This window comes from Hirundo rustica, chromosome 3 (genome assembly GCF_015227805.2).
Source record: "Hirundo rustica isolate bHirRus1 chromosome 3, bHirRus1.pri.v3, whole genome shotgun sequence".
NCBI lineage: Eukaryota > Metazoa > Chordata > Aves > Passeriformes > Hirundinidae > Hirundo > Hirundo rustica.
The window spans coordinates 27,638,579-27,710,364 of record NC_053452.1 but is presented as its reverse complement, the minus strand read 5'-3'; the positions used below and the strand labels follow the sequence as shown (position 1 = coordinate 27,710,364).

General features: G+C 45.6%; 1 protein-coding gene and 1 long non-coding RNA gene across 2 annotated transcripts; one reads left to right on the top strand and one right to left on the bottom strand.

Annotated features, from left to right (window-relative positions):
- Nucleotides 1-12,581: 12,581 nt before the first annotated feature.
- On the bottom strand, nucleotides 12,582-16,483 carry LOC120751216 (uncharacterized). The gene is made up of 3 exons (XR_005700309.2): nucleotides 16,036-16,483; nucleotides 14,881-15,246; nucleotides 12,582-14,090 (listed from the first exon to the last, which is right to left on the bottom strand). It is a non-coding gene; the product is annotated as an uncharacterized LOC120751216 (long non-coding RNA).
- A 20,480-nt stretch (nucleotides 16,484-36,963) lies between these two features.
- Nucleotides 36,964-41,392, top strand: SIX2 (SIX homeobox 2). The gene is made up of 2 exons (XM_040060702.2): nucleotides 36,964-37,589; nucleotides 40,219-41,392. The coding sequence occupies exons 1-2, from the start codon at nucleotides 37,030-37,032 to the stop codon at nucleotides 40,520-40,522; spliced, it is 864 nt and encodes a 287-aa protein (XP_039916636.1). The 5' UTR covers nucleotides 36,964-37,029; the 3' UTR covers nucleotides 40,523-41,392.
- The last annotated feature ends 30,394 nt before the right edge of the window (nucleotides 41,393-71,786 follow it).

Sequence of the window (71,786 nt, the reverse complement as noted above, 5' to 3'; positions counted from 1 at the left end):
GGTTCTTTTCTCTTTGATACGTACACATAGACACATACACATGTATGTACACACGCACACACACTGATTAGATCACTGGCAACGTGGTGGTTCAGCTACCCAGCAGAATTATTTGAATTTGTCTCAAATATTTAGCTGAGGACATAGCAGTAGGATATGCTGTTGATAAATTAGATGTGTGGGTGTGTACTCCAGTACATGCACATCAGGAGCTATTCTTGTTCCTGTTTTTAGAAGACAGGCGCATCTATCACAGCTAGAAACCTTCACAAATGAGAATAAGGGCACAGAATCTTAATTGCCTCTTTCTGTCTTCAGTGTCTCCCCAAGCAGGATGAGGCCATGTTAACAAGTAGCACAAAGTGGACAAGATGACATAGTAGATGCTGCCAGGATGTACTGTATTTTCATGAGATAAATAAAGACTGTCATCTACAGAAGGATCAACAAACTCCACATATTCTAAAGAGCATAATAAGATAGAGTATTAGACAATTCCAAATTGCTATATAATTCTGTATTCTCTCCTTTGTCATTATCTTTCCCTACTCTGTTTAATGTACATAAATATGAATTATGTGAGTATGGAATAAAATATCCTTATACAGAGCTGGTTTTCATTGTCATAAATAGGAGTTTAGAGAAAATTTAACATAAAAATTAAATTCTGAACTGTTGCAGTTTTGGACTTCACATTTCAGACTTTTAAACTGCTTTTATTCAGCAGCAGAATTTCACTGAATAAGTCAAAGTTCCCATAAAAAGCACCACCACCAACAACAAAAGGGTTGTTTTTCTTACGAGGAGTCTTGGATTTTTCATCCTGGAACTGTAAGAGAACTAGGAAAAGGGGACTCCCTCCTCATTGAAGATGATTGTAATATTCCTTTTTTACTGTAAATGTATTTATACATCACATAAATGAGTCTCACAGTTTGTCTCAGAGAAGAGAGCCATCCCCCATGGTAGCAAGTGCAGATGTCATCTTAAGTTTGCTTAGATACATGGAGCACACAGACTGAGGGTCAGACCTATGATTTTATTTTATCCCAGCAGAGCCAGTTTGCAGTCCCTCAGCCCTGTTGGTAAAGCAGAGTTTAGCCAGACCTACAGAGAAATTATCTTTAAAATACAGTGGGTTTTGTAATGTAAGATCACTTTGCTGAGTGTGAGCCTGAAGAGCTGGCTCTCCCAGCCTTGTCTAGCTTCTCTTGTCCTTGAAATCGTCTCCTTTTCCCAGAAGTGTGGAGTTAGCTGGATGAGCTATCAGCTGACCTCCTTTTCCACAGTCACAGCCAAAGGGGTGATTTGCCTTCAGCCTGGCTGATTTTTGTTCATGACCTGGTATGGTGATAACTCCACTACCTTGTTTTTAGGTTTGACAAGATGTTGTAAGCCCAAGAAACATACACATAGTAGACCTTTATAGAAAAAGCATTCCAGACAGGAGTTTCTTCCCAGGCCAAAGTCTTAGCCCCGTAGTGTGTCCTGCATGACCTGAACCACCCAGTGAAGCCTGGAGAGCCAATAAGACACTGAGCCTAAGAAGGACTGCAGACCAAAACAGTTTGTGGGTTTATACATGACTGCTCTTCCATCTATTTTTATTCTGATCTGACATAATTGTGTTATTATCCTTATACATTTCTAATCCTTTTGGAGTCCTGCTATGGTCTTGATCATTCCTGAACTCGCCTGGAAAATTGGGAATTGTCACAGTTTGACTTACCAGCAAGACATTTATCTAGGCTTTTCCAATTATCACCAGATATTTCGCTTGTGTAATGGAAAACATGAATGTATCTGATATTACAGCTGGCTCACATGAAAACTGTAATAAATGTTATTAGTGGCAAAGTTAAGATGCCTAGAAATCAGACTGTAGGATATATTGCTGAGTTTAAAATAAGTGGCTATGAAGAAACCTTTCACATCCCTAAATCTGGATCGGAGGTGTGCATGTGCCATTTTAAGCAAGAATTTCCACTGTGCATTACAATTCTTCCACTCTGAAGCAAAATATTTCCAGGCTTCTATATAAGCTGAAAATCAGATTGGAACTACAGAGGTGCAAAAACAGACATCTAAGTAGCATTATAAGAGTGACACATAGAAGACAGGTTAGGTTTTAGTTTTGTCATGTTACTTTCACACAGTTCACTAATTACTTCAATAATCAGAAATTTATTATCTCAGCAGACTGCTTAAAAATTTATGCACGTGACATAATGTTACAATGAACTTTAAGAGGTCAGTTTTGAAGATGGAAAGATGGAAAAATTGGACTTGGTTTTTAAAACAATTTTCTTTGGAATAAGTTCTATTGGTCTCTGGAGCCTCATCCCAAGTGGAATTTAGTGAGTTATATCCTGGACAGGATGGTCAGCGTAAAACTGGTCAAAACACTTGAAAATATATCCCATTTATGTCTTCAGAGAGAACAAGGGACAGTCATAATGGTCACATTTACTGTGCCCAGTTGGCTAACTGTCCTTTCTTGAAGCAGTACCAGTTGCTCTCAGGTTAGCTCAAGAAGACATGATGAATTTTATACTGGTGTTCACTATTTGCTTCCTTGCATTTAAGGCATCATCTTCATATGCTCTGGAATATGATGTGTCTTCTTTTCCACAGAGTCAATGTTTGATGTGCAAAATAATTTAATGCAGTACATAGCATCTGTTACGTCACATTGATTACCCTGCCAGCACTTGAACAAGATACCCTGTTCTGTATGCAACTCCAAGACAGGACTTTCATCAAGTTGTGTTGTTTTAAGATGGAGAACATTGCCTCAGCCATTCACAAGCAGCTGGCAGCCAAGTCAGCGAATTCCCCAAAACCTAGAATTGGATGTAGGATCTTGGACTGGCTTGGTATTATTTACAGTGTTTTGCTGTTCGTGATTTACAGGGAGGCTGGCTGCAAAGTTCTGATCTGGATTTCTCCAAAGTAGTTCAGCTCTGTGTTGGAGCACACTGAAGTCAGCAGTTGTTCCTATCGACATCTGTAACACATTTGGCATTACTTGAAAATACTACTCACAACTGTTAAACTAATAAAAGCCCTTCCTTCATATTTTAACTATAAGGTGATCATGTGTGCTGGGCACTCATCATTGATTTAGATATTATCTCTTTGCTAGTAATATTTTTGCTGTGCTTGCTCCAAAGCCCAGATTTTTGACCTGGGAGCAATTCTCAACTGAGAAAATTAGTCTGACTCAAGAGTTGTGCCAGAACCTGGAGGACTTTCCGTTGATTTACTACCAGGTGCTCGGTACCAACTTGTGTCAATCCTTGAGCCCCTCCAATAAATGTTGCGGTAGGCACCCAGCGTGTCATAATTAGCAGAGCTTTCCTATGCAAAAGGAGGCTTCTCAATTGACAGCTGAGTCTATAATAATAAAGAGGAGGACTTCCTATAAGTATTTTAAACACTCTAACTGAAAATATTAGCAAAGTGTCAGGAAATGAGGACTTCCCAATATAAATTGGTTACCTGTGAAAGACAGTCCTAATTGGAAGAAATGGACTAAACTGTGACATGCTTGCCCCTGCCTACATTTCCTGTTCCTTATGAGGAGAGGTTGAGGAAGCTGGACCTGCTTAGCCTGGAGAAGAAACGAGTGAGAGGGAATCTCTTCAGTGTCTGCAAGTATCTGAAGGGAGGGTGTCAAGAGGAGTCAGGCTGTTGTTGGTAGTGCCAAGCAGTAGGACAAGAGGCAGTGGGCAGGAACTGATGCACAGGAAGTCCCACCTGAACATGAGGAAGAATTTCTTCACTGTGCAGTGACCAAGCACTGGAAAGGATTGTCCAGAGAAGGTGTAGAGTGTCTGTCACTGGATATACTCAAAAGCCTTCTGAACACAATCCTGAGTAACATACTCTGTGAGACCCTGCTTGAGTAGGGAGGTTTGACTAGATGACATCCCGTGTTCCCTCCCATCCTTAACTTTCCTGTGATCCTGTGATATATGCGTGAAATTTTGTCAAAATGCAATACTGGCTGAGCAAATCCTGAATACCACGTGGTAAAGTGTGCTTCTCATGTGGCATAAGCCCATGCTCTTGGAATTAAGTTCTATTTCAAAAGGTAATTTGATGGGATCATACAAAATGCTTGTCAAATGTGTGACAAATACTGCTTTCTGGGCCAGAAAATCTTCAGAAATTGTGTGTGCACCAGCTTTCACTATGGACTAGATTAAGACAAAATACTTCAGAAAAGTTTCAGTGACACTCTCTGTGTGCCATTTTTACTGAATAAATTGAGCCAAGGTTTTTCTGTGGCTTCAAATAGAGATATGTATTATGTTTCAGCAACTTGTTAATCTGAAAAAACTCAGCCACATGGCTTAGGCCTGGGGCTGGGTGTTTCCTGAGCCAAACACTACATAAGCTATCTAGTAATAAGGACACCTCAATTGCTTCAGGCCTAAAAGCCCACGTTTTAATTTATATGTGATAGCCCATTCTTGCCTGGAATTGCTGTGCTTGGCTCCCCCTGTGCAGTACTTGTCCCTTTGGCAGTTCTCACTGGGTAAAGCCGGAACAACAACAAGAATGTGTGTGAAGTCTTCCAAGAATTGGTTTGATTGTCCTAGTTCTACTCCAGCAGAAGTCAGCAAGAATTGCCCCAAGGAACCAGGGCTAATCTGGTGCTGAGGGTCCTTGAAAATTCACTTCCTGTGCACTTTAGCAACAATGCATGTCTGCTCAGAGCTTCAGTGATAGGGACTTTTCCTATTTACAGATATGAAATCCTCACTTAAGGAATGATTTTCTAAACTGCATCCAATATCATACGTACAAAATTAGTAACTGCATTTTTGTCTAGTTAAAGTCATACTATCTGCGATTTCCTCATAGCTGAATTCAGCCTAAATGAAATTTACTCTGTTCTGGAGATTAGTTTTCAATTCTGCTTTGGCAGAGCTTCAGTTTACTCATTTGTCTGCCAAGTGTCACTGCATTGAGTCCATCCTTCCATCTGAAAAAGAAAGTTCCTTCAAAGTTTCATTTGCTGGCCTTCATAAAATAAAATCCAGAGCTGCCTTAGATAATGACCATAAAGAATACATCTGAGTTAGCAGGCATATTATTAACAGTGGCTTCAACAATCTCTTTCGCTGTTGTTTTATACTGAAGAGCCACCAATGGCTCTTGGAAACTGTAGACACAGCTTTTCTGCTGGTGGCTTTTGCCTATGGTTAGTAGACACTCTGTCAGGATGCTTTGAGTTTGTCCGGGACTCTTTTCTCCATCTGACCTTTACTGACTCTTCCCATTTACCCACGAATATGTACAAGCAGAAACACCAGCTGGTTTCCACTCCCTCCTTTTCTGCACAGCAAGGAGAAGAGACGCAAGTGGAGTAAGAACAGTGAGTGGGCAATGCTTTCCCGCCTTCCTGCTCACAGGGGAGCGGGACGGGGATGGGGACCAGTTGGCACATGTTAATTATGACAGTGGTTTGAACATCAAAGAATCGAGATACAAGAAGTAAAGATGTGAGAAGACAGGAAAAGAGAAAGAGGAAAGAATAGGTGTGATGTTACAAGAAGAGGTGTTTGCTAGATCTAAGGGCTTATATTCCATGAGGTAATTATAGAAGTATAAACAATAAATCAGTCTTTATGTGGCAGACTTTGACCATAAGAAAAAAAGAAGATACATCAATGGGATTATAGGATCTAGCTCTGTAGGGTATAGAGTATAGCTGTAACAGTTTTGGTCTCTAAGTTTCTCTTTGAACAGCTTTATAGCAAGGCATGCATCAAAACTGTCGCTGAGAACGTGCTGTGGGTTTCTTGTATCTTCCACTGAAGAGGAAAGCTGTTACTGATTACTGGCTACATTGGTAGTATTTCAAGGCTGGGCTCATGTGGCAGTTTTCTTTTTAGCTCTAAAGCCAGCTAACTTATGATAACCTCTTTCTTTCCCGCCAGGAAAGACCTCCAAGAGTCCACTCCTATGGCTGATTTATGCAGAGACATCACTGAAGAGGAAGAGGAAGGCTCTTCTTCTTCTATTTTCTGTGTTCTGATCCCTTTTTCCTCCACTTCTGCAGTAGCAGGACAAAAGCCAGGCTCCCTTTTCCCTCTGTGTTTACAGTGATCTTTGTGCCACCATTGTCTGATTAACAAAATTATTTGTAAAGACTTCGTTTTACATTTGTTCTTGTAAAAAAAAGGGCAGTTTTAAACAAAGCCAGATACTTTAAAGATCACCACATGGTTTTAATTGTATTTTCTACTTTGTGTCATAACTTGAATGAACAAGATATGAACAGTATTCCTATTATCACCACATTTCACAGTGTTAACGCATTTGCTAATATTTCCTAGTTAAAAAAATATTGGCAACTGGTATGAAGCTGATGTCATAACCATGTATCTTCTGCTTACTCCATTGTTAGAGCCTGTTCCAAAGCCTACTGAAGCTGCTAGAAGATCACTTTCTGACTTCAGCCAGTGCTGGATCTGAAGCACAAAAAGAGAAAAGTTATGCTCTGAAAGTTTCCCACCTTCCAGATCCCATTCCTCTGCTTCTTCCAGATATGCAAAAGCTCTCACTGCGCTGCAGAGCTCAGTGTGGTTTGGATGCTGTACACACATATGTGAACATGATGAGTTTATGGGTGCATTTTTGCTGACAAACTGAAATTATGGGAGGAAGAGAGGGAAAGTACTTTGAGATTCAGAGTTAAATATTTTAATTGATCTTCTAAACAGACTGGTTAAGAAATGAAACAAAAATAAAGATGTTTTCATTTCTCTGCAGCTGAAAAATTTACATAATGAAAACTGGGGGGAGAAGGTGGGGAAAGCATGAAATCACAGATACTTCAGTCTTGCTTTCTTCCCATTAGGGCCATGCTCTTTCACTTACATAGTGGGGTAGAGGCCAAGCTAGTGCACAGATTGTTGTTCCACTTCACAGCCATGCAGCTGCATCCTGCCCTCACGGTTAATCTCATTTATGGCCTTTCCAGAAGGTGGCCTACCCTGACTGACAATTACATTTGGTTAATTTTGGCATGATGTGATTAAAAGCAGACTGATATAAATCACTGAACAGTGTAGCTTATGAAAATGAAGTTGAGGTAGCTTCCCAGCCACAGCACTACCATGAGAGAAGCTGAGAGCCAGATGTTTGGCTAATGAAGAACCAATCTAATAATGGACTTTGTGTATCCTCTGGAGCTTGAAAGCCTTGCCTAATGCCAGATATCTCCACGTTGCGATCCTTATTGAGCATTTTAGAGGTCTACACATTGGTTTAGTTGGTTGTCTTGGCTTATAGCTGGATACCCTAGGAGAAAGTTTGGGAGCAAGATCCTCTGGAGCCCTGGAAGTGAGAGCCCCAACAGGGGATATCTTAGGAAGGATATTCAGGGGATATCTTAGGAAGGATATTCTGAGCAGCCTAGGTATCCAGGTGTCTTAGGCACTCCAAATCTTACCTTGTGTCACCTGAAGTCCAAAGTGGCCTGTTTGAGTAGGCGGTGTCATTTACGGGCATAAACAAGTAAGAAGCACCTGTGCAATCGGGGCAGATGGATGTCTATGTGGAAACCACTGTAAGTCTGTAATCAGAGCCTTCCTGCCTCTCCTTGAATTCTTCAGAGAAGATACCACGTCCACTAAAAAGAGGAACTGTTTGATAAAGTCTTTTTCATCACCTGAAATGTGATGGGGCACTTTTAAGTTAAATGTGAGTGCCCTGATTACAAGGTCAGTTTAGATTCTGTGTGGCTTGAAGTGTGCAGCTGTTGTGGCCAGTGTGAACTTACAGACAACCTCTGCTGTGGGAAGATGATCTCAGTGGCTCCTGAGCCAATCTCCTGCCTGTCACTTGCATTCAACATGCTGCCATCTCCTCAGAGATGTCCTGCCAGGTACAGGAGCAGTTGGGGAGCAATGACACCCAGGTACACAGAGTCAGTGCATTATAGCTGCCCATTTGATACCTCTGTGGATTATGACAGCAGATTAGTCATTGGTCTTTGCAGTAAGAGAAATGACAGAAGTAAGAAAATTACAGAAAAGTCATTAAATTACCTGGTGATTTGATTGAATAAGAGAACCTTGTGAAGATTCTAGTTCTATTAAATAGACAGTATAAAAACACAAAGAGAGCCTATGCTCAGAAAGGATGTCTTTTATTCTTGGGACAAACCCTCCAGTCCTGTTGAAGTTACTTTGTACCTTGTACATTCAGAAAAACTTTTTTCTTTTTCTTTTTTTTTTTCAAACAAACAAGGAGAAGGAAATATTTCTGTACTTTGCTTGTGGCTTGGGCCAGAACAGTCTCTAAGGAAGTGTTCTGATCAGAGAGAATTTGATCATGAGTAACATTTTTATTAATTTATGCAATAATCTGCAAGTTGCACATTCAGAAATGACAGCTTGAATGTGAAGAAATCCACTAATGGAAAGAGGAAGACAGGAAGAAGAAAGAGAAAGATTAGGAGAGCAGGAGTTGATGAGAGCACAATTTTTTGGTTAGTTACTCTGCAAAGGCACAGACTGAATGTCTCTACCTGAAGATTCTGTCTCTTTATGACATGGCTTTTCATGTCAGTAGAGTAAAAATCTTCCTGAATCCCTTTTCCTTTTCCTCCTAAACAGTATGTTCTGGAGAATCTATGCTAACTTCATTACATTTAAATGTAATGAAGATTAAAAGATTTCAAAGTTTGTAGGAGAAAGTCAAGAAAACTTGGGGGGTTTTACCTTAAAAGAAAGTTTAATTTTGGAAAATGTGGGTTCTTCTCATTTGTAATTAAGCTTAAAAAGATGGCAGGAAAAATATTTTTCCCAGCCAGCCAAAAACTTGAATTTTTTTGGCATAGTATTTCTCATTCAGATCATGCTCTGCTTTAGTGATGAAACTGTTGCGTGGGGAATTGTGCTAAGAATTGCTTCTGTTCAGCAGATGACTCAAAGCAGAACTTCACTGGTTCCTCAGCCCAACCTTCATTTGCATTGGACTGCACACCTTGTGCCCAAGGGTGACAAACACTTCAAGGGTCAAGGCTTTATGAAGTCTCGACTGTATTTTTCTTTGACAAATAGGTTATAGTGCCAAGATTTGCCACATCCTGTCCATGTGAAGCAAAGGTTTAGAATTGACAATATACTTCACAGAATCATAGAATCACAGAATATGCTGACTTGGAAGGGATCATCGAGTTGAACTCCTGGCCCTGCACAGGACACCCCAAGGGTCACACCCTGTGCCTGAGATCATTGTTCAAACACTTCTTGAGCTCTGTCCAGCTTGGTGCTGTGAGTGCTTCCCTGGGGAGCCTGTTCCAGTGCCCAACCACCCTCTGGGTGAAGAACATTTTCCTAATATCCGGCCTTCATCTTTAACAGATCCCTGACTAATAGTCCCTTGAATATTAGAACCCTGCAGTGTTCCATCAAGTCCATCAGCTTCTCCACTACAATGGAGGTTCGAGTCCCCAGAGAGCCTGGAGACTGTAGTGTCTCTGAAAACAATTGGTCTATCTCCTCTTGTTCACTCCAATACTAAGTAGCCTGTTTACTTCTTCCTGTAGCTCCCTCACTTGGGGCACAGCTCCTCAGCCAGAGCACACCTGCAAAAGAACTGTTTTTCAGCCCCAGCCTTTTGGAGAAACCTTAGGCACTCCTGGCTGAAGAGGTTTTCCCGTGGAAGAGAGTTTTCTGCATTCCGGTATGTCTAGGTTATATTCATCACCTTTGCAGACATAAAAATTGCCATTTCCTTGCTGAAATTGCCATTACAAGAACCAAATAGATAGTATCTGGTTCTTATGGTATTGTGGCAACCTTGTTCAAGCAGAGCAAGAAATATCACCCTATTTCAGTAGCCATTCCCTAGGCTAAGACATGGAAAAACAGAGTGAATGAAAATGAGTGAATAGAAAATGAACTGTCCTCAAATTGAGACTATTTAACCAGTAATTTCATGTATAATGCTGTTGGTTTTGTCTTCATTCTGCAGTCATGAAAGGACTGTGGATTCCCTGAAATTCAGCAGCATGGATTGCTTCTGGTGTAACACTTCAGCTGCAGTGCAGGACATTGCCAACTGTGCCAGCCACATGTTGTGCATCTGTTCAACACAAGCACTTGCAGGACAGTAAAATAGTTGCTAATGATGCCACTTGGTTTTGCTTCTTAAAGTCTTGCCAGTGCAAGTAATTCCAATTATTCCAACAAAAGTTACTTAGATTGTCTGAGTATTATTTTTTTCCAAATTCATACTTTGGAGAAAGTATGCATCTGCAATCCCCTGTACGTGATAATGATTTTGAAAAAGCAATGATCACTGGAACCGAAGCATTCACATCTGTTAAAAGCACAGCTTGCTCTTTCACTTGTGTCAAAGCTGCTGGCACAGAATTCAAAGCACTGGATTGGCAATTCTATCAGGAAACAAGTGCCACATAAAGCTGTAATAGCTGCCTTCGTTAACTTTTGTTATCTGAAAAATTCCAAGTGCTTTGGATAGCATAACGTCCCACGTATCTATAGAAGCTGTTGGGCAGCAGTGTGACAGCCATATGCTTACACCTATAATGTGTGCTTACCCTCATCTTTAACTAAATGTTTTCCTAAAGCAGCTGTGGCAACAGGAGTGAGCTCAAACAATTCCCACACAGCTAAAATGCAGCTGGAGGCACTGAGTTCTCTGACAAGGGGACTGAGGCCACAAGTGCCTCAAGTACTCTGCAAAGATTCCTGCCCTAACACTAATAGAATGTGCTGTGGAGTCAAGCACAGTTGCTGGTGCCTTTGGAGAAGGATATGGCCAGGTTGGCTCAACATGGTGATGAAGCAGGAATCTTGCTTCTGGTTCTGGTGCTAACTCATGTGGCTCACAAGGACTATCTCTGCACTGCCCTTGGGTGTGAGCTGGCTTGTGTTTCTCGGCGCCTGTAGCATGGATCTTCCACAAATTCTTCTGAAATCTTCCCTTTTGCCTCCTCAGACATGGATGAACTGGGGGATTCTGGGAGCAGCTGGAAAGGGAATGCAAGCAGAGGTAGGAGGAGGCATGTGTGGCTAACTGTGGCAATGTAGGAAATTCAAACCACTTTGGTTATGAAATGACAAGCAAAATCATTCCATGCCAGAATGTATGAGGTTTGATTTATATCCCACCTTACTGGACTTCACGAATAAAGAATGAAAATCCAGATACTATATGATGCCGAATACTACATTCCTCTTTCTCACAACTCCTATTCAAAGTCTGACTAACAATTAGATGCTCCTCTGACAAAGACAAGCGCTGTGTTCCAACTTTTCTGACTGGAAACACAAGGTCTTTCATTAAAATAGACCTCCTCTGGTCCAGTAGCTGAGGCATGATGAAGAGCCTGCCCATCCTTTCAGCCATGCTCCTGTAGCAAGGAGGGCACATGGTGTCAGTAAGCATCCTCAGGGTTTCCTTTTCAAAACTGAGATTGTTTTGTCCTTCCCTCTGCTTTGGATTTGTTTACTCTTCCTGGAAAAAAATTACTGCTTCATTTTTCACTTTTTACACATAATGTTTGGCATATCTTGGAGTTTGGAAGTGAGAGCAAGGTTGTCACACCAAATATTCTACTCTTTCTGCTATAATACAGTCCACAGGCTGAGTATGGCCTTGTAATAGTATGGAAGAGTACTATACCAGCACACAGTGTAAAAGTCACTGCTGTTTGTGTCATCCATGGGGACCATTCAGCTGCAGAGGACTCTAGAAGGCAACACGGTGAGGTCCCCACTTCATCCTCCCCACCTGAAATATTTCATAACACATTTGGAATACAAATTTAAGCTTTAGAAGTCTGCCCTTTTACAAATTAAATAGATGAGTGGAACCTGTCCAGACAGTTTTTACTGCAGCAGCACTGCTCCATTATTAATCTCTCTCCAGACATGTCAATTGTTCCCTTTCCAGATAAGATGATGGCCCTGCACATGATGGAATAAGAAAGAGAGATGCGCACAAATCCAGCTGCTTCTCACAGCTTCTCATAGTGCCAACAGCTGTAGTCACTATTTCTGAGACTGAGAAAAAATACATTTCTGCTTTTCAGTATTGCTTGAGAAGGGTCTGGCTTGGTCACTGGGGTCCAAGAGCCATAAACCTTGGGGACAGCAAGGCAGATCTCTGCAGTTTGGAATAAAGCATCTAATTTCCTGAAAAAGTCTAGTTTAGACACGCCCCTTGCTTAGACATGGCTACTTTAAACATTGTGATCTTCCATAGAGAGCTGAGGGCATCCCATTCCATACAAGGGGATGGCTCACGTTCACTTTTCCTTGGATGCCAGTCCTTCCTTGGGTTTTTTGCATGATTGCTATAGTAATCATTTCAGTTTAGCTTAGTTGCTTACATCACAGATATAATTACTTCTCACACATCACATGAAAATAGAAGACTCGAAAAGTCATATTTTAATACACCGGCTTGGAAAAAGAAACTAAAATGCACAGGAAAAAAAATACACTGTAAATCTATCTAAAAGCAATTCACAGCGATAATGCAATGTAATTGTTTTCCAACTATTTGGAGGTTAAATTTGGGCTTTGGCAACCTGATAACTTGAGCAAACAACCCTAAACTAGTCTTAGCCTCTCTCCTTCTTTAAATAAAGCTCAACTTGTAATATGGAATGTGAATTGTTTTGACTGTTAAACCATTCCAAACTGAAAACCCACTCATCATAAACGTGTTGAAAGAAGAATGTATTTCAATAGTGCGGCAGACTCTTTGAGTACAGTAGAGCAGCAGTCTTCAATCAACTAGACTTTCTTTCCAGAAACAGAAAATGAAAGCCTAAGTGCCATACACATTTTTAAGTGATTTATCTAAATTGAAAGAACTAACTTTTTTGTGACTGATTATGGCTGCATATACGAATGGCTATGGATAACAGGTTTCTTTTGCTTTTCAAAATGATATATAACTATGTTCCATGCAGAGACCTTGTATTTACACATCTGTTCAGCACCTGCCCATAATTACTTAGTTCGTTTTTATTATTGGGCTTGTCACCATATTAATGTAGCTGTACATTCAAATTGATTGTAATTGCAAATTTCCTGAAAAAGCTTCATTTCTGCAAGTATTTAATTAAGCTGATATCCTAAATTAAAAATAATTATGTAACTGTACTCCACTACAATAACACATGCATGTCTCCCTCTACATACAAAATGGATATTTCACATAATTCATACAATATGTGGATTAATATTGTATAATTAAAGGTCAGCTTTCAACTAGAAAAGAAGCAATAATTAACTTCAGTATTGAGAAACCTGACATATTTCAATTAAGAAAGCAATTTGTCATAAACTTCATAAATCAAGTTATCAAGGAACATGTTAACAATGTTTTTAATAAATAGAGACGGTGAAAGTAAGCATATTCCTTCCTGTGGCATAATTTTACTTGAGTAAATGGCTTATATAGAAAGCCTTCCATTTCTGGTTAATGAGGTCATATCTAGAATATCTCCATAACTACCAATGTTTATTTCCATCAAAGGGCTCTTTGGACATAGTTGGTGCCCTCTGCTGAGCTCTTCTCTCTGGTACACAAAAAAGCCCATGATGCTGCACTTGATGCCTTCTTTGGGTTTAGGATAAATCAGGAGAGGAGTTAGTCCCAGTCCAAGAACATGAACAGCTCCAATTCCACCAGGGTGTTGTGGGAAGCTGGAGCGCATCCTGGCCTCACTTTCTCCAGTGGGTCTGATCCTGGTGGCAAAGACATCACAGACATCAGCAATCTGGATGCAGCATCTACATCCCTGAGTGATTGCTGAGGCAGAACTCTGGTGGATTGCCATAATGACACAAAATTACGTGTCAAGAATTATTTTTCTCGTGGGAGAACAGTGACAGTTTTAGAGCTTCTTATTGAAAGTGAAACCAAAAATCCTAGAGTTTTCTTCCTGAAGGACAGTCAAGTATTGTCACTGTAAAGCTTTCTGGAGCTGTAGTCCAAAATACGCTCCCCAGAAACCCAAAGCTGCCTTTGATTTTTCCCAGTTTTTCTGTGGGTCTATGTGAGCCCATGGAGTTCGGTGGAGCCTGGGAGGAAAAAGGAACATAGATTAACTGACTGAAAAATAGTCAAATTTTGGTCAGACACGTGCTGGAATGCTTTCAACAGATGCATCAAATTCACAACTTCTCTACAGAACATTTAGTTTCCATGAGCAAGCCTTTTCTCTTGGAAGGTATCCAAAATGTTTGCCCTAACACTGCTCATGCTTATCTTGAAGCAAACTGTAGGATCTCTATTCCAACAGTGGCTGAGTTAATCCGTTCAGAAACACTAATGTCAATGAATATATATCCACTGAACAGCAGAGCTATGATCTGGAATTTGAATTATTGTAATTCAAAGAAAACGTGAAACAGGCTTTCGATTTTATCCACTGTCACTGTAAGAACTGAGAATGAAATACTCTTCCCAGCTCTGATCCAAACCATTCAAAGTCCAGTGGTTACTCTTAGAATTTAATATGAACTCTTAGTAAAATTTTGTCAACAATAAACATGTTCAGATTTTTGTGTGTGAGGTTGGGATATATAGCAGTAAGTAATTATGTTCCCTATACAGTACACATCCTGAATCTCAGCTCTGACCTCAGTCCAGCTTTTTGAGAATGCTACTGATATTACAGTCAGAAGAAAAACATTTGTTAATGTTACCTAAATGATCACTGTTCCATCTGAAAGGAAATGGCTGCAGAAATTTATGTTTCCTGCCATTTCTTGCCTCAATTCTTTGAGTGCATCCACAGAAAAGCTTCACAGAAATTGAAGGGCGTACACATATGATGACAAGTTCATGCCGAAGTGTCCAGCCACATACCCAGAGTATTGCTGATGGGTTATTACAGTGAGGACTGAAGAAAGGAAAACATGAGAAGAGGGTTGGCTTTCCAGCTTGGAGCACCATCTTCTTCCCCTCCATCATTGGCTCTCTTCAGTGTTTCTCCATGTGCAACATCAAGTTGAGAAGGAGGAGCAGAAACATTACTTTGTCTTGCAGTTTCCTGTCTTCTCTAAGTCTATTACTTACTCCACGTAAGATGAACGTTGTTCTGGGATCCTAATCCTAAAACAAAACCTGAAGCTCTGAAAGCATACTGTGCCTCCAGCTTTCCTTTCTTACCTTACCTTTCTGAACATACACTTCTGTGTTTCCCATCAGAGATCTGGTTGGGTAAATCTGGCCCTGTTGAGAGAGGAAAAAAGGGCAGGGCAGGGGAGGGGAGGGGAGGGAAGGGAAGGGAAGGGAAGGGAAGGGAAGGGAAGGGAAGGGAAGGGAAGGGAAGGGAAGGGAAGGGAAGGGAAGGGAAAAATAGAATTTACTTTTCAATAAAACTATTTTCTGGGAAATGTTTTCAACTTGTTTTGTTACAAAATTACCAACTTGAATTAGAAGCTGATGTTTTCTTTGTCTGGGAGGTGCATCTGAAACATGGGTGTCCTGAAATGAAATCGAATGGGAATTGCTGCATGTTCAGGGATGATATTTTTTCTGGCATTCTCTGTTATCCACATATTCACATTAGGCTAATTTTTCCTATTTCTGCGTTGCCATATACTTGGCAGGTACAGCAAAATAAACAGTAGCATAGTTAATCAATCCAATCTTGTTGGAAAAAAGACTGAAAGGAGACCTTGGTTGTTGTGGAAACCTAGCATGGACAGAAAACCCCACACCTCTCTTTGCCAATAAGATTTGGTTGGAAATTGAGTGAATTGGGAAATAATAGCTATAAATACACTTATGAATTACTCACTCGCTCTCACAAAACATTTTTACTAACATCCAAAATTAAAAAGTCATAGAAGTTCAAGCACAAGCTTAAAATAAAACATATGATTAAATGCTTATTCTCTTTGGGAGGTATTAATAAAAGTCTGCTTTTTCACTTTTATGCCTGTTGCATGCCAGGGGAGCTTATGCTCTAAACCAAAAGGGCAGAGGACTTTCTGTAAGGCAGGAGGTCTACTTCACCTTTATCTACAGTAAAGATCACGGAGACAGAAGATGGCTGTCTCCTGCAGATGGAAATAATGGATCTGCTTCTTATCTGCCATTCCAAGTTCATGCAATTGAGGACAATGGATCATTTCTCTTACAGCTTTTTCCTTCCACTCAGTGCTGCCAGAAGAGTGTGATAACTCATTTTTGTGACCTGTACTTCAGGCAGCTATCGGATCAACCAAACACAGATCAGGTGATTCCAAGTACTGGAAGGTAATGTAATGTCTTACAGAATGTGTCGCTCCATGTCTGTGGGAAGTAAATATTTGTCTGAGTAGAAGTGATCTTGAAGTAGACCCTAACTTGTAATCATGGCTCAGTCCCTTTCTCATGAGTCCACATCATCTGGATCCTGTTCAAGGACTATTGAGAACTGGGGAATTGTGCAAGTTGACATTTCTATGTAGTAAACTTCTCCCCTAAGGTCTGCCTAAAAGATAAGAAAGTTCTCAGCATCTGAGACAAGGGCATACAGTACTTCTGTAGCATTAAAAACAACTTCACCCAAAGGAGATGTCATTCCCATATAGTAATCTGTACCAGGAAGAAGTTTTGTCCCACTGCCCATGTCAGGTGTGCAGTTCCACCACAGTTCCACCTCTGAGCCTCTGCCCCAGACTTGGCTGGGAAGGGGTGCTGCCAAGGAGCCAAGATCCAATTGCTTTCCCTTCTCCCTGATCCAGGTGGTGAGAAAATATGAGGTAACAGACAAGGCTCTTGGCCTTTTCATCTCCTCTCTCTCTTTTCTTCTCCTCTCTTTCTCTTCTTCTCTTGGCCAGGTGTTGCTGAAAGGGAGGTGGGGGGGAAATTCCCTGGAGCTCAGCCCTGGTGAGAAAAGAGGAGGGAAGTGCTCTGAGTGGGATTTCCATTGCAGAAAGCATGCTGTTGGGTGGCTGAGGGGATGGGGAGGGGGCTACCCAGAAGAGTCAGCTAAGGGACAGGTACACAGCCAGGCAGAACCACCTCCCTGCAACCCTCTCCACATACATATCCCTCATGGTTGCTCTGAAAAGAAATTTAAACTGATACTCTGGACAACCCAGAGACTGTTCAGTTCAGCCTTGAGAAGGTGGCATTGTTCCAATTCGCCGCTTCAGGCAAAGGGTTGCTTTGTCCCTTTAAAATGACAGTCTAATGCGGCCATGATTTAAGCTGCAAGAAACAGTATCTCCTTAGAACTTTTCATGCAGAAGAACACAAGGTTAGTAATAAGAACAAATGTATAATTTTAAGGATTCACTCTTACCCCACATCACTGATAGGAATGTCCATTTGTTATTTGCCATCGGACGCGCACGACCAATGATTTGTCTGGCTATGGAGAGAACACCAAACGCACGAAGGGCTCATCCGTGTCAATGAGCCTATTTAGTCCAAGGCCACGCCCATGTAGCACAAATACTGCGCTCTCACCTTCACTCTTTCCGAGCACTGTGACCAGCAAATCTGGATACAATGCTACAAGGCAGAGATTACCAGGCCCACAGGTTTGCCCATGGTCCCAGAAACACACTTACACACTTTGGCTCATGGGGTCATATTCATTGGGTTGGGCACTGCTTCCTCCACCAGCTGTTTCCAGGTGCCAATGACACGGATTTAGTGCCCTTTCAGTGTCATTCTCTCAGCCTGAGAATCTGACACCACCAATATTTCTTAAATGGCAGAGTGCAACATATTAAGAGACAAGGGGAAATGTGAGTGCCCACTCAATAAATAGCTATCTTATTAATATAAGAACTTGTCAACACACTATGGATTCCACTAGTGTTTGAATCTGGGGCAGAGGAGCAGGAGAGGGACATGTGTTGTATTGAAAATATAAACCCTTAGACATGAAGAGTGGGAGGATGCAGGATTATATCTTTGTGACATCTTGGTCAGTCTTGGCAAGAAACCTTTCCCATTTCTGTACTTTTACTGTACTTGAAATCCAGTGAGAATATAATTAAAATTAATGGAGAAATAAAACATTGGGGGAAAGCAGAGCAATGTAAAAACAGAAACGCTAACACAAGAAAATATCAGGTCTCCGTGAACTCTCTTAAAACACATTTTTTTCAAATTAATACATCAAAATACTGCTCTGAGACTTTCAGAAGTCTTCAGAGTGCAATATATTTAAAAGACTATGACAATGTTATAAAATAGTGAATTTTGTTTTTACTTTTGCCTCTCTGCAGAGCTGGAATCAGTAGCCAATACATAATCAGCTTCCTCATTCATATCTTTACCCCAGCAGTCTCTGAAACAGGAAACCTTCTGGCCAATGGTCAGAGGACGTGATGATGGAGCAGAGGTCCTAAGTGGTACCCACAAAAATCACTTTCCAAAGCTGTCCCACTTGGTGTGTTCATGCAGTTTAGTGCAGAGTGGGCAGCAGGAGCAGAAAGGACTTTTTCCCTGTGGGATGTATCACACTGTGGCAAATGTGCTTAAAACCTGGTTGTGCAATATGGCTCTAGCTGTCTTTTAATTCCACTCTGACTCATGACACCATTAAGGAGGAAAAAAAAAATACAAACCAAAAAAAACCCCCCACACCTAAAGCTTAGCAGTTCTAAAAAAATAAAGTTTCATACTCTGCTCTGCACTCATCATAAATACATCATTATGCAATGGAGTCACTATTGGACAAGGTAAATTGGAGTGCATTAACCATGTTTTTCTATGGCTTAGCTTGTGCATTTTTCTTTTCCAATGTTTGTTTAGAAGATAATTGCAACCACTTGACACATTTTTACCCTTGAGTTATTGATACAGGTTTTTAAGCCATAGGAACATAGTTGAGATCAGCAAATAGTTAGTGAGATTCTTGTCAGAGAGGATTTTAAGCAAAAAGCTCGTAGAAACTTTGTTGGTTTATATAGTTCAAAAGGTTTAACAAAAATAGGTGTTTAATTAATGAAACCTGTACAACCCATGGACAAGTGAGCAATGAACTGTCATTAAATTACTCCTAGTAGATGGATGGAAAAAAAAGCCCTGCAATGTTATTGCAAGAGTATGTTGAGGACAGTAAGAGCATGAAAGAAGCCCATAGTTCCTATCCCAATACCCCTCATGAGTCTAATTTAAGAATTGTTTATGTGCTCTGGAGTCCTCTGGGGTGCCTGGTGCCGTCGTGAGCTCCTATATGCTATAGATGCGACCCAGATCATGGGTAGCTGTCTCAGGCACACCATTACACTTGCTAGGACTTTGGTGCTCCTCAAATTCCACTACAGGTATTTTTTTTTCTCTTCATGACAGGCTGGAGACGCAATTGTGAAGGGTGCAGTGGAAGGCTTGTGCTTCCTGACCATAAACTTCAGTTGTCAGTTGCAATAAAGACAAAAAATTATCTTGTTTTACATGATTCAACAAAGATTAAGATTTGATCAAATTATTTGCTGGAAGCTTGTGAATTCATGCAATTAACCATGTTTTGAAGATAACTGAAATGCATCTGTAAACTGCTTAGAAACAATTCTGCTTTTACATGAAGCAATCTCTGAAAAGCTACAAGTTGGTAACTATAGTATGAACTTTGATTCCAAGTGACAAACTATTTCAATTTTTCAATTCAATTTCAAGCTATTTTTAAGTCACTGAGGCATAGAGAAATAGTGGAATGGGTAACATATATATTTCTTAATCTAGAGAGATTTCAGAGATCATCCAAGATACTAGTTACAGTTTTTGGAGATGAATCATGGGCAAATATAAAGACCAATAAACAGCTACGCCCCACCTGGTGCCAGGAAAAAATCCCTCTGTGTCCCAACCAGCACGTCAGACTTAAACCTGAAGTGTGTCTTTAAATGTGGGAGAGTTCTGTGCTTGCTTTGGGCCGGACTGCCCATCCCTGTCAGACTGGGGGTCTGTGACATGCTCTTCAGCAGGTGCGGGATCTGCTGCCATCAAACCAGGACACCATTAGAACAGATAGGTGATGCCACTTGTCTGAAGATAAAATCCACCTGGAGTACAAGGTTTGTTTACCATGCGTGCTGTCAAAGAGTATGCGCTTGGACCTTCGAGTGAGAAAGACTTTCAGCCAAAACACTGGCTTAAAGCAGCTGGGCAGCAGTTTGAAAGACAGCTTAGAACTACATTTCTGAATATTGTTAGCTTGGTGCCATGAAAGTTTGTGAAGCTGACGCGAGACAAAAGGGCCCTCCAGTGCTAACTGTTCCCAGATTTCCAGCAAAACTAACTTTGCTGCTGTTGTGTTTCTATACACGTATTATTCCTAACATGGTTTGCTCTGCAGCCCACAGGCCTAACTTTGAAACGTTATTTGGATGAGAAATGCCAGACCTGGCAATGTGGTGATATAATACACTAATAAGCAAATTCTGAGCAATGTTCAATAGGAAGCATTTTTTATTCTGTAAAGAATTCTTATTTAATGTATTTTTTTCTTAAAAGCAGTGACGCTGTATCACCCATAATAAATCATTCTTGTGCTCATTAATGTCTTTTTAATCCATTTCTGTTTCTGAGTTATGGAAACAAGTTTTGGAGTTCAGTGGGAGACGGATCAATGCTCCAGCATTCTGCTGTGAATCCAGAGTATTTTGTTAAACTCCTTGCACTACTTCCAAAAACGTTAGAAATACTTTCATGGCAACAGACTACAAGGGGTTGTCTTTTTCTATAAAATTCTAAACACACACACAGACGCACACATTTTCCTTCCTGATTTTCTCTGCATGTGTCAAAGTTAGGCAGGAATTCTATAGCACTTAGTACGTGCTGATGTAGAAATGACTGCCAAATGAATGGTTTATACTGGAATATCTCATTATTTATATAAGTATGTTACAGTATGGACATTTAATTTAGTTCTCATTCCAAACCCATGACAAGTCACATTGACACCTTTAAGAAATGTTTCACATATGGTAATATAGAGCTCTCAAAACTGTAAAGGGAAAAAAAAAATAGATGACTCAAATTAAAACAGAGATTTTTAAACAATCGAAGGAAATACTTCAAGCTTGTAATAACACATCTCAGCCATTTACTGTTTAATAATTTTAATGATGAATAAACATTTCTGGGGAACAAGGATGGCACAGTAGTTCTGGGGGCTGGCTTCTTTAACTTCCAAAAGATGCAGGGCAAAATTTCACAGGCATGAATGAAAATGTCCCTTTGAATATGAGGAGTGAAAATTTCATGGAAGGTTCTGATTTGTTGTGGTGCTGCTGTAGATCTGAGCATGAGAATTCAGGCACCAAGCCCAGGTACTGAGACAGCCAGGCAGTTTGAAACTGCACCTGCACTCCCTGTGCCTGCTTATCTCATACTATCTCATAGCCTTTCGCTTTGCAAATAAAATAGTCGTGTTTGTCCCCCACTCTGTGAAAAATACCATTTTAGCTGAAACACTTTTCTGCCATAAAACGAAATCAGACTACTTGTGTAATGGAGCTGGATGGAAAGTAGCACCAAAGCTTGATTTACCGTGCAAGCAAAGTGGGGAAGGGTTTGGCTTCAAAGCTGACCATTTATACGGGGCAGTTCCTCTATGAAGTGTGAGTCTGAGCTGGCTTTGGAACGGCAGCTCTCCGGGTAGTACCCAGATTAGGAAGCTCTTCCTCAGCGAGGTGAGGGGCCCATTTGCCAGGATCCCTCACAGCAAGGAGCGCACACTAGTCCAGCGGACTGTGAGGGCTAATGGGCTAAGTTTAACACTGGGTTTCTACTGTGTGAACACGGCCTGCTGGGAGCCCTTTCCGTGCCCGCTTGCTGGGCTTCAAGACACGTGAGGTGTGGGCTTTGAAGGTGAGCATGGCCTCAGCAGGCAACCAAAGCCCTTGATGACTTGTTGCTCTCTTGCGCCACAATATTGCACCAAAGTAGGAAAGTTAGGACACTTGGAGGCAGAAAGCAGGGAAGCCCACACGGGGAACGGCCTCAGTTACAGCCACATGGTTCCCCCAGGACACCCACCCTGGGGCTTCCTTGCCGCATCAGGCAAAGGCCCTTCAGCGTCTGCCACAGGGATGGAAATTATTAGAGGTGCCCGAGTTCTCGCCTGGGCCAGCAATGGCCTGCTCTCGCTGTGCAGGATGGGAGTGGGCTCCAGGGTCCACTGGGTTCTATACATTTATCCAGATAATATATACAGAGAGAAATAGCTGGGTATCATATAGGTATCAATCAGAAGACAGAAGTATTTTCTATCTAGAGATACTTTGTGTATAATAAATGAGACAGCAAGATATAACCACTGAGACAAAAATCTAAAAAACATGAAACACAAAGTGTTTAGTGTGTCTTTTGTTTACATTTTTATAAAATAAATCTTTTGGCAACTCTTTTGAAGAACAAGAGCTTTTAACCAACCTGAATGACATTACCCAGTGTTACCAAAACAAAGATAAAATACTCTCAGCTGTGACTTCTGAAGCCTTTTAAAATCCATTTCATTCTTTTCTCTGTTCATCTGGATCTCCCCTAACTCACATATACTCACTCTCCAGCCCCATCTTCACCCCTCCATTATCACAATAAGCTACTCCCTTGACACTAACTAAAAGGATCAAGATTTTCTTCCAAGAGCATCTAAGAGGGAGGAGAGGAAAGACAATGTCTGAATAGTTTTCCTAGAGGCTTTTGTATTTTCCTCTTGAGAATATGTTCTGTGTCCCTGAGAGGGGTGGATGCGTTGCTTGCTGTCCCAAGCCCTTCCCTTTGGAGAAGCAGCCACCACTCTGGACATCTGGGAAGGCTCCTGCCGTGCACCACAACACTTTGCAACCATGAGACCTACTGGAGTGCATGGGAATACCTCCAGGAAGGCCTGTGGGATCAGCTAGCCCAGGCACTGTATTTTAAGGTAATCTAGAATCTGTAATAAGGGAAGAGGTATTTTTTCCAAGGACGCTCCATGTGTATCCCAAGCCTCTTATGAGGCTGATGCTGTAATGGAGTACAAGTATGTTCATGCTAAATGGAAAATGAAAGGGGACTACCCCACATTAAATGAAACAAAACACAAGTGAGTCAGTCTTTAAATCTTTCACCAGATAATTTCTCTCTCATAATGTGCTCTTTCTATCCACTAATTTGACAGTGTGTTCTTTTAAATGTAGGCATTTGATCAATGTCCCTGGGTAAATTCATCTGGCTGATGAAACAAAACAGAAATATCTAACGACAACGTCTGGCACAGGTACAAACACAATCAGTATCTCCAATTTATCTTGAGATTGCATGCAAAGTACTCTGAAACGAAAACACACTACAGTTCTTCTATTTTTGATGTCAAAAGATTTTTAAAAGCACAATCCACATGAAGCTTCTGCATTTCACCAGCCAAGGCTGACTGAAAAGTGTGTACTTTTAGAGGGTAACAGCACTATTCGTTGTTACTGCGAACTTTGGGCAGCTATGTAGAAATTGGGTTGGGTTTTTTTTTTAACTCTTCCTTACAGAATTCCTGTAAGTGCTTTGCCAAATCCTATGTAGTGTTTAATTCATACAGCTTTCTTTTTCTCCTGTTCCTTAAGTGAAGTCATTAAGCTAAGACTCGAAATGGAAACTCATGTATCCATCTAGAAGGCTGAGGAATAAACCACAAAACAGACCTGAGCAAAGTTATAACTGTGCATTTGAGGAATGCTGGGGTTATCCTGAATGTTTCCAAATCAGGCACAGTGTTTCTAGAATTTACAACTGGATCTGTGTGCTGTTTTTAGAGAGCACCTAGTGGTTAATGATATGTGTTTTAAGTATTTAGTCAATCACAAACAATAATACATCTTTGAAATTTGTTCCCATTGGTTCCACCAAATGGATAAAACCGGTAGTAATCTCTATGCTTGCAAGATTCCCACTTGGGAAGGTTATGAACTATCTTCTTGAAAGAAGCACTTTCAGAATACAGAATGTGTGTCAGTTATTTTTACTTAGTTATTCTATTTTCAGCACAAAGACTTCTAGTAGTTACTCAGGTAGACTGGTTAATCTCTAACCTCTACTATCCCACAAATTACATCATCTACCTCTAGTCTGTCTGCCACAGTCCCTTCTGGTGTCCAGCCAAAAGGAAAAAAAATCTGGTGAACTCCTACTTAGAGCTCTAGATTCAGTCAAGAGTGAAAAAGAGATAAACATATTCATAGGTTTGTTTTTAGGTTTACATCAGCAGAGGCTCTGATGTTATTATCTAACATAGACTGAACAATGTTTTTTCTTCCTTTGGTATATCAGAGAGAACAAGATCACAGTCGTATGTAAGTGTGCTAGAGAATGCAGAAACACTGAATTAGACACGTGTTCCACTTTCTTTGTGCCTGAATCACCCTTGTCAAGAGCTTCTTTAGAGACATAATAGTGCAATCTGTCATTCACAGAAAGGAACACATGGAGGGTAAAATGCCGTTACTGGAATTTATCAAGAGCAGCTTCCATAACCTGCTACATTGTAAAACGGTTCACATTTTAACATGCCAACAGAGCTTCAGCATTGATGCCTACAACAAATAGGAAGCACATGGCATATTGAGCTTGTTTCCTCTCAAACCCACAGCTCAGTTTTAGGGGATACACCTGAAGAAAAAACCCAGTCATCAACTGCCCAGGTTAAAGAGGCTTTTCTTGTGTGAATGAAGTGGGGAGTCACATACAGCTAATGGACTTGGCAACTTTCCCTTTTTGTTTCTGGGGTTGAACAACCATCAGAAGATATCCAGAAAGTACTGTGATCAGTCAATGACCATCTGTACATGGAAAGTACGCAGTGTCGGAGTGAGGCCAGAAATGGGAAATGTCATGGGCAAGGCTGTTCAGCCTTTCTCAAAAAAGACCCTGCTTCAGGTAATCAAGTTGGGTCTCTGAATCAGAGACAGATGAAAAAGCACTAACGGCATGCTAAATAGTCACATCATCAGGATGAAATAAACCTGCCTTGAACTCCAGAGTTTAGAGTGGATTTAAGATCCTGCAGCTTTGCTTGGTTTTGACCCTAATGTATCAATTCAGACTAGATTATATTTTTACATGTCCAAAAGCATGAACCTTCTCAATACAAAATTAATATCTGAGTCCATTTCTACAATTTCCCACTGGCTGTCATGGGGTTTGAACGTGGTTCTCCCATTTTTTGGGGCATATTACTTCTGCAGACAGAAAAGGAAGCCACCTTTCTGATGCAGAGGAGCATGAATACTTAGTACTTTGCATTTAGGAAGAGATAAATAGCCCTGTATATGCCATAAATTTTAACTAATGAGAATCTACTCACCCTAAACTGACACTAGATTAATGTAATGCATGGCAGTAGAGAGCATTGGGAGAAATGCAAAAAATTCCTATGCTACATATCAATATTTCAAACGCACATTGCAATATATTAGTTTCCTTCTGATTTTTCTTCTTCTTCACTAGCCTTCTAGGTCAAGTTGGTACATCAATGAAGATATATCTGAAATTCTATTCAGTAGTGACTCACTTTTTCACCAAATTTTTCAACAAACAGCGTGGCAATGGAAGAACTTAACTTACACATCAATAAATAGCATATTCTGTTTGCTGACTTCAAAGGGCTGGTGCCTACACCACAACAGCATGTGCTTGTCAACTTTATTGCACGTCTCATCATTTGCGAAAGAAATAGATTTGATTAGAAATATATAGAAATAGAAAGAAATGGATATTCAGAGCGCTTTGTTTCAGCAAACTTCCCACAGATTTAATGAGAGGATGCGAGGAGGGTTCACACCACATTTATAAAAATATTAAGTCTGGATACGCAGGTGTGTGTGCATGTGTGCCTACGTTACGTATGCACACATACAACACATTCGGGCACACTGAGAGAATGAACAAGAGAATGACAGAGAGAAACCTTTCCTTTATTTTCCTGGCTAACTAGCTGTTGAATAAAATGGAACTTGGTAAGGTGTGAAGGCTTGAACTTCTGCGAGAATTCACCCTGGGTTCCAGTGCTGAGGTTTACCTGATTTTGGCCCCCTGGGGCTCCCCAAATTTAAAATAGCCCCTTCTGATTTACTGGGGATATAAGGTGCATCAAGCTGAACAAGACACAGGTCTTCTCAGATATGGATATTTTCTCGCTATTTGCACTCTTTCCCATTCTCGTTATGTATCTAAATTGACACTCTAAATGGTCAAATCAAGTACTGCTGGATTTTAGCATAGCAAATGCTGGACAGTCTTTCTCAAAAAGTTCTACCCAACATACAAATTTGTTTTTACTGATTATTACTAAATAAAATGGGCTTATTGTAGAGTTTATCATTCAAAGATAGGATTACTCAAGGTCTAACTTCTAATGGGAGTTTGGAGGGCAAGGGTTGACCTTTGGAAGTTAAGGTCATATGGTTCTTTTGATTTGTTTACATTAAACGGGAAGGTTCTGCTGATTATTACAGAAATCTGCACTCCTTTTTGTATGCTAATGGAAAGTTTTTAGAAGGAAATATTGAGAGTTCTGTACCTAAAACAGATTTCATAAAACTATACATTCTTGGCAGAGTAGTTAGACATATTTTACTTATGTGTGCCTAATCTGTATTTTTACAGGATTTCTCTATCCAAGAGTTCTGCTAGTTGTACAATAATTCCATGCAGAAACACACACATCTGGGTGTTAACATTTGTACAAGATTTGATTGGTTGCATATTTGCCTGTGAATGTTCAGATGTGGGCAAAGAAAATATTATTTCTTGGGAATTATATAAGGAAATAGTTTAAGTCTTCACATGACATCATATTATTCAGCATCAGATTATCGACATGTATCACCACACAGTACCCAGTAACTAGTTGCTCATTTAACATATGGCAGGAGGCGTTTGCTTCATCAAATTCTATCACTTCAACTTTGCAGCTTCTATAGTACTTAGAAAAGTGCCCTTTAAGCTCAAAATGATTGAGCAAGAATCACATTATGGGTCTCCAGAGATCAAATAAGATTTCTCAGAAGAAAAATAAACATTTACATGTGCTTAATTAATGAAGGTTACATAATATCAACGATATCTCAACACCTTCAGAGTCTTGAAAGACTAGCACAAAGGAAATACACACCAGGAACAAAATCTTACACTTCTTAGCTGCTTTTAGTGTACTCTAAGAGATGTAACCAGAGACATAAATGTTCATCTTCTTGTCCCCAAGGAATCGAATCCATTTAAGAGCCATCATTTTATAATAATTAATAATAATGTGACTTCTCTTCCTAAAATGCTTGCCTGACCCTGAAGAAAAAAGTTTTATGCATTTTTCAAAACCGTTCTGCCTTGTGACAATGCTAGTCCCATAGCACTGCTGAGACCTGCGCCATCCTAGACTGTCTGCCACTCTGTGTGCCACATGCCTAATTGGTAGACACCTGAGAGAGGTTTATCAACACAATTTGAAAGTTTTGCTATCATAAACCTCCTTCTACTTCTTATCTCATGGCAAATCCTCTTTCCTCCCACTCTTTCCACCGCTTCCAACCCTCCACTAGTCTCTCAGCTAGCTGAAGACTTCATCTTATTTAAGGCCAGAGGTCACTGCAGTCACCCTGGGCTAGCGTCCAGCAATCCCTGGATCATTTGTGATGCCTACACTCTCCTCTGGGGTGTTGCTGGGACCATGCTTAGACCTTTCAGTTCGCATTATTTGTTCATTCTTTTGCCCCAATCCTTTAAATTAATGGCCCCACCTTTGTCCTCTATATTCAAATGTCTCAAGGAACAGTGTGACGGATTAAGAAAACCATCTTCAGGCACATCCCACTCCTTGATGTATTCATACCACTCATTCACCCCTGCCAGCCACAAATCTGGCATCCAGTTTGGCACTGAGAACATTTCCTTCCCTTATGTGCATTAAACATGCTCATTACATTGCAGCTTTCACCTTATAATTCGCATAACTCACCCCATTACACTTCTTGACTTCTTCTCTTCTTGAAAGCTGAAGCTCACTTCATGATGGCTGTAAAGTCCAGTTCTCAGACTTCTTCACTGCATGCCAAATGCTGCTGCTAACCCTCTTCCACTTAAAAATAAATGGGAACATATGACCCTCACCCACAACTGTACTTGTTTCGGGATGTTGATTTGAAAAAAAAAAAAAAAAAAAAAAAAAAAAAAAAAAAAAAAAAAAAAGAGAGAGAGAGAGAGAGAGAGAAATCTCAGGTTCTGTTCATTCCTTCCACCACTTGTCTTATATGACTGAGGTGAAAAATTGTTCAAAATTAAGGTAATGTTTACCAGGTTGTATCACTCTGATGTTGTTATCTTACTATTTAATAAAATATTTGGATTTAAATAAAATACAATTTTTTCCATTAATTAAAATTAAACAAATGCTAATTAAAACAGCCAGACTACATAAGTACACATAAATTCATATGTGTGTGTGTGTGTGTGTGTGTGTGTGTGTGTGTGTGTATTTACACACTTTAAAGAGTAATTTCCTTATTGTTTTCTGCCCATACAGGTAGCAGACATAGAAAATTTGTAGCTGCACAAGAATGCCGTGCTTTGCAGCTCAGTGTCACTCAATGAAATCTTCAGCCCTATGCCTAGTATCAGCTTCTTCAGCAAGCTATGGTGAGAATAACACAACTAAAAATTACTGCAGCAGTGACTGAACTCTGTTAGAAAAATGGTGAATTTTTGATTCTCAAGAAGGTGAGAAGTTTAGTCCCATCTTGCAAATGTGTTTGAACTATGTGTCTCTTGCTAAATTAAACAGGGCTGACAACCCCTCTCTGTTTCTGAGAATAAGTGGCATTTGTCACTAGGTCTTTGGGTCTTCTAGTGCCTCTGTGGTTGAAAAAAAAGAAACCTATTTCTCGTGAGGTTCTAACCCTGAATATCAGAGATAACATAAGGGAATGCACTGTAAATTTTTCAAGTGACATTTTCATTACAGGAAGCCAAAGGAGGGAGCGGACTGAGAGCACGGAAGGGACAGCAGAAACTTATGGAAGGGTGTTGGAGGACTGGAATAGTGCAGGACAGAGGGAGTCAAACCAGGTGCCCTCTGGAACAACCAAAGCTGTGCCTGGGTGCGTGGTAGTAGCCAAAAGGTGTGCTTAGGTCCTGCCCCTTCCTTGCACTGTGTAACATCGGTGTTCGCTGCCATCAGCATCTGCTTACAGGGGAGATTTGGTGCCCTTATGCACCTTGTGCACACATGACTTGGCTGTTGGAGGAAATACGATGTGGGTATGATACCGCAGCAGCAGATTATTTCTTAACCAGTGCAGTATACAATCTCAGTCCTGCCTGCTAAAGTGACTTAACTGACTGAAACCAATTCAGTGCTCACTGGGTTGGCCTTTTCCATATCTTAAATAAACAACAAAGTCACTCTTAGTCTAGTAATAAAGTCCTTGTTTATATGGAGAATAAAACTGACGGGGGAAAAAAAAAAAAAAAAAAAAAGGATACCAGGTTTTTCTCTGGGAAGTAAAAGGTCCCTGGCGTATTTCAGCTGATTCAAGAACTTATGAAATAAAGCGGAGACAACATCAAAGGACAGAGCCAGAATTAACTCAGCAAAAAGGAGGCTGAAACAATCCATAGAGGAAAATACAGAACATTACATTGTCACACGATCAGAAGTAGCAAATTTTCCAGGGGAAAGTTGATCAGTTTTAAACTGATGCTATATAAAACATCTAGTTTTCCACAAAGTTGTTCCTGTAGTTTTGAGCTGTACACAAAACTTCTCAGAAAAATTGTAAGACATGAAAAGCAACTAAATTGCATTTCCTTATTTCTGCAAATAAGGCTATTTACTTATTTATTACCAAAGATATTTTGGAGTTGTAACAAGCTGAATGCATTCTGAAATACTATGAAGGTTCCCTTACAACAAATAATTGTTTTAGTTTTAATTGATACTGTCTGGTTTGTTTTTTTGTTTTTTTTTTTCCAATGGCAAATCATAGCAATTATTTAAAAGGGAAAAAAAAAAAAAAATCCCCAAACTGAACGAACTGCAGCTAAATCCATCAATATTCAACATTAATATCTGGGTATTACTTGCTAACACTAGCTAACACATTTCAGCTCGCCTCAATCTTGCAGAATTTAAAAGATGGATATGTTTATGAGCATATTAAATGGCACAGACCATGATCTTACACAAGCTCTTTCTACAGTGAAGGGAAAAAAAGTCTACGTATCTGCATATAGTGCTTTGTCCCTACATCTTGGCAAGGATACCTGCGTCTGGGGTTTTAGGGGCTGCACTTCCTTCCCTTGCCATGGATACAGAAGCAGAAATCCTCTGGTATCATTATGCACCAGGAAGGGGACGTGAATTCCGCTCACTTGCAGATTGGCAGGATAGCTAGTGGCTGCTGCTAAGGTAAGGGATTTCTTGTCACGGCGATGGCATCCCTGAATCACCTTTCACAGACTGCGGAAGACTTTACCAGGTTTAATCTGGAAGACTAAAGGATGTTAAGGACGAGCCGTGTTTCCCCTCAGCAGCCATCGGAGCTGAGTTATTAGAGCCCTCTAGTGAGGTTTCTAGGAGTGGATCCCTGCCTCCGGCCCGTGGGGACGAAGGAGTCCCTTTCTCTCCTCGGGGAGAACCGAAAATCCCTCTGGTGGTGCAGGACATGGCCGGCGGTTTGCTCCCTTTGGGAAAAGGCCCCTGGGATGCCGGGTTCACCTGCAGCGCCCCGGAGATGCTGGCGGTGCCCCCGGCCCGGGACCCCCGCACGAAGGGTGCCTGTGCTCGGCCCCGCGGCGGGGATCGAGCGCCCACGGAGCGACGGGACTGTGGCAGAGCCACGGAGCTCTCTGCTGCCTGGGGAGGGAAGCCAGGAGGGAAGAGACGGCAGCCTCTTCCTAAAAATACTCCCCGGTCAAATCCCCGTGAGCCAGGGGTGGAGATGGTAACAAAAATGCCTTGGATCGGTAGGAACAGTGAACAATCTTCGTGCTTTCCTCATCATCTTGGAATAATCAGCGGAATTAACTGAGGTCGAGGAAACAGGCTCTTGGGTTAGTTGTGGGAGGCTGTGAGAATAGGGGGCAGCCATTAAAAGAAACATGATCGCTATTCATCAACTCGGAAGAGGGGAAAGGAGGAGGGGAAAAAAGGAGACCTTCGTGGCTGGAGCTCATACCAACCTGGTCTATCTCTGATCAAGAAGATCCCTGGAAACAAGAAGTTTACAAATATTGTCAAATTGATGCTTGTAGTGTGATTTAAGTTGTCAATCCCGCAGAAGCCCACCAGAAGTTTAGATTCAATACCCTGCATTTCTGGCTAGTTATTGCCAATCCCCTAAGGCAGAAAGCGCGCTCTCTCTCTTTATTTTAACCATATGTGCCTTTTGTTGTTGTTGTTGTCTTGTCTCTTAGCCGTACACTGTGTGCCGAGAGAGTCCCCTTGTGCCGCCGAGCATCTGAGGCGGTCCCCGCAGCCGGGAGTGGGGCGGGGGCTGGGTAGGCACCGGCCCGGGCCCCCCTTCTGTGCCCCCCGGTCCTCCCCCCAGCCGTCTGTGGACTCCGCGGGATCTGTGGGAACACCCCAAATAAATATCCCTGCCGGGAGGGTGCTGATGGCAGAGCTCGGTGAAAACTCTCAGCCCCTCGCCCGAGACTGGGAAGGGGTAATATACAAGTAATCAGGACCGGCCACATTAATCGGCTGGGGGGGGCTATCGTGTTTCGTGGGGAGCTCTGGAGGTTACAGCGCCTTGAGCTGGGGACACAATGTCCCCCGTCCCCCCCCTCCGGAGTCCCGTTTCACCGAGGGGCGGCCGGGGGGCGGGAAGATTCACCGAGGCCGACTCTGTCACGTCCCATCAGGCCCCCATCTCCTGATTAATACATCTCTTTGGAAGATGTCACTCGAGCATCTCGGGTCCAGCCGGTGGGGAACGGCTCCGTGCTGAGAGGAGCGGCGGAGCTGCGGGCGCTGGGAGCGGGACGGCCCCGCGGGGCAGAGGGGCAGAGGAGCAGAGTGCCCCGGTCCGCAGCGCCCCGCTCCGCGCCCCGCACCCGCCAGCGCTCCCTTTCAAGGGGAGTTTGTTAGCATAATCGAGTTACCCGCCGCATATCTGAAATCCTTGACCCGTCCCCTTGAGGAACGGTGCATTGCGCGCAGCAAAAGCTTTGAATTATTCCTTTCTCCCCAAATCACGCAACAACAAGCAGTTGTTGTTTGTTTTAATTTACTTATGTGCAGCGATAGTCTGCCGTGCATTCTTTTTTTCAGTAGAGACAGGAACTTAGTGCCATCTCTGATGAGATAGATTCGGGTTTTAAACAAAACTCAAAAATAAATAAAAGCATGAATAAATAACGTGAGAGCGAGGGGAACAACCCGCGGATCCGGGCTGCTAAACTGCCTCCAGGAACCCCGGGTGAACACTGGCCGCCTAAAGAAGCCCTAGTCCCGCCACGGAAAAACTTGTGAGTCCGGGGAACCTGAGCTGAGCCCCCGGGTTGGAGGGTGTGGGGCGGGTAGGCCCAGTAGCGCAGCAAAGGTCGCTAGACGTCTTAAAAAAAAAAAAAGAAAAAAAAAAAAAGAAAAAAAATATATATATATACATACACACATATATATAAAAAGAAAAACCTAGCCAGAGCAACAGCTTAATTGCGGCAGGCTTTCGGTCTCGGTAAACCCGACCGGTTTTAAAGGGAAAGCATATTGCAGTCCCGCCAAAAGGAAAAAAATAAAATTAAAAAGAAATTTTACAAAACTTAAAAAAAAAAAAAAAAAAAAAAAGAAGGAAGGAACGAAAACTTGGAGTTTTCTGTCATTTAGGTTGCTCTCCCTACAGTCCTCGCCACGGTAGTGGACATCTGCGGGGAAGATGTGTTTCTTTCTGGCATGTGAAAGTTGTGGGGTTTACCGTTTGTTTGCTACCCCTGCTGATAAAAGCGCCTTTGGAGGTGGCCCTGTCCCCCTGCCGAGCCCACGGCTGGCTGGCAGGAGCGGATGTGTCCACAGCCCTGTCGGAATCGGGGACAGGTTTGTCCCGAGCCCAGGCCGGTGAAAAGGATGAGGGGCTCCGCACAAGCAGTGGTCGAGGGGGCTGGCAGAAAGGTGCCAGGTAGCTTGGGTGAATCCGTCCCGTGTTTAACAGGAACGGTGCGGGCCTGCAGCCTCCCGTACAGGCTGTTGTCTACAGAGGGATGGTGAAGGCAGAGCCGAAAAGGCGACGTCCAGATAACTGCAGCTCTCCTTTGGAACTCAGTCGTGGGCACGGAGCGGTTCCGGGCAAGGAAAAGCTCCTCGGAGGAAAACCGCCCGCCCACGCCCCGTTCCTCAGCCAGTCTGTGTCACAGCTAACGAAAGGAGCATCGCAGTAAAAACTGCCTTTTTATTTTACTCGTGTTTCCCAAAGATTGTGTTGACTCTGACGGCCTCGCAGGCTGCTGCGCGGAGGGGTGAGGCGATTGCCGAGCGGGCCCTCTGCAAAGTGACAGCCGGTCCTGGACCGGGGCGAAACCCCGGCCTGCTCCGCCCGGCGGCAGCGGAGACGAGCGAAAATTTGGGTCTGCTAAGCTAAAACTTTCCACGACAGCTAAACGGGAGAGAAATTGAAGCAGCCAGGCGAAACGATGTCGTCGGTCCAGGGGCAAACCTGAGCAGGCTATTCGCTCCTCCTGCCCTGAAACATAATGGCAGGGAACGAGAGCCTTCACAAATGCCAAAAAAAGCTCCTCTCCCAATCGCCTTTTTCACTCGCGAGGCACTACAATGCGATTCGCCCGGTGCCGAGGCTGTGCAGGCAGTATCTGCTCTGACTTCCAGCACGTAGGGAATTTTTTCTCTTTCCCGAAAGATAAAAGCAGTTATGCAGAATTTGGATCCAGATGTCACTAATTTACGATTGCTCTAGGACGCAAGCTGATACAGGGTGCCCGGGAAGGCGGTAGCCCTGCCTCTGCCCAGCTCTCCGGGAAGAGAACTTAGGTTACATGCAAGCTGCAGCCCTACTAAGACAGCCTAAAGTGAAAGCGCCTACGGAGGAGCTGGAGTGTAAACTCTGTACTCACATTTTAAGGTGCTAAGAAGACTCATTTTCCGGTCTAAATTTATGCAACAGGTTTTGACGTCTTCTTTCCAGCTAGGGCTAACAGCTGCTCCCGTTCAGATTCAACCACTGTGGTTGTGAGATAGAAAGAGAGGAAGAGGAGGCAGGTATATCCCTAATAAATGTGGACCGACCGAGCACGGTAGCGGGGAGGTGAGAGACAGCTCAGACCTCGCTAGCATTTTTCATTATTTCCACGGTCCCCATTGCTGGAAGTTGCGGAAGGGACACGGTGTGTGCGCGCAGAGGTCGCGGACGGGAGGGGGGATTTGTGTTTTTGTTGCCGTTTCTGCTCAGAGCAGCCTTTGAAGCGGCGCGGTTGTCCCGTCCCGTCGCTGTTCGCTACAGCTGCGGCTGTGGACTCTCCAGCCGCTTAGCCTGGCTAGGAAGCGCTGAGATGGGGATGCTTTCGTTTACAAACGAGCACAATTTCAATCCTGCAGGGATCAGCTGGAATCGAGGCACTAAGCGGTCGAGAGCTCGTTTCGCAAGGGGACGGAGGGAGCATCATGTGAGGGGGCTTTACCGACCCATCACCAACGTGCCCGATTTTGTTTTAAACGAATTTGAGCTTTTCTTTTCTCGACCTGAAAAAGAATCCTCTGTTTTCCGTCCCCGGAGGATCCAGGGCGGGATCCGCCTGCTTGCCACTGTTTGCTTACGGCAGCACTCGAGAAAAGGCCGGACGGACAGGTAGGGGGACAACGCGGCTCCCACAGCGGAGTGCACTCGAGAAAGTACGAGCGCACGCCTCGGATAAGCACAGGCGTTCGGACATGCCGGGAGCTGAACACGGTTGATCCGCTGCCCCCCTACTCCGCCCTCTTCCTCCTCCTCCTCTTCCTCCTGCCTCCCTCCCCCGCCGCATTTCCCTCGGCCGCAGCCCTGGCGCGGCTCCTCGCCGGGAGCCGCCGCCGCCGGGAGCCGCCGTCCTGTGCTCCGCAGCCCCAGCCTCGCCTTCCCCCGGGGACGGCGGCTGCGCCCGCCCGGGCCGGCGCGGAGCCTCGCTCCGTCGGCCGCGGAGGCTCAGGCTGCGAGGCGGGGAGCCGCAGTCCGGTCTCTTGCGGCTTCGCTAAAGCCCTGACGCGCCGGGGCGGCTAAAAAGGTACCGTGGCAGGAACCCGCAACTGCAGAGAGCTCTCCTGTCAGGACTGCAAATAACGTAGAAAGAGCTTGTGGAATTAGTTATTATTTCTCAGCAAAAGGGGAGCAAAACAGGTAGTGGAAACTACCCTGAGTTTGTGGCCGGGAGGCTCCTCCCGAGTGCCCTCACCTGGGCGATCCCCGGCGCCAGCCTCCGCGCCGGCGGTCCCGTTTGGCCACCACCCCGTGCGCCGCTCCAGAGGAGGCACCGCGGCTCCTTTCACCCGCTCCTCGCGCCTTCTCCCACGACCTCGCAGCCTGTACAACCTCCCTCCCTAGCCTTCCACTTCGTGTGGACCTACAAGGGACGGGAAACGATGCGGGTCCCTGCCCCGCAGGCTCGGTAAACTTAAAACGCGGTGTGCAAAGGGCACGCGTGGGTGATAAGGGTCCGTTTAATCATGCGAAGTGTTTCTGGCTTTTACACGTGTTCCTCTCCTGGATGAAACAACCCGACACGCTCTGGAAATCGAGTATAAATAAATGTCAGGCGTACAGTGATCACAAATGCCAGAGCCCTTCAGGCCGGAGCACGGCCGGCGATTCACGGAGAGGCAATCCCTCTCTGGCCCCGTATCATCGTGCCTTCTTCCCGCTCCCGGGCAGGTACGAGAAGCGTGTAATGGGATCCCAGGTCACGAACAGGGTCTCCATTGTACATGAGAGGCGCCTTCCTTATAAAGCTCTCCAACACTGGTTACTGGGCGCTGGGGAGAGGGGCTTTAAGGGAACGCTTTCAGAAAGAAATCTTTCTGCAAGGGCCGGAGACGGGCTTTTCCTCCCGCCGCAGCCGCGGGTGCCAGGGACGGCAGAGCCGGCTGTCCGGAGCGGCGGGGCCGGGATGGGGCTGCGGGATCCAGACAGGGCGGCGGGGCCCGGCCGGGACGGCGGCTCCGTCCCGCCGCGCCGCAGTGCCCTGCGGCGAGCAGCGGGGGCCCGGGCTCCGCGCTCCCCCTCTCCCCCGACGGGCGCCTGCAGCGTCAATCACGACGGAAATTTCTCCCTCGCTAGCTAATATCTCAGCTCGCAGGGCCGCCTCTGAGTGGATCTGAGCAATCTGTCAACCCAGCCGGGGAGCCACCTCAAAACAGATCGGGTTACTCCTGATTGACAGCGTCACCATGGAAAATAATTTGACTAAAACTATTGTCTTCTCCTGGCAGTCCCCGGGTCAGATAACCGGACCAATCACAGCGCGGATAATCACTTTTCATGCCAGCTTAGAATAATATTATTAAAAAAAAAAAAAAAAAAAAAAAAAAAAAAAAAAAAAAGGAGAGAGAGAAAGAAAGGGGGGAAAAAGAAAGGGGGGAAAACTCCGAGCGGGAGAGGAGCGAGTGAGCAGGGCTTTACCACTATATTATGTGGGATCTGGCGGTGGGGGGTGGGGGGGAAGCAGGGAGATCCCAAACCGGCGGCCGAGGGGGGTGGGGGTGTGAGAGCCGCGGCCGCTGCGAGCGCTGCAGATAGGAGACAAAAGAGGCACGAAGTTACTCTCGTAACTTGGACTTACAAAAACGAGGCGGCGGCCGGGGGGAAAAGCCGACCGCGCTCGGGCTCTCGAGACTTTTTTCGTCGCTCTTCGCTGTTCTTCCCCGGCTCCCGCCACCGCCCCGGGGCCGGGCGCCGCCGATGGCCGTGGCCTCCCGCGCCCGGCCGTGACGCCCGAGCGGGCCCCGCCGGGCGCCGCCGCCCCGGGGCCGGCCCCGCATGCCGGGCGCTGCCCGCCGCCCCGCGCCGCTCCCCTCTATGCGGCCGTAGGGCGCGCGGCGCGGCAGGGCTCACCATGTCGATGCTCCCGACTTTTGGCTTCACCCAAGAGCAAGTGGCCTGCGTCTGCGAGGTGCTCCAGCAAGGCGGCAACATCGAGCGGCTGGGGCGGTTCCTCTGGTCCCTCCCTGCCTGCGAGCACCTCCACAAGAACGAGAGCGTCCTGAAGGCCAAGGCGGTGGTGGCCTTCCACCGGGGCAACTTCCGCGAGCTCTACAAGATCCTGGAGAGCCACCAGTTCTCGGCGCACAACCACCCCAAGCTGCAGCAGCTCTGGCTGAAGGCGCACTACATCGAGGCCGAGAAGCTGCGGGGGCGACCCCTAGGGGCGGTGGGCAAGTACCGGGTGCGCCGCAAGTTCCCGCTGCCCCGCTCCATCTGGGACGGCGAGGAGACCAGCTACTGCTTCAAGGAGAAGAGCCGCAGCGTTCTCCGGGAGTGGTACGCCCACAACCCCTACCCGTCCCCCCGCGAGAAGCGGGAGCTGGCCGAGGCCACCGGCCTCACCACCACCCAGGTCAGCAACTGGTTCAAGAACCGCCGGCAGCGGGACCGAGCAGCCGAGGCCAAGGAAAGGTACGGCTCCCCACGGCTCCCCGCGGCTCCCCACTGCTCCCGCGGCTCCCCGAACCCGGGGCTCACCCCGAGCCTCCCCGTCTGTCCCGGCCCCGGCTGCGGAAGGCCCGCCGGGAAAGGACGAGCTCTCCGCCTCGGAGGCGAGAACCAGAGGCGAGCGAGCTGGGCGCTCGGTGAAGGCGTCTGTCCGCCAAAAGCAGCTCCGGGAGAGGCGGCGGAGACCCGTTCCCCACCGACGCCCCACTCCCCGCAGAGCCGGCGCGGCGGCCCCGGGGCAGCCCCCGCTGCCGGGGACGCTTCACGCGGCCTGCGGCGAGTCCCGGTTAAGCAGCGTTGCCGCCTCCTCCCCGCAGCAAGCCGGCGCGGAGCCCGGGCAGGAGCCGCGGCCGGAGGTGCCCGTGGGGTCCGCGGCCCGTCGGGAGAGGCCGGCGGCGCGGGGCCCAAGGACAAGGGCTCGGCGCACCGCAGAGCCCGGAGCGTGTCCTTGAGGTGCAGAAAGGGGCAGCCGGGGAACAGCCGGCAACGCGCGGGGCTGGAGGTTGGTAGCGAGCGTGTCCTCTGTCCTCGGCTCCTGGCGGGCGGCAGGAGAGGCGGACAAGGACTGAGCGGAGCAACTTCTTGCCTCGCTCATGACATTGCAGTTCTTATTCGCTGCCCAGCAAGGTGCTCATGAACGCACGTCAATAGGTGCATGTTCTTAGGCCGAATATGTGTGTGTGTTTCACGCTAAGTGGAGTGAAGGGACCACTAATCGCCGGGAAGAGGTTAATGCCTACGTCCCTGGCTATTCGGGATGACTTTTGCATCAGTAGTCCCCGTGCCTCAGGAAGACTGTTCAAAGAAGCAAAAAAGGCCCTCTTAGTGCGCTCACTAGCTCACTGAATCGCCCGGTCCGTGCAGGCAATCGTATGGTTGTATGATCTGCGCGGTTAATTAGCGGATCAGAATCCTGTAAATCCGTGCCTCCGAGGAGAATACTTTCTATCTTTGGTTTCTCCCAACCGTGTTTCGGAAACGAGCAGCGCCGTGGCCACGCTGCTGTGCAGTCCGGCAAATTCGGGCGCAGATTTGCTCTTTTCATTTCCTGAAACTGTGCTAGCGCTTTAATTTTCCTTCAAATCCTCACAAGTGTTGGTTTTACGAGATGTTAGAGATCCTTTTTATTGCTGATAGCAGGGACTCACCTTCAAATATCCAAAGGAAATGAAGGTTACACTTACACTTATTCCATTCCTTTTTTTTTTTTTTTTTTTTTTAATTTTATTTTATTTTATTTTTCCCGGGGAATCAAATTTTAAAGGTCTCCAGAGACAAATAATATTTTTGACATTGAAAAATACAGTCAACCTAATATTACACTCCAGGCGTTGGAAAACAGACCGTTCATGGGATTGCCATCCACTCAAGGAAGCCTGTTCAAACAGAGCTTTCTTGTCTATTTTTATTTTTTTGGCGCTAAGTCTCCAGCCACATCCTGCAGCTCTGGGTGAGGAAAACCCGTCAGTGCAATAGCTTGACTTCTCTCGACCAAATCCTGCAGGATAGGGCCCCTCTGCCAGATAGTGTGTTACAAAACTTCTGCGGAAACTTTCACTGCCTTCAGTATTCTAGGCAGAACAGTGTCTAAAGTATTTCTACGAGGGTGGTGGAGGCCGCGTAAGCCAGAACGGCAACCCCGACCCTTTCTTGCCACTCACGTTTCCGAAAAAAAAAAAAAAAAAAACCCAAAAAACAAAACCAAACCCATACATAGATATATAAATATATAGGTATATCTGCGAGAGGGCTTGGCCCGCCTCCAGCGATTTCTTTGTATTTACCCGGTGATGAATTTCGAAACTACGTCCTGGCTTTCCGAGCCTTTGTCGGCAGGCGCACCGGCGGTGCCGGCTGCCCCCGCCGCGAAGCCGAGCGAGGCCCGTCCTGGCCGCGCCCCCGCCGCCCCAGGAGAGGACGGAGGAGCAGCGGCGGGCGTGCGGATCATTTCCCGAGAGGCTCGGGGAAAGCAGCGGGTTAACTCTGTTCTCTTTCCTTATCCTCCATATTGGGCTATGTTTTGAGCTTGAAGCGAGGAGCGAGGGGAGAAAAAACCCCAAGTCCAGTTACTTAAGCAGAAGACTTTCTCTCCCGGTGTGAGCCCGGGAGGCTGTTCTGTTGCACGGAGCAGTCCTTTCTGCAGCCCGCTGGGCTTTGGCCTTCTCAGGAGAAATCATGGCTGAACACCTCTTCGGCTCCTAGAGTAGTTTTAAAGTTTAAAAGTCGGAAGCTTTTTTGGTTTTGTTAGGTTTTGAGGATTTTCTTCTTCTTCTTTTATTATAATGTCTCCCTCCCTTCCCTTCTGCCCCCCTCCTCACAATGCACAAACCCTTTGGAAGCAGAAAATTATGGTTTGGTAAAGTGACACTTTCCTCTGGGCTAGTGGTGGACTATTTACAAGCTTAGCGGACCTTAGACCTGGGTGCCAGATGAAGAGGCCTTGGAGGTTGGCAGAGTTTTTAAACCTACTGGTTTTGCCTCCCCTCCTCCCTTGACCCCCGGAGCCAGCTCCCCGCAGCCCCCGCTCCCGCGATGCGCACCCCGGAGCGACGGCCGCATGGTGATTTCCCTCCCTCTTTTGTGTTTCCTGTAGGGAAAACAACGAGAATTCCAACTCCAACAGCCACAACCCGCTCTCGGCGTCAATGAACGGGAATAAGACAGTTTTGGGGAGCTCAGAGGACGAGAAGACTCCGTCAGGGACCCCGGATCACACCTCCTCCAGCCCCGCGCTGCTGCTCAGCTCCAACCCTGGGCTGCAGCCCCTGCACGGCCTGGGCCACCCCCAGGGCCCCAGCGCCATCCCCGTGCCCAGCGCCGACCCCATGCACCACCACAGCTTGCAGGACTCCATTCTCAACCCCATGTCATCTAACTTGGTCGATCTGGGCTCTTAAAACCGTGTACACGCTCCCTCCTTCGCGCCAGCACTCCTTTACTCATTTTTTTTTTTTTTTTTTCTTCCCTTAATCTTACTAGGGACTTTGAAAGCAATGACAAACACCTTAGTGGATGTGTTGTGCCCTTTGGCAGCAGGCTGGCCGCGGGTCTGCAAGGTAGTGGACTCCGCTGTGGGTAGCTGATGATGTGCAAAGCCTTAAGGGTTGCTTACAGGCGTTTTCAGGCGTGTAAGGACTGTTGGACAGGAGCCGTGATTTTCACGGCAGGCTGTAAGGCTGATCGGTGTAGCAGCTCATTCCAGCCTTAACTTCACAAATCTCTCAGCGGTGTCACTCGATCGGGCCGGTCTGTGCAGGAAGAGGCACACCATAATATTTTTATTTTTTTGGGGGGTGGGGAAGAAAGGGGAACGCAAGGCTGCTCTTGCCATGCCTGTTTGAAAGTTACACATCGCTCCCGTTATTCTATTGTAGTTATGTATCCGTGGCAGGTGTACGATGTACAATTTCAGCTAAGAATACAAAAGTTGTAGTCGAGATATAGCAGCAACACGCGCTCTAGGCAGACTCTGTAACCTTCTTGTAGCCGATGCTATGCAGAGAGACAGCTTCTTTGGCCTTGTCCATGTGGTGCTTTCGCCATTTGCTGGGTGGGAAAGGAAGTGATGGCCCGACCCCGGCCCGAGGGAAGGCAGAAGTAGATTTTCCCCTCGGTGTGCAAGGCGGGCTGGAGCGGGCTTTAAAAAGAAAACAGGAATTGCTGCTCAAGTTTAGACCTAAATGACAGTACCAACCGCAAAGTCACTCACCTTAGTTTTGTTTATTGTTTATATTATGTGAATACATTCTTTGGAAAATATTTCTGCTTTTATTTTATAATAAAATTTAGAAATCTAGCTCTGCGCATGGTTACTTCACTGGCGCGCGGGGTGTTCTCGGGTTCAGTCCCGAGCGGAGCAGAGCGGGCGTCTCGGTGGAGAAGGCGGTGTCGGACGGGCAGAGGGCCCCGCCGCCCTGCCCCGTTTGGCCCGGGCACGCCGGGGCCTCCCCCAGCCCGGTCCGGGAAGGGCTGAGCTCCGGGGGCAGCTGAATGTCGCCCTGCGGAAGGGCAGTGCCAAGGGCACGGGGAAGGACGGGCGGAGCGGGCCCGGAGGGAAGGGGATAGGTCGCCCACCTGCTCCCCCAGGGCACAGCCGGCCAGGCTACGGGCTTTTCTGCCCCGCTGTCAGCCTGCCCCTGCAAAAAGCCGCCCCCTCTCCCCCCACACCTCGCCGCCAGTGCGGGTGGGCAAACCGAGCCAGACCCCGCTCCGGGGTCCAGCACGGCTGGGCTGCAAACGCCTTTCCGGAGCCTGCGGGATGCTGGGAAAGGGATTTCTCTATTCCTCTCCTTTTTCTTTCTTTCTTGTTGATTTCCTTTCCTGTAAGCACCGGGTGGCAAAAGAGACAGGCAGGTAGCTTGCCAGTTCTCCCCATTAAAAGAGCTCTGGACTCTCCCAGCTTGCTCCCTCGCTGTCCGTCTTTGCTAGAAGCCGAACGTGTTATGTGCTTAAAATGTTCTCAGAACTTGCAAACAGCTTTACAATTTCATTTTTGGGCTTTTAAAAACTTCTTTAGAATTATTTTCTTGTGGAAAAACAAAACAAAACAAAATAACTGGGAAAACTATATGACTTCAAGCGCGATAGAAATAAGCGTAGATCAGCAAAGATCGTGTACAGGTTTCAGATGCTGGCTGAAATTTCAATCAGTGGGAGTATTGTGCGGGCAGTGTCCTAATTTGATGTAATCTGGGTCCGGATTAACGCCTCTGTGAGTTTGCGGGTGTCCGCTAAAAGCACATTTCTCTGAGGTCCCGTTAAAATCTATAGAAGGGAATGTATGGACGTCGGTAATGGGGAGGTCCGGTCTCCGGGGGAAAACAAACAAACAAACAAACAAAAAACTCTCCCTTAGTCGTGGTTATAAATCCAGTTTTCTCGTTATGCTGGGGTGCAGCGGGGGCGATGCTTTATCGGAGAAAATGTGATATATTCGGGTTCATGGTGCCCCCGCTTCTGCTCTTTGGGGTGATTTTTTCGGCAGCAGAGATGATGTGGCTGATGCCTGTGCTGTGGAAGCATACCAGCGTGGCCTTACGTGCGTCAGGGTCTAAACAGAAGATCCTCTTATTTCCGTTGAGAGGCATCTAATAATTCTGGCTATGAATTTTAATTCTTTAAAAATAAACATTTTGCGAGTGGGGGAACCATTTCTTCCTAGAGCTGCAGAAGATCTCTGCTCCCTGTAAAATAACACGTTCAGTGATACAATATGGCAAAGAATTAATTAATCGGCTAGTTAATTATTTTGTATTTTTGTAGATAGAAATGAGTTTGGGAAGGAAAACTGAATGTCTGGGTTAATACAACATGGCCTCGAAACCGAAATAAAGCCTTAAGGCTTTGCCCGCTGGAGAAAGAAAAAATGAGAAAGAGTAAAGCCAAGATGGGGAATATTTAAAGAGGCAGTATGAAAACAGGATGGGGTTTACATGATTAATAAAAGGTCATATTGCACAGAGGAGGCAGAATTCGATCGGGGAAAGTAAGTGAAGAGCTGACACTGTGAGAAAGGCCCTTTGAGACAGTGGGATCTGTGAAAACTCGTACGTTTCAGTGAGGATCACTTATATACGGATGAATTAAGAGAAGGCGAGTGGCTGAAGCCACTTACAGATGGCTAGAAACAGAAATCATGCAGTAAGAAAAAAATTCTGCGGGTCAATCTGGCTTTAAGGACGCACACAGCTCAAAGCCCCAATGATGGGACGTGTGTAATGCAACCTGAAACCCCGAACATGTTAAGACTCATTTTATCAGACCATACTTGCCTTAGTACTGATGTTTGGTAAATTAGCCCAAATCCATCCGATTTTCCACGCACAAAAAATGTTCCCGATAGAGGAATATGCCGAAACTGACGTGACTAATCCTTGGTTTTAAACAGATTAGTTATGATTCACTAGCATTAGGTTACATGGGACATATCTCATCTCAGGGTTAGTTGCTCCTGGGGTACCTGCATGGGGTTTTGAAGCATAAATAAAAAGACTGTTCGGTTTCGGCAGGTTTTCTCCCTGGGTAACCTCGGACTGAGGCCAGGATGTGGCACGGCAGATCCCCTATAGCTTGGACAATTTGGGAAGAACCGCACTCTCTTGTCTGTCTCGTACACATACACACCCATATATATGTATATATGTGAATACGTAATATATGTGTGTGCGGTGTTTGACCTCAGAATAAAATCTTACTAAATTACACAACGTATTCAGCATTTGTGGCCCCCAAAGTGTAAACTAAGTCATTCCTTTAGATAGCCGGGTGCTGGATATTCACGTGTACTAGGGCAGAGGGGTTTTTTCTGCTCTATTTTATTGTATGAGCGTTCACGGACATGGTGCTGTGCCGAAGAGATACATGAGAGAAATCTCTCATTTGAGACACAAAGCAGTTCTGTCCTTCCTGACAAGGTGCAACTCGTCACTCTGACGGGGAAATACTGATGAATGCGATGAGAGAGCATCCCGACAGGCTACTGGAGATGCGGCACAATTCCCACACTTTTCTGGGAACAGGTAGCCAGTTTATAGGAGGAAGAGCCTTTCCTAAGAGTAGGAGACTGTGTGCCAGAGCTTGCTGGCTGAACACCTTCCATCTGCGAGCCCTTCCAGGCTCTTGGGGATAACCAGGACACTCATCCACAAGGCTGGGTGGCTGCATTTTCCTTTGGATGATATAAGCCATTTTGGAGACACTCGACAGGGGAGAAGTCGCCCGCTCGGCATGTTTTTGTGAGCTAACCCGGAGAAAGCTACTTCGCCTCTTCTCCCCAGACCCGGTGCAGCACTTCGGGCCTAAGCAGCGCCTCAATGTGTTTGAGGGGGGCTGCTGCAGCCCCGGAACGAAAAGCCTTGGGAGTGCCCCTGCCCGCCCAACGATGTTTGTGTAAGGCACTGGGGCTCCTGTTACCGGACCCGGAAACAAAATCTCTTGCCTTCTTTAGGAAAAACAAATGCAGCCCAGTACGAGCAGGCTTTTGCCTTGAACAAACCCTCACTTGAGCATGACAAATAATGTAAGGGGGTGGCGATGAAAACACTGGGCACTGGCCCTTACTGCATAGTTCTTTAACTTCTGCTTAGTGAATCAAAACGTTGAGGCTGAGGCAGCCAAGAAAAATATACTCAGAGGAACTTTCAGTGCTTCAGTACACAAGGAAAAGGTGAGGGTTTTGTCTGAAGGAGAGGAGCTCTGGGATTTGGAAAAAAATACATAAACCTCGGAGCTGGGCTGCGGGATAATTTTCTTCCTATTTTGCTGAGGAGAGAGGTGCTCAAAGCTTCCCCTCCATGCATCAAGGAGGCGCCTCCTTGATCGGGAAGAAAGTTCATCTCTGTACCGTTAAAATAAATGGGAGGTGAGGGTTGTTTATCAGCGATTTTTTTTTTTTTTTTTTTTTTTCCCGGATTTGGGTAAGAACTCTCCATCTCCAGCTCTAAATATCAGATCCGCCTTTATCCGGAGTCCCGGTGTGCAGCTGGCCGGCAGATCGCCTCCAACAGAAACCTTGTACGAAAAAAAAAAAAAAAAGAAAAAGAAAAAGGGGAAAAAAAAACACAAACAACCAAACAAAAACAAAAACAAAACACAAACAAACAATACGAAGAAGACCTAGTCAGACAGACCGAAACAAATTGGGACCTCACCAAGAGTCGGGGACGGAGAGACTGGTTTAGTGGAAAATAAGGTGGACGGACAGGTAAAATGTCAAATCAGCATAGAGTGCTGGTAAGGGAAGGACGGTAGGAGAGGAGAAATCACTTGGAAAGATGAAAATCGCACATGTGCTTCTGATGACCCCATCAGATGCAAAGTCCTCCAGGAAATACATATTTGAATCAGCCAGGAAAAACAAACATGCCTTTTATAGACTTACTTGTCCCGCCATGAAAAATGCAAACCTCGGTATGGTGTACCCAGGGGGTGGAAGGGAGGAAGGGGGAATAGATTTTCTAAAGAATCCGTTGAAAGCTACCTTCATCGGGGATATTCATTTGCGCTGCCCTGATCTCCAAAAATAGGCTGCAGCGTGAAAACCGAGGCAGCATTTGGAGCTAACGCGTGTGAGGCAAATATTTGAGTCTGAAAAGTGACTGTCAGGAGCTCGTCTGGGTATCAACCCGGGCAAGACTGCCTGGCAACAGGGAGGAAGAGAAAAACCCAGGGTGTGTGAAGAGTTATAGAGGGACTTTATCAAGCCTACGCTTTTTTGCAAAGCTGAACAAATTCCAATAAATCATATTGGAAGAGAGGTTTCTAGTCGTGCAGGGGTTTGGGTCTGGGCAGAGATACTCCCGACCGCGCCGTTCCAAAGCGATATAGACGTGCTGGAGGTAAAGGGAGAGAGCAGGGAACTAGATCGGAGAGCACTTAAGCAGTAAAGGTTTCATCGTTCCGAACCCCGACCACTCTGTGTACGGGGCCGAACACAGCGCGGGCAAGTTCCGACGGGACATCTGATCCCGCTCTCCACTTTTCTTCCCTTTCTTTCCCACCTCCTCGTGAAGGTGAGCATCTGTTGTCCCCGCGGCGGGGCCCGGCTTTTGCCCGGTGCTTTGGAAAGGCCGGCGGCAGGTGCCCCGGCGGGGGGGTGGCCCCCTCGGCAGCGGGTGGACCCACGCCGCGTGGGGACACGCTGTCCTTCACAAGGAGGTGGCGAAGGTGCACGGCCAGCCAGTGACTCTTGGGTGAGACATCTCTCTCTGCACACCTGGAGTGCTGCCGCGAGGGGTGCAGGTGACTGAACACCTCTGGTTCAGCGTCACGCGTTTAAGCGAAAGTGGCTAAACACGGTCCCCCTTCTGTCACCGGAGAACCGCGTGACGGGGAATTACCAGAGACTGAGGCAGTGAAATCCTCGAGGAAGGCCCGACCCGACAACCGAGCAGCGCCGCTCTGGGATCCCTCGTCCTTTTCCCCCGACGCCGTGGAAGCAAGCGGCTGTCGGGGGCTGTTCCCCACCGTCGGGACAGGAGCGGGATCTGCGCCCTGCAGCCCTGTCCTCCTGGCCCGCTCCGCTTCGCCGCCCAACCCCAAAGCTGGGGGAACGGGGCAAGGGCACGGCCTCCCCTGGGACTCCCAGGGTCCTGGAGCCGGTGAACGGGGCTCCCAGGGTCCTGGAGCCGGTGAACGGGGCTCCCCGGCTGCTGCGGGGCCGGGGCCGGTTTCTCGCAGTACCGTGAGATATTCGGTTACCCACTGAATCAGAGCCCAATGCTCGGGGCGAGCATCCTCAGCGCAATTCACCGCGCATCGGGCGAGGCCGCGGCTGGAGCTGGGGAAATGAGGGGACATTGAAAAATTATGAGCAGTTCGGGGCATCGTTCTTAAGAGGGTGTCGAGAGCACACCCAACAGCTCTAAATATCAACAACTGGAAAGTCAGGACGCTTAGGAAACCTCCCTGAACCAAACGAAACCAGACATGGGGCAAAGACGCGTTGGCAGCGCTGAGCGGGGCGCGGAACCGGGCAGAGCGGGCCTCACGAGTGACCGTGGAGAGAGTGGCGTGGGACTGGGGTTTGTCCCTGAGCAGGTCACCTCGCTGCTTCCCCGAATAAGTGGATGATCCCAACTCACAGGCGCTTTTAGCAGAAACCAAGGCGGTCAGAGGGAAGAGGCGTCGCTGACTGACACGGGGCTCTGCTACTGCTACCGGGGGGTGCGGAACCGGCTCCGTCTCCCCGAGCGTGCCCAGAAAATGCTTTGTCCCCTATAGGTGGACAAATCCCCCCAGATGTGGTGTCTCTACGGCGTGGCTTCGGTCGGAGAAAAGCCCCAGATCCCTTTTAGCTTGGAGGGGTCTTTTTCTTTTTTTCGGGCGAGACTGGCATAACCAAAGCGAGTGTGTTTCCCACGTTATCGGGTATTTGAGATCTGATGGCCGGTCTCCGAGACGCCGTCCCCGTGGGGGTTCCCCGTAGGTGGAGGGCGGCCAGTCGCTCTCCCGTAATTACCATAAATCGAGTGTATTTATTACCCGGACTAGTGTCCGTGGGAAGGGGTCACTCCTTCCTCCGCATCGCCCGGCTGGGGCACAGCCGGGAGGTCTGTCCGGGGGGAGCAGTCTCACCAGCCTGTCCTTGACCCCCGCCACGCTGCGAGGACACAGAAGGCCCCCGCGATCGGCCCCAGGGATGAGCGGTGGGGGGATCCCAGCCCCCCGTGCGTGCCCAGCGGCGCCCCGACTCCCCCCTCGCCGGGGCCGGCGCTGCTTGAACGGGCTCGCCGGAGCCGGGGCAGCCCTGGGAGACGCAGAGAGCGGCTGCGGTGTTAGAACGAGGCAAGGCTTAAGACTGCAGCCTACCCGCTCGCTTGGCATGCGTTGCCATTTCGATGGTATCTCGCTTTTGGAGTCATTTTTATGGCCGGGGGAAATCTAATCCAGTGAAGAGAAAGGAAGAGAATACTGTTGGCATTGAATGAACTCCGTGTGGTAATTTTCGGGCAAATGTGCGAGTTTCCATGCCAAAGCAAAGTGTTTTCCCGTCGGGTCCGCTCATACTCTGAAGGGAGGCGAAGACACCATTTAAGAAATCCAGCTGGTTGCAAATCATACATTTAATCTCTCAGCTGGAATGATTTAATGGATCAGTATCGAGTAACAGCCCTGGAAAAGTAGCCTCCTAAAAAAACAGAGATAAATCCTGATTGAATAATAGTAAATGAAAACCGTGGATTACAGCGACTGCAAGACAGTATTTTCTTTGCAGTTCTAGGAAGATGCCCCCTCAGAGGGGCCAATGGGGCCGACAAAGCCCCGCGTGCCGGTTCGATGTTGGCGGGGGCAGGTCTCGGCAGCTGCCGTGGCCCCGCTTAACCCTCGCGGGTGCGGGTCCCCCACTCGCTCCTCAAGCCCTGGGCACCTTCCGAAACAGCTTGTGCGCTGCTCAAGCGGCAGGGACAAGCGCTGGCTCCGGCGCTCGGTGGCCTGGCGAACGCCGACGTGCCCGGGCCTGAGGCGGGTCTGAGGCGGGGGACATCGGCGGGGACACCGGCGGGGCTCCTCCCGAGGGCGCCGTCAGCCCCGAGCCGCGGCCGCGGCCTTGCCTAACCCACCCGTCTGCCCTGGGCCGGCCCAGCGGCTCCGCCGGGATTTTTCTTTTTCCATCAGAGAAGACGTAGAAGCGGGGAAAGGAATAGATAACGCCGGGAAAAGCGGAATTTCTCCTCGAAATGTGAAAACAGGAGAACAAACCCTTTGCCCCTCTCCGTCATTTTGGGCGGTGTGAAAGACGGAAGGAGCGGGATCTGCGCCCTGAAGCGGCGTCGGGGTGACAGGGAAAGACGTGGGGCACAGGGGCCCGCCCGTGGCCCCGCTCTGCCGCAGCCCGCTGCCGGCGAGACCCTCGGGCGTCGGTGACGCGGCGGGGCCCGCTCCGGCCACCGGGGCTCCAGGGGCTTTCTTAACCCTTCTGCTGCCGCAACTGCAAGAGCAGTTCGGGCAAAGCCGCAGGATGGCGGCCAGGACTGCAAAAGCACTTGACTCGCCTCCCCTGGCCGAGGAGAAGGTCATTACCGAGCCTAATTAAGAGCAGTTCCTCGGTAGGCGGGTGCTTCCCTTGCAGCGGTCCCGGGAGCTGGACGGGAGGGCCCTCGCCAGCCCTTCCGCGTCGCGGCTCGGGCCTTGGGGTGGGGGCTGCCAAGCGGGACCACGGCCTCCGACCCCAAAACTCCCCCGGGAGACCATCCCGGACCTCGCTCTGCCCTGCGAGCTGGGTGAGGGAAGGACAGGACCGCGGCGTCAGCACACGCGTGGGCGCTGGCTGAGCTGCCCTTCTCGGTCCTGCGGTGGCGAGGGGGCGGGGGTTCTTTATTATTATTATTTTTATTATCATTATGGTGGTGTTATTGTTGTTATTATTGTTATTGTTAATGGTTTTGTTTGCTTTGGGGTTTTTATTGGTTTGGTTGGGGGTTTTTTTTTGTTTGTTTGGGTTTTTTTTTTCCCCAGAAACATTTTGTTATTTCTTCGCAGCTCGGAGGAGCGAGAACTTCAGGGTGAGAGATGGGTTTGCTCTCACGTTGCCCGGTGTTTCGTGTCACCGGCACGGTCGGTGAGCGTCCCTGCAGGGGGCCGGGAGGGGACACCCGCGGAGGTGGCGGCACACACCTTCGCTTTAGGTTATTCTACTGCGGACACAGACGAGAGGGTGGCGGCGGTAGTGCGGCAAGGGGCCGCCCCGCAGCCCGCCCGCCCGGCCGGGCCGAGCAGCATCGCCCTTATAAGGAATGTAATTCAAGGGCCAGTGTCGTCAGCGCGGCATTAGCACATTTTTGTCATTAAGTGTACTCCAGTAGTAATAGTTGTTTATATTTACGGGGCATTCTTGAACGCAAACCACATGCTCAGATCATCCCGGGATGAATGTGGAGCCGGTGAAAGTCAATACTTTCCGAGGACAGTTTTGGTGACAAGGGCAGCTCGGGTCAAAACCAGTTTAGTTTGGTGTCACCTATTTTTAGATAGGAAAAATCTAAAAGAAGTTAAAAAACGGGACGTAGGGGAAAAAAAAAATCTCAGAAAGTGTTGCGAATCTCAATCTATTTTTTCGTAGTTAGCATAACTGTGAACACAATCTCAGCCTCTTTCTAAAAATCTTACTATGTGTATGCACTGTATATTAATCTAAATTTAAAACCACTACTTCATTTCAAAAGACCTCTCCAAAACTTTTCAATCATTTCAATGTCTTACAAGGTTTTTATGTAGAAAGCTTGTTAAAATACTATATTTTTTCTGCAGGTGATACAGACTTTGACAAATGAATATTTTATATTTCCTATTAATACTTTTCGTATTGTCTTCAATTTATTATTATAAGCTTTTGAAAAAATCTCCACTTGCCTGCTCTGCTGAAATCATAGCTACTGTCACCCAGCTCATTCCTGTAAGAAAAGTTAAGTAAAACAGTTAATCTGAAAAGTGGTCATTTGCACTACCCAGAAAAGAGCTGATACTAAATATACTAAATCTGAAGGTCTCAGTGGTGCTATTTAACATGTTACTTTCAATCTATACAATCTTCATGACTACTTTTTCTATTAAGTGACTCGTGCAACAAACACGTAGGCAGATATGGGTACAATTTCTATTTAGGTACAATATGCTTTAAAACATAGATTTACGAGTGTTTAATGTTATTAGTAGCAGTATAGCTATAGAAATTCAAATAATAATTTCTTTCTAAAATATTTGAAAAGGATTTGTGTCTTTTCCTTGATTTGTTTTTCAGCCAAGGGCTAAAGCCTGGCCCTGTTCTTTTTGAAGACACTGGCAAAGTTCCCACCTACACCCCAAGGAGCTGTGAAGTCAGTCAGAGTTTTTCCATGGGCTTTGGATCAAGCCCATAGCATGAGTCAATTTAAGAAGTGATTAATTCTCTCTCATAGAGAGCCTTTGCTTAGATAACTGTATCTCGAGGATTTTTTTCACCCCCATATTCTAGGGTCCTAAGTGAATAAATTATTTTAAAAATTTCCTTGAAGGGTCCAGCCCTCTCTGCCCCCCCCCCCCCCCCCCCCCCCCCCCCCCAATCCCCGCCCTGCCAGGTGTTCTCCTCCCGTTTGGGACTTGCTCTAGGTAGCACCACTCTTACACAAACCCATTATTTTTGTCACTGTTTGCCCTCTGATCTGTCTTTCCCTTAATCCTCCAGCAAATGTATTAGGAGATGCAGGGAGTAACTGGAGCCCCAACAGCAGCACCAGACACGATGACGTGAAAAGAAAGACCCAAGCTTCCCATTCTTAATTTCCGGCATTAACTCCCCTACTTTCTTCACTCTGCAATCTCCCCCACCTCCCTTCAATGACTATGCCCCAGGATAAGTGGTTTTACATGAGTAGGAATGGCTTTAATGCCCTCTTCAAGTTACAGAAAACTCACCCACCCCTTGCCACTCACCACCGACTAAAAGGAAAGGGTGGAGGTCTCTGGATGCAGCCTGTTTGGAAGACCAGGCTGTTTGGGTAGATTCTCGTAATGAAAACAGCTGACTTTGACGAAGTCATCCACTAACGGATCCCCAAGGACAACGGTGCATCCGGCACCGGGCAGGGGCAGGCACTAGTGGCGGATGAGGGGCCGCTCCTGCAGCCTGGCCGCCCCCAGGTGTCCCCCGGCAGCTGGTGCATGTTCATATCTGCCACACCTATCTCTCTGCTCAGCCAGCTTCAGCAGGGGGGAAAGGTGAGCCCCTTGCTACATTTTCAGCTTGCTCTCGGTCTGTGCTCCCTATAGTTTGGCTGGACCCCAGAGCCCGCCTGGGACTCCTCAGATCACATCTGTGTTTGATTACATCTGTTTGGAGCATCTGCTTATGTCTATCTGTGGCATTATGAAGGAATCTGCCAGGCCTGTTTTGTTGTGTCATGCAGAAATGAAGTGGTGTCAGCGAGTCAGCGCTGCAGCACCGTCAGTGACCCAGCCACCAGAGCAGAGCCCAGGGAGGTGAGGGGGCCCAGGGAGGACCAAATGGGTGGCTGGGTTTTATCCACCAACACCAGCTCACGGACCCACTTCCACCAGCACACACTGACATCTCATCTGCAAAATCTGCTTGTGTTTATGTATGTCCAGAAGAGACATTGTCATAATTAGTGTTTCCAAATTTCTTGCAAATCCCTGCTGTCCAAGGAGTGAATAAAGCTGGGTAGGTGGGAAGAGTTTGTACGTTTGTGTGTATTTCCCAAACGCTGACTTGGAAACCTGTGTTTGCTGGTCCCAGTCCTTCCTGCTCAGGTGTAAATCACTGGCATCTCCAGCTGCTGCAGCAGTACTAGCTGGGGAAGACCAGAGGGGAAGCAGTAGGGACAGAAGCCAGATAGAGCTCATAGAACTCGGCATTTATTCATGGCATAATAGCAATTAATCTCACCTTTTAACTTTGTAGCAACTGTATCTGGTCTCTGGTTACGTTCAACCAGAAACAAAATCACTGTGTACAAGCAGATCGGTGACACTGGTATTTCATAGAACTTCTTCTGTCATTTACAAACAAGTAAGTTTTATTCAGTTGAAACAGGTGATGGAAGGCAGTGCTGCATTTCATCTATGGTTGTGTTGAAATGGAGGATTTGCAAATGCAGTGGGTTCGTGTTTTTTTTAACTAAATGTGGAGATTAATTGACAATGCTTTAAAAAAAAAAAAGAGGGAGAGAATATTTATGAGAACTCACACTCAACTCTTCAAAACAGACAAGAGTGCTAATCTGACTGTCCATTACAGAGTGAAGGTCACCAAGAAGAACACCCAGTGTGACCTGTGTGCTTCAGGATACTGGTACGGCTACAGGCACCTGGAAGCAAAAGCAGCATTTTACAGGACAGCGACTGGGAACTGGCTAACAAGCCTGGAATTCCAAACTCCTGATAGCCCAGTGTTATCTCAAAGACCTTTTAAGACTCATTTGTAGATGAAAACTCTCAACCAAAAAAGCCTTAAATTCCCTTAGCATCTGAGAAAGACGCGCGGAAGTGTCACTGACACATTTTCCCATGTGCGAATCAAGTCGTGCCCCCTCTGCCCATCAAGTTTAGCTTTGTCCACTGGGGCTGGCATTGCTGTGACCTCTGAAGAATGCTGCTATTAATTACACAGCTTTGTTCTCTCACACTACAAAGCCAAACCCCAGTATTTTATCTTTCGCTACATCAGCATTCTCTATCACAATACATCACGAGTGCAGGTTTTGTGACCTGATAGGACCTAACACAGTGTACAGTTAGCATTTCATCATAGCCCGTTCTTCCAGAATTCCCAATCATGTCACCAAAGAAATGGTGATTTGGGCAGAGTTTCACTGGCAAAATGCTGTCAGCAAGTCATTGTTTCTGAAAAAAAGTCTTGCAGTTGATGTACATGGTCTCTAACAGGTGCTCATTTCTTTTTATCTATTTGATAGAATAGCTTGAGGAGAAATTGTTTTGCCATTCTCATTCTATTGCATGGAATTCACAGATTGCAGTCCCCTGTTGTAAGCTTATACTTTACCTTTCAGTGTCATCTGTGATGGAACTGTCCACCTCCAAAATTAAACAGGAGGCACCCATAAACGTCAGGTATAATGAGCTCTAGAAGAAAGAGTGTCCAGTGCCTGGAATGTGAGTCTTGTTGGCACAGCCTTGAAAACTGTCTAAGTATCTGTTCTATGCATAGGGGATATTTTACACTTCTCTGTCATTACTAGGGAAAAACCACACATCCTGATCTGACCCTGCTAAAGAATAAATCCCCTTAAATACATCTTACATTTTATGCAGTGCTTTAAAAATTCGTACACATTTCTTTTTCTGCTGCATCTCAGACCGTTTCTGTTGATTTTCCCCTAAGTTTTGCCAGTTTGTCCCTACAGTTCGAATAACACTGTCCTGAATTTAACATAACAAGGCAGTGGAATGGGATTGCGTGAGAACTACTGCAACACTCTTTAATGAGATAAACAAACACCTAAATCAGTTACCACAGCTTGGACTGGCACAGCAATGAAATGAAGGGGCATATCCACCCTGACATTAACTAGCTTGCCTTATTTTTGCTTTCTATTAATTACTTTTCATAGACATCTTTATGCTGCTTTTTTTTTTTTTTTTTTTTTTTTTTTTTTTAGATAAATTTCATGTAGTTAATTTCTACCCATATTTTTTTTCTTTCTGGATTTCTTTGCTTCATTCTCAATTCAGCAATGTTTCCTAACCCAGTGTCATTTCAACGTGTCAGTGATATGCATTGTATTCCCTCTGATTGCTAATGCAGATGTCAAAGATGATGTCAAATACTGCTCTCACTAAATACTCCTTTCTTTATTTGATACACTACCATTAACCCTCATGCTTATTTTTTAGAGCCATTCGGGCACCTTTCCAACTTCATGCATTCTCTCAGGAATTTAAAATTAATTTCCAGGCAAGATTTTACTATGAAAATATCCAATAAAATGCAGATATAGTTATTGCATCTTTTTCAACATCCAGTTTTGTGATCAGATAGAAAAATGAATGATTAGTTTTCCATGTCAGGATTCTTTCTTGACAGCTCTGTTGCAGTCAGTTTGCACATGTAAAAGAGGTCCAATGCTTCCCTGAAGTAATGAATTTATTGCACATGTGGTATAAAACAAGCACTAACTTTAAGCCCCAGGTGCGAGGAGGATCCAGGAAGGATAACAGCAGTGAGGGAAAGTTGTCATGTGGAATAATTAATTTAGTGCATTCCCAAACAATTGATTTTTTTTTCCCTGCTTCCTGGAACAGTTTGAGCTGAAGGAAGGAGCAGTCTGTTGGCTGAATGAATTGTCATGCCACGGGCCACTCCTTGTCATTGTTTTTCCTAGAGGATTTCAGCATTTTTCCCTCACATGACTAATGTCATATTGGGGAGAAGACCCTTGGAGCTTCCAGGACAAAGTTTGGGTTGGACGCATATCCATGGCAACTTGTATACAGTCAACAAGACAGCCTCAGAGTGGAAAACTCCCAGTGTGGTCCAAATTAAGAGGAAGTCACAATAAAAGTAGTTTGCTATCTGAAAATACAAACTCATTTAATCAAGAAAGGCCAACTTCCTGGGGAAAGAAGGGGAACAAATTCTTGATGAGATCTGTACCATATATACTTTTTTTTTGTGTGTGTGTGGGGGGGGGGGGGGTGAATATCTCATCCTGTTCCTCCAAACATCAGAGGTTTATCTCTTAATGTACTGATTTCGAAATGACATGACTCTAAACATCCCATTTATAGTTGGCTGGGAGAAGCCTCCTGGAGTAACCAGAAATCACAGGTTAGAAAGAAGGAAGACATGTTGATGATAAGCGGGATACACGTAGAAGATTTGAATGGACCTCTGGGATGATGAAATCTAGGCATTGAAAGCAAAATAAACCAAATCTTTCATTTTCTTTGGCCTGCATGTCAGTGGAGGCATCAATTCTGCACCAATCGACTGCATTTTACAAAAAAAAAAAGGGCTTTACTAGTACCAAAAACTAATCTCTTTTCCTCTAGCACCTTCATTTTCTATCCCTTGCAAAAAAAAAACCCCATTTAATTTCTTCAGATGCCATAAGATATAGCAGTCCACCTGCCACAGTTACCAGTTACAGGTCAGACGGGTCAAGAGGCCCTCAGTTGTGCCTCTTCTGTTTGCCTCCTGTGCAGCTGGTCTGACTTCCACACCACACCGTTACGGGGCCTGTGTCACCCAGCGCCAGACTTCGGCCCCTTCTCCACTTCCCCAAGCAGGCTAACAAGGGCCATCAGTCTCCAAGTCGATTTTGGCCTTGGAACCGGCAGCTGTGGAGCCGTTCCCCAGTTCATTTCCTTACAGCAGGGTTCCCGTGTGCCCCAGGTGCCTCATGCTCAGCCTGCTGTAGGCTGGGGTGCCTCGTGTCGGGAGCCACTCCACTGTTTCCAGCTGTAGTTTTGGGAAGAGAGAACCAGTCCCAGGATCCTAATGCTGACTGGAGCTGTAGCATCGCCTTCTCCAGAAGACCCCTCCACGCCACAGTGCTCCGCTTCCTCCTCGATTCCTTGAACAACTGCTGTCACAGTACCTGACAGGGAATAACAGACGCGGGCGTGAAGATCATTCATGCAAAACACGAAGGCAAACGCTTGTCCGTCACCTGTTTGTCTGTCACTCATCTGTGCCGCGGAGTGAGCCCGTGTCCCGAGCGGGCCGCTCCCAGACGCCAGGGTGACCGGGAGGGGTCGCGGTGACCGGGAGGGGTCGCGGTGACACGGGAGGGGTCACGGTGACACGGGAGGGATCGCGGTGACCGGAGGGGTCTCGGAGCGCTCTCCCGTCCGCGTCCACCCCGGCGCTCCCCGCCGCGGGCGCTCCCTGAGGCGGCGCGGGGCCACGCTGGGGCCGCAGCGCCACCTGCTGGCCGCGGGCGGGCACTGCGGCGGCGCGGGCCCCGCGCACAGACCCGCGCTACTACGGGCACCGCGGGGCGGGGAGAGGCGGGCGGTCCTGAGGGCACCGCGGGGCGGGGAGAGGCGGGCGGTCCTGAGGGCACCGCGGGGCGGGGAGAGGCGGGCGGTCCTGAGGGCACCGCGGGGCGGGGAGAGGCGGGCGGTCCTGAGGGCACCGCGGAACAGGGAGAGGCGGGCGGTCCTGAGGGCACCGCAGGGCGGGGAGAGGCGGGCGGTCCTGAGGGCACCGCGGAACAGGGAGAGGCGGGCGGTCCTGAGGGCACCGCAGGGCGGGGAGAGGCGGGCGGTCCTGAGGGCACCGCGGAACAGGGAGAGGCGGGCGGTCCTGAGGGCACCGCGGGGCGGGGAGAGGCCGGAGGTCCTGAGGGCACCGCAGGGCGGGGAGAGGCGGGCGGTCCTGAGGGCACCGCGGAACAGGGAGAGGCGGGCGGTCCTGAGGGCACCGCGGGGCGGGGAGAGGCGGGCGATCCTGAGGGCACCGCGGGGCGGGGAGAGGCGGGCGGTCCTGAGGGCACCGCGGAGCGGGGAGAGGCGGGCGGTCCTGAGGGCACCGCGGAGCGGGGAGAGGCGGGCGGTCCTGAGGGCACCGCGGAGCGGGGAGAGGCGGGCGGTCCTGAGGGCACCGCGGGGCGGGGAGAGGCCGGAGGTCCTGAGGGCACCGCGGAGCGGGGAGAGGCGGGCGGTCCTGAGGGCAACGCGGAGCGGGGAGAGGCGGGCGGTCATGAGGGCACCGCGGAACAGGGAGAGGCGGGCGGTCATGAGGGCACCGCGGAACAGGGAGAGGCGGGCGGTCATGAGGGCACCGCGGAGCGGGGAGAGGCGGGCGGTCCTGAGGGCACCGCGGAACAGGGAGAGGCCGGAGGTCCTGAGGGCACCGCGGAGCGGGGAGAGGCCGGAGGTCCTGAGGGCACCGCGGAGCGGGGAGAGGCGGGTGGTCCTGCAGACCCCTCGGAACAGAGAGAGGTGTTTCTGCTGCGCTGTTAGGGGAGTTAATCAGCAAATGAGTGTTTTCCACTCTTTAGAGGCAGACGGCTGGGAACTGATTATTAGTGGGATGCTAAAGAGGGAAAACTTTGCAATTCCCGTTCTCCTGGTGTATTAATGAACCCCCGGTTTTATGATACGATGATAGGTTATGACACTTGAGGACCCATTAAAGCGTAGTGAAGGTGTCGCATTTTACTTTTTCTGCATTTCAGACACTTTTTCCCTGTATGACTTAGACACCTCAGATTAATAACTGCAGGAGAGCTCGCCCGCGATGGCCTCAGGCTCACGCATAGCACATGCCTGTCAGGTCTTCAGTGTGTCTCAGTAGCACCAGTGAGAAGCAAAACAACAACAACAACAAAAGATGAGAGGGCTCCAGTTCTCATTTCACCTTCTCCGATTCTCATTTCTCCTTCTCCAACTCTGTTTCTCGAATTAAGTCCAGCCAAGTCGCTCATTGATTAAACCAGGGTGAGAGCGAGGCCGCGGGTTTTCTGGTCCAGAGGTGAGACATGAGACCGTTGTAACAGAGGGAATGGGGAGTCCCGAGGAGAAGGACCTGTTGCTGACACTGCTGCCATGGGGACTGGACACTGGACAGGGAAGACCGGGGCAGCCTTAGGATGGGGAGTGAAGGAGGGATCAAGAACCAGTTGCAGGTCAGTGCAGAACATTGGCTGTTTATTCAGGTGAGAGGGGCCAGCAGCTCCAGTCCAGCTGCGTGGTGATTCTCAGGGCTTTCTAAAGCACTTTTTTTCTTAGGAACATAGGAGTAGGCACGCTGTATCAGGCTTAACCGTCCAATCCACTGGCCTGGCCTGACACTGCCTCGTTGCACGTGCTGCAGGGAGAGGCATGGGAACCCTCTTGTGTCAGTGCCTTGCAAATACCTGCCTCATTTCTGTGCCCTAAGCATGGACTAGACCCCAAGGCAAGGAGTTTGTTCTAATCCAGTTTAGTAACTGCATGTGTAGGAGTGTTATCCGGTTCCTATCTGAGGTTGTTAGCTATGGTTCTAACTTCTCTATGTAATCCATGAGGATCTAAGGACGCTCAAAGTCAGGTAATTTGTCCAGTGTCTTTCCCTAGCTTCCCAGACACAACAGCAAATACTTCCTCCGTTGCTCATTAAAGTGCTGGATTCACATCCTATCACCCAGTTTCTATCCAGTGGGTGATGGTTCACGTTGCACACTGTGTTCTTAAAAGCAGAAACAGATGCTGTTCATGTATATTTCATTGAGCTGACCTGTTATGCAAACCCAGGCAGTGACTGATAAAGCTCGCAAATTCCTTTGTCCATAAATCCACAACGTGCCCTACATTCTGCCGCCATGCTGCTGTACAGACCCCAGCCCTTCTGGTTAAAGCAGCTTCTCCTTGAACCTGGCAAATGTGACAACTGTTAAAATGTGTTGCATTATCTGTAGGAGTCACGTGCTCCTTCTTTCTAAATGAGTTAATGCAGCTACAGTTTAAATTTTTTTAAATAATCCATTACCTGCTTAACTGATTAGGTGTTGACATTGATTTCATTTGAGCATGTTGAGGAGGTCTTGTCAGACCTTGTTAAGCTAGAAATGCTTCTGCCACCACTCGTACATGACAGCAGCCTCATTTTCTTACTTAATGGCTTTGGCTTTATTAGGAGCGCATTTGCCATCATTCATCTGTCCAATCAGAGCTCTACAGCACTTGGCAGGAACTGCAGCAGGGAACATTTCTCTTCTGTAATGATATGTAGGTCAGTCATTCAACACAGTATTTAGCCTCCATTGGGACAGGTACAATGGCATGAAGCCAGCCACAGGAATTTGCTCTTACAGGCAATTTAAACAGAGTTGAGTGCCTCCTAGCCCAGTTATCCAGAGGTCTTGGGATCTTAGGTCCACAGTCACAAAGGTCATGAGTGTCTAGCACAGCCCTTGTTTCATTAAAGACAGATACATCAAAATAGAATATCTGTGTTGTTGGGCCATAGGAACTTTCAGGGGTTGCCTTCTCATTAAAAATAACACCTTATAATATGAAAGCTCACAGATGTTTTGCATAGCTCTTATGGATTGGAGTTTAATCCAGCATGGAGGATCTGCTGTCCTTTCTCATCTCTCATGCTCCCATTCCCTGTCCTCACTCCGTGCTCTGAGCTCACCCCAGTCCAGAGGAAGGAGTCGTTATGTAGCTATGCAACATGAATATATGCCAATATAGTCACTTTTAGCATATGGCCCCAAACACCTTCATGCCCAATGACAGAAGGAACAGATTTCCTTTTCATATTCGAAGTTCAACTTAACATCCTGAACAGAAAAATAAAGGCTTACCAAAAAATATTTAAGCAGTCTTGGATACCTTATTAGTAGATACACAGAAATGAGATTAAATGTAACCAATTTAGCATCTCTCAGGTCGCCAAATCCCCTCTATATTTACAAAACCCCCAGACAGTACAGTCCATTGGTCAAGACTTGGTCCAGGAGGGTTGAGAACTCAAGCATCTAGTAGCAGAAAAGCTGAACGTTCACAGTTCTTGCTAGATTCAGGTAAGACCATGTAAGACAAAGTGAAAATTCAAAACTGTTGCAGTCTCAACTGCTGTTGAGGCATGATGCCAGGCTACAAAATCTTGAACTTCCATTGCCACAAAAGCAAAAGACAGAACATACTTTCACATGGAATTAATATCTCCAAGACATGTTTTGTCCTGCCTACTCTCAAAGCCTGAACAGGGATAGAGAGTGAAGTAAATGTTTTCTATCTCTCTTTCAGTACCCAACCTCTTTTCTTCTATCATGTGGCCAAGAGTTTTGTATCATCCTTATAGTTGTGAGGATGTTTCTTCAGAGCTGATGCCCTGTATTGCATCACGCATTGGTTAGTGAAGTGTTTGACTAGGAAAGAGATACAGCTTTGTAATGGCAACTCAATGGCAATCCAAATCCAAATCCAAGAAGAAGGAAACAGATGACAACCCTGTGGGTAGTCATGTGCTACAGAGGAGAAGTTCAGAAAGCCCAAGGCACAGGACAGGTAAACCCTTCTGCAGTATAAATACTTCTGCTACTTTGACTACTAAAAGTCTAGATTGTCTGAACTAGACCCTGATGGGGGAGTTCATCAGGGATGAATTTAGGTCCCAGAAGAAAGCCCAAGTTGCCCAGTTTTTAGAACCACCAGACCCTGTGCCACCTCCATGCTGTGCATCAAAGCACCCTGTCAGGCTCTGTCTATGCTAGCAGAGCAGAAAAAAGGGAAGAGGCAAAGGGACAGGCAGGAGCTAAAGGCAGGCTGGGGCTCTGCTCTCCCAGCTGAGCACTCTGCCCTTAGTGCAGGGTTGTCCCTGCTCTTGCCCTCCTTCCTGGCCTTGTGACTTTGAATTCCCAGCTCTGCAACAAGCCAGCCTCGGCAAAATGGAGGAATGTAACACTGACACAAGTGCCTGATAGACTGGAGGAAGCTTCTGGCGTGCAGAGTCACAATGCTTCAATGCAGTGATAGCCTATATTCTAATATTTTAATATTAGAATATTCTAACACTCAGGTGACTAAAAGCATCTGATGTTGTGAAGCAGAGTTTTCAGATATTCTGCTGCCATGCATCTAGCATGTTTTGTCTCTTCACATTTTCCCACACAACGCACCAGGGTTTTGGATTGCTTTCCAGAGACTCCATCTATTAACTGTGCATTTGGTCTGTGTGACTCATTTAGATGCACTGGGTCTTCTTCCTGGAGCTAAAGGGGCTTGTAGTTAAGTGTTGCTGTACCTAAATTAGGTGATTTGAACCTATTAATGTGTAAAAAAATACTGTATTAATTTACCTTCATTAGGATCAACTACTGCCTTACTGCTTTCTGGGAAAATAATGCTCAACCTGTATGAGCAAAGATGTTTCAAATAGCTTATGGCTTCTAGTTCCATATATGAATTCCAAATCATGGTCCAAATTTGCCCTGATTTTAGGTTTGTAGTACAGCTGTCTTCAATGACATTGCATGGTGGAATTTTCATAGGAAATCTATGGAAACTTATTTAGCTGAGGGTCTGGAAACTCACCCTCTCAGAAATATGTTCATAAATCCTACATGATGAAAAGTCTTTCAGAAATATGAACCCCTTACAAAGAAGATGAAAGTTTGCCAGCCAATGTTTTTCTCATTTTTGGGTGTCTGTGACCAACAAACAGTAAGGTGGTAGGAGACCCTTGTGATTAAACACTCAGCAGACCCTGTTCACATCCCAGCTTTGTCTCTTATTTCCATAACTCTTGGCCAGTCCAAAGGAAGTGGCTGGATGTGTCTGAGAGGTGCTGATCTGCACAACAGCCTTTTTGTCTGGGAGTTCATGACAGCTGCCAGACAGCCAGAAATCCAGTAGATTCCTGGTGGAATCTAGGTAGGGCAGTGGGTTATCTCTAAAAACAATAAAGTCCTGACCAAAATGACAGACTTCGCAGGTCTGTATTCCTTGACTGACTGTGTGCATCTTACTCTATACATAATTCATACAATGGGGTCAGATATGTAATTGTGAGATAGGAGCAGTAATTATTTCTTTTTCTCTTATCCCCTTAGGTTGTATACTTTTTCTCCCAGAGGACAACTGCATGATACACCAACTATGCACAGCCCTGATCCCATTTGGGACCTCTAGATGGTACTGTAATGTAATAATATAGTAAACTGACAGATGGGTACCTTAAAAAAAAAAAAAAAAAAAAAAAAAAGGCAGGAAAATGCCACAAAAGAAATAAATGGGTTAGCCAAGTTCTAGCTTCCATAGATGGACCATATAAAACATATGTAATGAACAAGCACAGCCAAGAGGAAGTTTTTGTTCATCAGATGTACCTGACGGGAAATCTAAACTGTTGCTAACTCTTTCATGTTTTACAAATCCACTCTCTGTACCCATCCTTAAATACCTTCCAGGTTAAAAAAAGTCAAGCACAGGAGATGACCTCTTGTTAAAGAAGCCAATGCATCTTCAGCGGGTGACACAAAAGTCAGTTTTCTCTGCTTTGCGATGGGCTTTCTCTGGCAGTCCCTTTGAACATGGGTAACTGTCAGCAGGAGGCTATCGCACCCTGCTCCAGAGTCTCTGAAGAAAGAATTTCAGAGGTTCAAAATCCCTGAAAAGGGAACACCCCTGTCAAGGGAAGACTTTGAAGTGACACTAAACATATATTTATAATTACAGATGAGGTGATACAGTATGCACAAGGAATAAAGACACGCAGCGTGTCCTAGGGGCATGGCAGGAGAGGTGACATGCATCATGAAGCCTTGTTAAACTGCTCACTGGGGCTGAGGAAACCTGAGGCTGGTGTCTCCTATCACTTTTCACGTCATAATGCAATCCTTTTGTTTGCAGGAGTGTGCACTCCTTGCATGCACTATTGATATCCCTTAAATACGACAGAACTCTTAGGCCTACCTCAGGAAGGGAACATAATCTTGTTCACACACTCAGCACGGATGCCAGAAAGGATGCAGGGCAGATTTTTAGGTAGCTCAGCTCAGTGTGCTCCCTGTGAGAGGCCTGAACTCAGGCAAACAAGCCTCAGGAGGATCGCTTGGAAAGAGTTAGAGACTTGCTGCCATTTGCCTGGAAGGCTTGGAGAGAAAAGCAAAGCCAAAACCAGCCAGAATGTGTACGTTTCTATTTAGGGATCTAGTTGTCTGAATCTCTTTGTGTGTGTGCACATATGCATGCAAGAGTGATTATGATCTCAGAATGAAAGCAGTTTATTAAAGCAGTCTGTTTTTTTCATAGTAGGAAAACATACATGTGTGCATACACACATACACACACACATAGAGAGAGAGAGAGAGAGATAGATAGATAGATAGATAGATAGATAGATAGATAGATAGATAGATAGATAATCACCTCACAAATGTGTATTTGTGCATGGACATTTTCCACATAAAAGTCTGCAGCACTGACTCTCTTATTCAGGAAAATGCATGGCTGTTATCTTTTATTGCATAAAATGCCTGAGTGAGTGTCTCTAGAGAGCCAGAGCCCCCGATATCGATTGGAGAACAGTGATTTACCTCTACTACAAGTACTAGGCACTTGGTTCCAAACCCAATGGATTAGTAGCTTCCTACCTATATTCTCAAAGAGGATTTGAAGACACCTGTATGTGAACAGAAGTCCAGATGAAAACTTCCTTCCATCTCACCAGGTAACTGTAAGAAAAACTGAGTTACAGCTTTTAGCCAAAATGAGATAAGGGCATGGTGAGTAAACATTCCTGCAGATTGCATTAAAATCACAGCATTTGCCTCACCGAGGTATCTGTCTGTGACACCTTCAGTGATTTTCCTTTCCGAGGAATGAAGAAGACTACAAACAGCAAGGTTTGTCTTCAGCAAGTGGCATCCATGATTATTTAAACCATGCCCTCCCAGAGTGCTTTATCCTGAGGAAGAGCACACATGATGCCTGAAAATGATGCATTTCCTGTCCAAATCTGATTAGAAGATCACTCCACGGATGAACTGCCCATCTGAACTACATATCAACAACTGCTAAGTAATAGATGGCAGGAAACCTTAACAAATTGCTACTTCTCATTTCTGTTTCATACATTCCTCTTTCCCCATGGAGTTTGACACTGCTCTTTGCGTTTTGCCTGCCAGTTTTGATGAAGCCCATACAAAGAAGGATGCATGTTTAAACTACCACAGCAGGAGTAATTCAAATCAAATACAGGTTTGCATGAAAGCTTTGAGGTATTATTTGATGGTAAATTTATTTTAATTCTTCAGGACTGCCATTATGAAGTGGGATGCCACATACTGGTTGGAATAGTAATTGAATCTGAATGCAAATAATCCTTCATATAGCAATGTTTTTCTCTCCTCCTCTGTGCACATGTAATATGTTTGGCTTTGGGGATCACTCAGTCTACAAGTTTTTCTAGTCAATTCCTTGCAGTCATGTATGACTGTCTTTCAAAAAATTAAGGCCAAACCATGGTCTTCTTCCGCACTTCCTTGTCTTACACAACAGCCACCCTGAGTATCTTTACACAGCTTTCCAAGTGGTCTTTTGACAGGACTTCAAACAGAAAAGTATCCCATCTACACAGGTTATTCTCAGGAGCATCTAGGGTTGATGAGCAACCCATGTGAAACTTAAGCCCCTTTCTCTTGAAAGTTATAGCCTGTTCTTCACTAAAGAATGGTTAAACACGGTCTAATTTGCAGCACGTCTTGTCCTGCAGAGGCAATAGAAATTGTTCTGGTCAACTCCAAAGCTTTTTGAAAATGTTAAGTGGTAGACACTTGTGTTAGACTTTGGTGTGTTCCCCAAAGAGACCTCTCTGGTACCTGTTTAGAAGGCAGAAAGAATTTAAAGGCACTTGTGTCCACAGAGCAACTATATAGGTAGGAAGTGAAATCTTGGGAGCAATATGAATTCTGAGATGTTTGTGGTGCAGCACAGCTGATGCATGGAGCACACACAGCCCCTGGAGCTGTGAAGATCTCTTGAAGGCCCAGGGCAATGATGTCACCCTCGATGTTTTCACACACTGGCCTCTTTCACAGCACAACAAAGCAAACTACCAGGAGGTGAGTCTGCTCTGCTCCCCTGCTGTGTTGGTACCAGAGACTTCTGGGGAAGTCTGGAGAGGTCCCTTTGTATTCTTCCCTAAAGGATATCCACACATGCTATTTACAGACAATTTTTCATCTGGGATGTTTTACTCCATCTGGGAGAGCTAGAGGACAGAAGGAAATTGCAAGCCAGATTTGCTATCAACTAGAAAAAAGGTGCAGCACAGACAGGACCTAGAGGCTTAGCCCTTTGGAGGAAGAGCATACACAAATGTTCCTAAAGAGTTTTCCCAAACAGTTTCTCTGATGTAAGTGTTCGTATGAGGATTTGACTTTTATAAGGAGTGTACCACATATGACCAATGTCCCATCCTTTTTGGAGAATGTTTCTCTCTTATTTATGTAGTCTATGTGCTGCATGACCCTTAGTGAAGGAAAACAACATCCTATTAACAAAAAACATAAGATGATTTTGTAACATGCTTATTTATAAATCCTCTGCTAAGATATCATGGTGGCAGTTTTGTTGCACAGTAGTTTTAAGCAAGTTTTATGATCTTCGTTATAGATCTAGACTGAACCAGTCAGATCAGCTACAAATATTAAATAAATCTATAATTCCTTCCTAAAAATTTACAAGTACTTAAAGACTACGGGTTATAGGCAAGAGAGTGAAACGGTCGTAGTGGGTGTCATCTACCAGAAATTAGCATTTTTTAACTTCCTCATTGATTAGTGAAGCTTGAACCATTTCCAGCAAGTCTAGCATTTGTAGCAATTGTTTAGTGAAACATGAGCTGATTTTAAAGCCTTTTTCTACAGCATCATATTATATATGCTTTCTTACTATATAATCACATTTTATAGTATTTATTTTAACAAATTGAAAGCTTATTACAAATATAGTTCCTTCTAACATATTTGTTATATAATATAAAACAAATTTATATTTGTTATATAATAAATACCAAGTCTGGTATTTATGCATTAAAAAAACACCCGCTCTAATCCCACATTGAAACAAACACAGCTAACTTCTATTAATGTGAGTTTTATGTTTTGACCAGCTATAGCAAAACTACCTTTTAAGTGTGTGGAGTAAAAATCATATGCGAAGATTTGCTCTGCTATCATTCACTGCAGTCCTAAAATACCTGACATGGGTGATGTCTTACTGAAAGCAAACATCTAGTTCTCCTAACTGGGGTGATACAGATACGATGTGACCTTATCATGTTACTTTGATTGTACCTTAAGAACATTTGTTTTGATCTCCTCCTGTGGTTGTTTTCTTGCTCAAAGAAGACAAGTAAACCTCTGTCTATATGCTATATCTACAGCACTGTATCTCCAGCTGCTGAATATTGGAAGGCCATTATATTATTGGTGCAACGGTGGTCTGCTTCCGTCTTCTCTGTCACATTTTCCAGTTGTTCCACCTACCTTCCTGCATCAGCATTAGTGTTTTTGTTTCACCCCGGATGTCTGATGCTTCACTGAATCTGACCCTGTAAAAAGCAATAAAATATTTTTATGACAAGTGAAGATGCACACACACACACACAAAAAAAGGAGAGTCATAGAATAGCAAGTAATTAAATGACCCCAAGAAAATCATGTATCTGACTTCTTGTAGTCTTTTCTCTGAAATGAATAAGCTATATCTAGCAATAGCTACTGGGAATCTGGCCCTGTATGCATCTATGAAATTCTTTCCCTGCATAATTCCTGAATCACATTTCCTCATGAGCTTCCTGCCTCATCTGGGCTAATATCTAAATCCTATCTCCTTTATTTTTTCTGAAATGCTTACTCTTCCTTGTCGGATGTCTGTGCGTGTCGTTACTGGCTGTATTTCTCTAATAAGAAAATGCTGCATTCCCATAAGTAAAAGTAGGGGAGAGATTTATGCATTTTTCTGCATGAAAAGGCCCCTTGTGTGCTTCACGTGTAATGGCAGAACAAAGCAGATCTCTACGAACATTTGTTTTCCTTTTAGCAGTTATTGCCATAAAAAGAGGTCAGAATGAAATGAAACAACTTAATGTTTTGTCCCCTGTCCAGCTCTGGTGCCTGATCTGGTTTCAGCTGTTCTAATTACGGGTCTCTTTCTGAATACATGAGAACGGACTCTGGCCCCCAAAGGATTACAGCTCGTTCAGTGGTTCCCACAACTTTGGACCAACTGGTCACAGTCCATCAAGCCAGTCATGTGTGTGCTTCACTTCTTAATACTTTCTGCAGCCCCAGGTGCAGAGCACTCACAGAGGCCTCGAGGACCACCCAGCTCTTCTGCACTGCAGCGGAGGAGCCACTGAAATAAGTAACTTGACAATCACACCCTATAATAAATAGATCTCTTTGGCCAGGAGGTCCAGCACAGCTGAGCTGGTCGGATGCGCTCATCTTTAGGCATTTCAGAAGAAGTCAAAGGGGAGCCATGGTTGGCTTCACTGTCTGGTTTTGTTTCTAGGTGTAAAGCAAAGCCAAAAAGCAGATAGTTCTTCTAAAAAATATTATGCAATTTCTGAAAATTAAAATGGCAATTCAGAATCCATTAGGTAAGTGCTGGCATTGTGCACTTGAACATTTAGTCTGCAAAGAACATAGTGACTGGTAAAATTTCTACTTGAAACTCTCTCTTTGGACACAGGGCAAACATCATAGGAAGCATCTCTCTGCCATATCTGCGTACTCCCAGATCACTTGAAGAGTACATAGGTGGGAGCCTAATGTCAGTCATACTTTCTACTTTTTGAAGTTCTCGTAATTTAGGTAGAATTGACAGGCACAGAGGTGCTGGGTGGAGCAGCAGTTTGATCAGGAGACAATTTTCCTGCTCTGAAAGACTGCTGACTTATATCACGCAACATTGCAGTGCTTCAGTTCAGCTGCACTTCATCCCACCACAGCCAAGTGTGTCCCGGTAAATCCCATGACAGGAGCTCAAATGAGTACTTCAGAGTGTAGGAATTCCAGCAGGTACATTTTGCCCTTCTCCCTTGTTTATCTACCCAACTCTGGATGAAGGAATTTTTGAGTTCAGTGTTGCTTGCATCCAGATTATAATTTTTAAAACCTACCACTGGATCTATCAACAATGAAGACATATAATCCTTTTCAGACTTTCTTCTGCTTCTGCCATATATCATATTCTGCATCAGTGAGTTCCTCAGTTTAGTATTATGTTTTCTGAAGAAAAGGGCTTTCTTCACTCAGTCTTGTATTTGGCAATAATTTTCATTAGGGTCTCTGTGTCTTTGTGATGTTAGAAATAATAACTATATCCACACTTCTCGCCTTCTTTATGCCTTCCATCCTTTCCAAGTCCTTAGTGAAATCTAAAGATTTTTTCAATTTCTCCTTAAACGGAAAAAAAATCCAACATCTCATCAAAGTTTTTGCCCTCTCTACTTTTTTTTTTCCCATAAACTACATCGAGATTCTTAGTGTGAAATGCCAGAAAGGCATGAGATATTTGAAGTGAATTCAAACACAGACATAATTATATTTTCTGTCTTCTTCTCTTTGTATTATTTCCCCAATAACTCGGTTCCTAGTTTTGGTATTGTCAGATGTAAGAATGTATCTTGCTTTTGCTGATGTCAATAGTGAAATTCTGATCCGATTTCCATGCGGATGGGTTGGACCTCTAGCCAGAGTCCCCCAGCAGCCCTGCACTAATCTCCTGGGTTATCAGACCACCTATCAGTATTCTGTTGTTCAGCCTTTTGTTCATCTGAGTAGGTCTGCTTGGATTCCATGACAGATCAATGATTCCAGGCTTCTCTTGAGAGAAAGGGAAGAATTTATCATTGCTAATGGTTTGTTTTGTGTATTGATCTTCTTACCTCCTCCTGATATGTGGCTCTGCATGTGAGGAACTCAGAAATATCTCCCATAAAAAACACTTTATTTTTGGATAGAACTCAGTATGTTTGTCATAACAGTTTTAGGTCCTTCTAGTCAGGTGGGATTATGTTTGGCTATGCCCTGGCTATTTTATGACCAACTGAAAAACTGCCAGTTGATGTTAGTGTAATTCTTACTGACAATACTATAAGCAAGGGATGTAAGCAAGGGTTGGAACATTCACCCTGTCTTCCACAGACAGATGCCATTGCCCACTCCGGCACTTTTGAAATCTGTATATCTTGAAATCTTGAATAACTGAACTCCAAAACCTGATGCTCACACGACGACATGAGAATCGCAGCGATGATTTTTAAATTTTCTTTTTCTCATCACACTAGAAGTTATAAAGAAAATCTTGCCTCAAACAGATTCTCATGTCTCAGAAGGAAGTATTAAAATGAACAGCATTTCACCCAGTAAGTTTAGCCTCCATAGCAGGTGTGTGTTGAGATTTTGGGATCTGCAGGGAGGTGATATTGGGAATGGCAAGCTAGCTCTGCTACAGTCAGTGACACAGTTCCTAGGAGCTTCATTATGAGCATGGTTTTACCCAAGGGCTTTACCAGCTAAGCAACTGTTACTCTATGTACACTTAGAGGATGCATGATGTCAAGTGCCAAGATTCCAGAAAATTTCTGCTTAGCATCTGCACAGACATGCATAGAGAATGTCACAGTTAAGGCACAGTGTTTGATTGTTGCCTTTGGGTTAGCTGTTTTGTTTACAAAGACAGAAGGTATGATGAATAGGTTTCTTGTAGTTCCAAACTTTATTCCCCAGAGAAGTAGATTTCAACGGGATTGGTTTGAAGAGCAAATGCATACATCTTCACAGGATCAGCACCTAAATTCCTGTGATTCTTCTAGCCAAGAAATTACTTTTCGCATTTGATTTTAACATTAGTTCCCAATTCAATTAACATTGCCACTATTTTCCCTTGACAATTTCATGGCAAGCCTATAGGGATCCCATTAAAATGTCATTATATTGCTGCTGTGTTGTAAGACTTCAGTGGGAAAACAATTTCAGTGCAAGTCTACAGAGATCTTGTTATGAATGTGAAATGCAAATAGCATCAATTATTTCAGTGTGAGCCTGTGGAGTCCCAATCCTGATGTCATCATGACATGAAGTTGAAAAGAAAAACTCTTCTAATCTTCACATATGAAGACACCAGAATGATGTGAGAATTAAGGGAGAAAAAGAAAGACAGAAAGGGACAAAATGCTTTTAATGCATTGCTACTGTGATGTGAGACAAAAAGAGAATTCTTAGGTCATGTATTATAATTACTGTGTGACCATGGTACCTCTGTCCTGAGACTTCCATATATACAGTCCTCTAATCCTATATGCAGAGGGTTTACACAACTACAGTATAGTGATGGGGAGCATTTTTAGATCCCTTCAAGGGAAGGATCCATTCCTGCTGCACATACTTTGAGCAGAGTGTAGTTTCCCACAGCTTCCCCATGACACACATAAGTACTCCTTAAATCCACGGTAAGTCTTATCACTGCTGTACTCTTCATCTGTGTAATTCTCTAGAAATAATTAGAAGAGAAGGATCACCAAGCCCTGAGGGCGGACCCCCACCATGCGCTACAGGCAGCTCCAAAACTGCCCTGATACCAGGCGCATCAGTCACAAACCCTTAAAAGGAAGCTCAGACATAGCTCAAATGTGCCCTGTGGAGCTCCTCTGACATTGGTCCTCCCAGCACATGTACAGAGGGGGGCTTGGCTTCCTGGATGCTGCCTGCGTGGAAGCTGCCTGGATGGTCACTTGGCTGCCCTAAACCCTGCAGTTTCCTAGTGCGGCAGAGAAAGCCGCAGGCCCCCCCTGAGCAGGGCTGGGAGATGGCTGAGCATACAGGGCTGGGTCATTACAGTCTGGGTGAGTGAAGATTAGCCCCAAAGACAAGAGACTGGTGTGGTTGTTTAAGGAGGGGGTGCAGTCACTGTGGGAACAGATAGAATGGCACAGAAAATGATATGAATAAGTGTGAGATGCGACTGAGTTCAGCATTTAAAATGTATCTTTCCATGCTGTGCCAAGCACAGATTTTTTGGTTTGTAAAGCCTGCATCCCCATATTTTTGTGCAGATATACTCTCCTCCATTTGCCAAAGGTCTACATAAAGTAAAACTAAAGTAAAAGTCTTGTAGTAAACTCTGAAAAAATGAACCAAATTTTCAGTCAAGCTCTTTGGACTTTGGTCCAAACTCATCTGGTCAATGATAGGCTACAAAAGAATGCTCATTGTGCTGACATGGGCCAAGGATGTTGATGATTGAAATCTACTTCTTTTGCCTCAAAAGAATGTGAGTCTGAAAGGACAACCCCTATTTTAAATTAATTATTGCTTTTCCAGAAAATTGTCATCATTGTCACAATCATCCCTGACCAGACCTAGAACCATCAAGGGCTTCAGTACACATCCAGGAATCCAGAACTGGGGGAGAAATTGGATTTCCTCTTCTTCTTCTTCTTCTTCTTCTTCTTCTTCTTCTTCTTCTTCTTCTTCTTCTTCTTCTTCTTCTTCTTCTTCTTCTTTCTTTCTTTCTTTCTTTCTTTCTTTCTTTCTTCTTTCTTCTTTCTTCTTCTTTCTTCTTCTTTCTGTAGTTTCTTTCTTCTTTCTTCTTTCTTCTTTCTTCTTTCTTCTTTCTTCTTTCTTCTTTCTTCTTTCTTCTTTCTTCTTCTTTCTTCTTCTTTCTTCTTCTTTCTTCTTCTTTCTTCTTTCCTGA

Bases quoted from the DNA above. Each gene is read 5' to 3' on its own strand.
- SIX2 (XM_040060702.2), top strand. From the start codon at position 37,030: ATGTCGATGCTCCCGACTTTTGGCTTCACCCAAGAGCAAGTGGCCTGC. The intron at 37,590-40,218 runs GTACGGCTCCCC...TGTTTCCTGTAG, and splicing joins GCAGCCGAGGCCAAGGAAAG to GGAAAACAACGAGAATTCCA.